General features: G+C 50.8%; 1 protein-coding gene across 2 annotated transcripts; it reads right to left on the bottom strand.

Annotated features, from left to right (window-relative positions):
- Nucleotides 1-33,556: 33,556 nt before the first annotated feature.
- Nucleotides 33,557-56,764, bottom strand: EDN3 (endothelin 3). 2 transcript variants are annotated; one of them, XM_037811579.1, is made up of 4 exons: nt 56,420-56,764; nt 55,531-55,822; nt 37,997-38,152; nt 33,557-35,043 (listed from the first exon to the last, which is right to left on the bottom strand). In XM_037811579.1, exons 1-4 carry the CDS (start codon nt 56,469-56,471, stop codon nt 34,839-34,841), a joined length of 705 nt encoding a protein of 234 aa, XP_037667507.1. In that variant the 5' UTR covers nt 56,472-56,764; the 3' UTR covers nt 33,557-34,838. The 2 variants fall into 2 exon arrangements, with proteins under 2 accessions (XP_037667507.1, XP_037667508.1); XM_037811580.1 differs by having other exon boundaries at nt 34,862-35,039.
- Between the last annotated feature and the right edge of the window lie 14,369 nt (nt 56,765-71,133).

The raw sequence follows: 71,133 nt of genomic DNA, 5'->3' as shown, positions 1-71,133 counted from the left end.
GAAGGAGGGTCAGTGGCTGAAATGTTTTGTCCAAATGCCATCCCGCCCTCCAATGGGAGGCTGCGGAGACCCCAGACCCAGCAGGAGATTTGGGGCCTGAGGACTGCCTCCTCTGAGTGATCACGGTGCCCTCTCATCAGTGTTGGCGCTGGGCTACCCGCCTGCAGCTCGGACACCCATTTAGCAAAGTCCCCGAGTGATGGAGAAAGCAATCAAGTCTGGGTTAGTGGATGGTTCAGCAGAATGGCCCAGCTAAGCATGTTGGGGCCGGCATATTAATCAAGAGCTCGACGCTTCAAGCCCTGTCCGAAGTGCTCCGTTAATTATTCTTTGAATCCAAAGTTCAGGTGCAGCGGATGAACTACAAGATGATGACAAAATTGCTAAACTCTGGGGACGTGGGGATGATGACATCCACCACGGCATGCTCGGGACACGCCTGGAGCCTCAGCGGGTGACGTAGCCAGCCCTCTCCTTACCTGTCCCCTGACCCTGCGGCCACACAGGTTACCAACCCCAGCCCAGCACCCGCGCCACGTGCCCGCATCGACGGAGGGCGTCCTCAGGGGCCCTCCCTTCAGTCTGCTCGGGGATTAAATACCTGCCGTCGCCATCCTCACCTGTCGGAGCTGTGGGCACGGACAGGTGAAGTGCCCAGCCCAGAGCCAGAAATCCGCAGAGGAGTCTGCAAACCCGGCTCCCGGGCCAGCTCGGCTCTGATTTTATACAAGGAAGAAACAAAGACAACAGTGGTGGCGCGAGGTCGGGACTGTGATGTGCTGTGTGACTTGGGCCCCCCGGGCTCCCCATGCCTGCCTGTAGTTGCGAGGACCACTTCATCTCTGGGACTTGAAACCGCCTCAAAGGGAAGCAGACGGTGACTCGCCAGGCTCGTTCCGGATGCTTCCAGCTCCAAACGGCCCCTAAAGTGAGTCCCCTCATTGCCCCCATTGTATAGAAGAGAAAACGGAGGCCCAGGAGAGCGTCAGCCAGAGAGCAGCTGGACTCACACCCAGCCAGGCCGGCTCCAGGGGCCTCCATCTCAACGCCAGGCTCTGTGGCCTCCCGCACAGAGAGGAGGGAACGTGGAAGACGCCGGGGAAAAGCCAGCTGTGGCCAGAGTCAGGATCCGCAGTTTGACACCATCCACCCAAATGAACAGCACACGTCCCCTTCGACTTAACGATCCCACTTCTAGGAATTTACCCTCCTAGGGCACTTGTGCCTGTGGCTGGGACACAACGGTCTTCTGTAGCAGAACCTGTTGCAGTAATAAACTGGCAGCCAACAGCCCCGCCGTGGGACCATCACATCCATGAAGGGAAGTCATACAGCGAGGGCTTTGCAGCAGGACAGTCGGGAGCCAATCTGGATTTCTTCTCCCCCTCAAATCTTCACTGGGTACAAACTGCGGCCAAGACAATTGGGGTCTCATCCCTCATGGACGCTAATATGGAAACATGTCCAAGCACATCCATAAGAGAGAGAAAAAAACAGTTGTTGATAATTATATACAAAAGGATACCAATTGTAGTTGCAGTTGAGATATATATATATTATATATTTATACATACATGTGTGTGAATAAAAATGCAAAAATCATGCGAGATATAATACTGGGGTGCAGGAGAGAAGAAATTTTTCTTTTTATTGCATTTATTTGGTAGTGATTAATTCAGTTTTTGCAGGGTCATGAGCATATACATATATTTTATTAGAGAAGTTGTGGGTTTGCAGACTGTTATGCAACAAATACTGGGTTCCCATCTACCACCCTATTATTAACCCTGTGCATTGGTGTGGTACATTTGTCACAACTGATGAAAGCATATTTTGATAATTGTATTATTACCTATAGTCCATGGTTTCACTTGGGGTCCACTGTGTTGTACAGTTCCATGGAGCATATATTATTTTATAATTTTTTAAAAAGTTCAAATTTAAAATGTCCACGGCCAGCTCTAAAATCAGTGAATGAAAGTTAAAATTCCTCGTCACTTATGAAACAGCCCCTTCTGCCCCTGGGGCTCTGAGCGAGCAAACAAGCATCAAAGTTTGGAAGCCACAAAGTTCTCTGAGCCTGGGTGACACTTGGGCCCGTGACAGCGTGACTGTTTATTTAACTGATGGCTGCTGTCCTCATTAAAATGATGTTTGCCTTGTTAAAGATGAGGCCTGTTGAATCTGCCACTATGACAAAGTGCACCTCTGTTTATTCTGCTGCTGCCAAGGCTGAGTGTTCAATATGTTGGTCATTAATTTTTAAGACCTTTTTAAAAATGGGGCTTTAGCGAGGGAATGAAGAAGCCATCACTCTCTCAGGCATACGTGCTTCCTGCCTCTCCGTCTCCCGGAAAGCACTGCACTTCCAAGGCTGTGCTCCCCAAGCCACCGGCTGTTGCAGGGGTGTGGATGGCTTTCCCCCTGAGGGGGCACATCCCTGCTTGTGCCCAGGTGTGTCTGATCCTAGGGGGGCCGTCCCCCCGTCCCGAGGCCTCCAGGCTACCTCCGTCCCTGCTGCATCTCAGGCCTTTGCCCTCGTGCTCGGCTGTGCTGGCCACGCAGGTGTCCCTGCCCCAAGTGAACAAGTGTTTGCCAAGTGAACCAGTTAACTGAGTTTCAGCAGGTTTCTGCCACAGCTTTGACTCTGACAAGCTCGTGCCCTGTAGAGAAGGGACAGAGTGGCCCTGACGTGCACGTTGGTTCGTTCATTCATTCATTCACCCATTCGCTCATTCATCGACATGTATTACAGTTCTGCTGAGTGTCAGGCCCCGTGCTGGGTTTGGGGAATCTGGCAACGAGAAATCAGACCAGATCCTCCCTTCGGGCCTCAGATCAATGGCCTTGTCAATCAGGAGCAGGGGGCAGGTTCCCCAAGTATGGGTGATGCTCCACGACATACGTCTCCCTGCCCCACTCACCCCCCAGGCTGCCGGAAACAACACGGTGCCCATGCATGCACACGGCCAGGGTTTGGGAGGGAAGGGAAGGCTGCCAGGAAGCCTGTACATTTTTACTAGCTTCCTGGAACTGCGGTGTAGAAGAATCCGGAGCCTTGGTGATGTCAGTGCTGTTTGTGTTTGCTGTAATGGCTTCCTTAGGCCCCTCTGCTAACATTTAATGGAGCTCCTCTTCAGAAGTGGTCTCCTGGCTCTGTTCTCTGGCTCATCCCTTAATCTCTCTGGGCCTCTGTTTTCCTCACTTACGGAAAGAGTGGAACTAGTGACCGTTTCAGCATCCTGGGGTGGAGCGGGAGGGGCTCCCTTCCAAGGCCTTTCCCTGCTTTATCTCTGTTGATCGCCCCAGCAGCCCCGCCAGGCAGGTTCCCGCTTCGCCCCTGCAGTACCTGAGGAGGAGACTACAGTGGGAGAGGTCCAGGGATTTGCGAGACTGTGCGTGGAAGCCCGAGTTCCGGGCCGGGCATGGTGGGGAGAGGGGAGCTCAGTGCCAGGCTTCCTTCCTTCCTTCCGCCCTCAGCCCTAGCTCCAGCCAGATCCGGGCTGCAAGGCAAGGCGTGCCCACACAGGGGGCAGGGAGGGCCCTGGGGGCAGGCCGCTGGGCAGCTGGAGTGGACCCCGGGCACCAAGAACCTCAGGCTGGCAGCTGCCCTCCCAGCCAGGGGCTTGGAAGCTGCAGAGGCCCAAACTCCACTGCTCAGAGTCAACTCAGCTTTACCAGGGAATATAATACCTTAGAATAATTATATTTAACAGAGGAGGAAATGGGCTTCTAGGGCAAAATGCATAGGGCTGATTTTGCTTTTTAATTTTTAAAAATTCCATTCACTTAACAAAGCAAAATAAGAGGCTTGAGTGGGGCTATTTGGGCTGAGGTGGGAAGGGGCCAGCCCGGAGTGGGTGTGGGTCAGGCAGAGGGAAGAGCAGGAAGCTACCACCTTTAGGGCCCCCCCCCCGGCCTGGGACCCCCACCCAGTAGAGCAAAAGGCCCCGCCGGAGCAGAGGATGGATGGATGCTCTGGCATCGTCCCCAGGTGCCAGCGGCCGGACCACGTGCTCCCGAAGTGGGTGAGACCCGGGCCTGGCCCCTTTGGGTCTAAATCCCAGCCGTGTGACCTGGGGCAGGTCTCCGAGTCTGGGGGTCCTCACCCATCACTTGGGGTGGTCTCAAGGATTTGACAAGGGGACCCGGGGCCCAGGGTTCACTTATGAGGGGTGGAGCTGCTTCCCCTGTGGAGACACGGAAGGTCCCCTGGCTCGATAGATTATGCATAGGGCCCATTTCCTAAAATCTGGAAGCCTGAACGCGGGCTCCAGAATGGGAAAAGGGCCAAAAGCTTTGCATGTCTGAAAGCGGACTGCAATTTAGATAGGGGAATAGTCTCTGAGCTCCTGCTGGGCTCCTTCCTGCTCCTGTCTCCAGCCTCTGCTGTTTCCTATCTAGCCCCCAAAAAATTGTCCCTTGAGACTAAAGATATGTAAATACACCTCATGGCTTTAGAAAAAATGTACCCTCCCTGAGATACCTGAAAACAGTTACGTAGGAAACTACCTTGCATGCTATAAAGACCTGTAGAAATGAGTAGAATAAAACTTTCTTTTGTAGGAACGCAGAGAACGGAGTGTGCTCCCCTTCTTTCACATTCCCCTCTCCTGGTCTCCATCCATTCCCGACCCCCCACATCCCCCGGCCTCATGGATCATCGATGGAGCTGGAGACACACAGGGCGGCGAGTGTCGGCTGCGCTCAATTTTGCAGCCAGAAAATTGCCACAACCGCGATCTAGAAATTAAGGCCAGCAGCGGAACCCCAGGCAAACCTGGCACCACAGGCTGGGGGTGAGGGGGAGCAGGGAAACCACCCTGCTGCCCACCATGGCTCTAGAGTTCCTGGGAGCCAGGAGACTCTCAGGCCACAACCCAGAGGGGCTAGAATGTCCCTGCCTTCTTATAAATTCCAGTCCTGCTGCCCATCCTGCAGGGCTGGCAAGAGACCTTAACTCAGGCTCCTTGGGGGGCCCCTAGGACTGAAGTTGGGTCAGTGGGTCTGAACAGGAGCCAGAAACTTGGGGCCAACCTTCTGGCTGGGTCCGCACCCAGCAACACAGAGGAGCCCCTTGCCCCACTTGACGTGGTCGGGCAGCCCATCCTCCCAGCTCCGGATTTGTCTCCTCTGACCCCACTGTGACCCCCAAGTTAGGCCCCCTCTGCACGCCCATCCCCCTTCTGCTCCTCCCCTCCTTCCCGGCACCTCCAGGACACGCAGCCTCAGGGGCTGGCCCATGCACGTGGGAGAGAACATCAGTCCGTGGTTGCCATATGGGGTGCAGGCCCCCTTCTCCAGTTCCCCAAAAGAAGTCAGAAACCCCAGTCTTATGTGTAATCTGTGATGCGCACATGGTCATCTCGCAGCAGTGTGTTTCTAGGGAAGGGCAAGCTCCGGCCGGTGACTTCCACTGTGGTGCAGAGGGGCCCACAGAACTGCTGGAAATGGGGGAAGGAGAAAAATAAGGAAAACTGGCTCAAATTACCATTTCAGGAAAAGACCCACTACACTACCTGGAGGCCTAATCCGCGTTCGGAGCAGAAGAGGGGATGCTGTGGCCCAAGCAGGAGGCACCAAGGGCCTTCCAATCGTCACTGGACCAAAAAAGTCATGCGACCCAGGATGGAGCAAGAGCGGGCTGCAGGGTGAACTGGGCTCCGAGAGAAGGGAAGAGGGAGGGATCTCGCCATCAAGCAAGAATTCCAGGGTATCTATCAGCCCTGCCATCTTCTTGTGGGAACATATTATTAATTACTCAGATTAATTCCAGTGATACCAGCTCCAATTCCTTTGACGATTCAATACTGATGTCAAGGCACAGGTGGGTAAATAGCTTCTGACGGGGGGAAGGCAGGCTGACAGCATCTGCATGTCTTCAGCTGAAAGATTTCCAGGTAAGTGCCCGCATTGTTATTGCCACGCTCCAGTAGATAAAGCAAGTTTAAACTCTTCTGAGCCCTCGGGATTCTGAAATGCTGCTGCAGTTGCAGGGGGACGTAAAGTCATTTTTCTTTGTTTCTTGTTCACTCTTAGAACTTAGTTTCACTTGCTAAGGCCTGCACCAGTGTTTCCTGCTAGCAGGTTTGGTTCAAACTCAGAATCTGGCATATAAACCCCACCCCAATTTGCTTCTTTCACCTGCATCCCTCTGTCCTTCCACCTACCCTACCCTCAGGAGAGTGGGCTCCTCACTCCTCTTGACTCTGTTTACCTGTTACTATCCTTAATCTCAGTAGATTGGCGTTTATGTATTTATTTAAATGGCTCCCTCCACCGTGATTAGTGAAGGGCTTCCTGGAGGGATCACTACTGTAATCCCAGGGGCCTTGTACAGAGCCTCATGTCAGGGAGGGGCTCTGGGATTGTTTGTTGGATGGATGGGTGGATGGCTGGATGGATGGATGGAGAGATGGATGGATGGACAGACAGACAGAAGGACGGATGGATGGTTGGATGGATGGATGGATGGATGGATGAGTGGATGGATGGGTGGATGGATTGGCAATTGAAGGACAGATGAATATACGGTTTATGCATGGATGGATGGCTTGCCAAAAATTTAAGTGGTGGGAGTTATCAAATTTTAGAGTGCAGATTCTTCATCTCTGAGGTGAGAATCATAATAATACTTCTGAGTTGGGTGCTATCGTTACACCCATTTTACAGCTGAGAAGGCTGAGTCTTAGAGAGGTGAAATAAAACTACCCAAATTCCCACAGAGACTGCCTCCTGAGAGCGGTCACCATGGCTCACACCCTTAGCCACCCCCACGGTGAAAAACAGACCCAGTTCCTGATGCGTGAAATTCAAGTCTAGCTGGGAGGGAGATGGGCACTAAAGCACATGATCAATCGGTTTATTAACCACCTTTTGAAGGAGCAGTGCAGGATGAAAGAAAGGTTTTAAGAAGAGATCTTATGGGGTGGGGAGGAGCAGCATGGTTCTGTGGACTCTGCTTTTATTAGGATTATTTCCTTTCCTTTCATTGGCTCAGAATGACTCTGATTGCATGAAACAGGGACGTGCTCAAGTGAACTTCTAGCCCCACCATCCCTTGAAATGGTGGCCCGTGGTGAGGAATTCCTATAAAAGAATCAAAGGCAGCTCTGCATCGCCTTTCTTTGAGTCTCCCCCACTTAGCTGACATCTTTAAAAGCTGGGGTTGTCTCCTGGGTGGCGCACTGCAGAGCAGACCCCGAGCATTCCCGGCATGTTAAATGGTTCTGTTAAATGGTGTGTTAAATGGCTAATGAATCCTTGGGGACAGAGTGGAGAGAGGCATTTACAAAGCCACTGTGAAGCTGCACAATCTACAGGGTCAGTGACAAATAGCCCCAGGGCCTCAGGCTGGCTACTTAATCTCTCATCGGGCCATTTCCATGTTTGCCGCCCCACAGTCCCCTCAAACACCCTCCTCGCCTGCCCTGCCTGCCTCAGCCCCCTCTGTGCTTGGTGATGTCCCCTCACTCAGGGGGCCACCCAAGGGACTCTGGCCGCTGGCCCTGCTGATGGAGGCACCTGTCGGGGGGCTGCCTTCCAGCGCCCCACCCCTCAAGCCCGTGAAGAGCAAGAGCCGGGCTGGGTTCCTCCTCCCCACGCCAGGCAGCGCTCTGTAACCTGGGCCTCGGAGCTGGGCTGCTTGAGTCCAGAGTCTCACGGAATCTCTCCCGAAAGCAGCTTCTTTGGGTTCTGACCTTAACACTTCCCCCCATCCAGATTTTCAATCCAGGTCAAGGAGCCGGTGAGGCCAGCCAGAGGCAGCCACCGTCAACAACATTGTCACCACCCTCCTCCCTCTGCCAGAGCCCAGGCTTGTTGAATACACCCTCATCCCATGACGAAACGCAGACTATGACAACGAATCTAAACGGAGGAATAGGCTGCTGACCTAAGGAGCTTTGGAAACAAGCGGGTCTGTTAAAGCTTAAAGGCACTGGAATAGTTAGAAATAAATACCTGAAACTATCCAACTCCAGCCTAGTGGCCTTGATTCTTGAAGATGATTGTATGACAGTGTAGCTTACAAGAGGTGACAGTGTGATTGTGAAAACCTTATGGATCACACTCCCTTTATCCAGTGTATGGATGGATGAGTAGAAGAATGGGGGCAAAAAACTAAAGGAAAAATAGGGTGGAGGAGGGACGATTTGGGTGTTCTTTTTTTAATTCTTATTATCACTTCTTCTAGTACAAGGAAAATGTTAAAAAAAAATAGATGGGGTGATGAATGGACAACTATATGATGGTAATGTGATCAACTGATTGTATATTTTGGAAGATTGTATGGTGTGTGAATAAATCTTTAAAAAAGAAAAAAGAAAAAAAAGCTTAAAGGCAAAAGAAATTGCGTGTAGTCACTGTGCTCCAGTTGACAAAACGGGTCCTCTGGGTGTACAAGTTAATTCCAACACCAATGGGCGTGTAGCCTGGAACTGAGCAGTTCAGTCAATGGGCGGTGCAGGGAGAGAGCAAGGCCCCTCGCTGCTGGGGCGAGAAGAGCAGCGAGAAGAGCTCGGCTGAAGCCAGAGCCCAGGGACGAGAAGCAACGGCACCCCACTGGCAGAGAGCACAGCCAGCACCCGGATCTGGGTTTCCAGTACCATCTCCCAATAAAAGGAACCCGGGCTCCTTGGAGAAATAGCTTCTTGGACGAGTGGGGCAGGAAATACACAAGATGATCTTGGAGTGTCTTGTAATGCCAGAAAACAACAAAATGCTAAAAAAACATCCTCGCCCACCACGATGGGGTTGGTCAAAGGAACACAGGAGCCAACAAAAAGAGCTCCCAATTGCCAATTGGGACAATGTCAGCATCTAAATACATGAAGTATTATTAGATTATAACCCAAAGTATAAAATAAATATCCATGAGTTCATACAGGTTAAATAAATGAGTGTATAAATAAACACATAGCAGACAAGAGACAAATCTCCCAGGCAAAAGAATTCTACATAGTTTATATAGCTACTCTGCCCTCACAGAGATTGGACAAAACTTATCCTCCTTCGGTGAAGGCTGCACTTGACGGCCTTCTTCCAAAGAGGACAGTATGAAAAGGGAAGGTACAAAGGGGTCACTTGACAGTGGAGAAGCCTGACGGACAGCAGGCTCCTGATGGACAGCAGGCTCGGCAGGAGCAAGTTCAGTGTCAACCGTGCGTCATGGCGGTGACGTGTCCCCTTGCCGGGCTGAGATGAGAAGAGCACTTTCCCTCTGGGTCCTCATCCCCAAAGCACATAACCCCATTGAATCACGAGAAAAACACCAGACAAGTCCCGATTGAGGGACATCCTGCAAAACATCTGGCCAGGGCTCCTTGAAGCTGCTGAAGTCATCAAAAAACAGGAAAGTCTGAGAAACAGTCACAACCCGGGGAGACACAATGACTAAATGTGATGTGGGGTCCTGGACAGGGGAAGGACATAGGGCTCAGCTAAGGAAACACAGACAGAGTTTAGGCATTACTGGTTAGTTGATTGTGACAAACGTCCTACGCTAGTGAGATAATGGGAAACTGGGTGTGGGGTACACGGGAACTCATACTTTCTTTGCAACAATTATGTGAGTCTAAAACTCAAATTATATGAGTCTCAAATAAAAAGTTCAATTGAAAACTAAGCCTCCCCCACTGGCATCCCTACCTGGGCCCTTTGGCACCCAGACATTGGTGAGTCATGACCCAACTTTCCCTTTGGACTTTCTAGAAGCCCATGGAAGAGAGTGCAGGATCCCACTGCCTCGGATTTTGTCGCCTGGGATGACTGGGGAGGCAGGGGCTTGTGCTGCGGAGCTAATTGACTGCAACCCTGTTAGGAAAGGCTGGGAATGAATCGCAGTTTGGTTGGCGCTGGAATGAGCTGGGCTCTAAAACAAACATCTTGAACCTGTCACCCTAGATCCCCCACCCCCATCTGATCTCAACCAATCTTGAAAGGGTGGGGGAGGGGAGGCCGTTTTTGCCCCAGGAGGTTTTACTTGGAAGTGAATTCTTAAAGGCACAGCCTTCTTGGTCAACTAAAGGAAAACCCCACAGAAAAAGCTGGGCAAGGGGTAGGGGTAGACTTGGCTGGGGCAGAGGGCACCGAGAGGCCACCATTCTCCTAGATCCCAGGAGCTGGCCTGGATATCACTGGCTACATGATATGTGGTTTAAAAACACCTCTTTGAAGTCTGTGCCTCTTCCTGGAATCAGCTATTTTTGGAATGGGCAAGGGTGGCCCCAACCACAGCATAATGATTGCACCCCAAACCTGTTCCTCTTCCGTGCACCCACACCTGGCCTCAGAAGTCATCAGAAGCTCAAGCTGGAATCCAACAGCTTACTCCTGGCTGCAGCCCCTGACTGTCCACCCCCCACATTCATCTGTTTTACCTAAATGCACCCTGATCTGCTGCACCCCTTCATCCTGCTGCCACAGTCCCCATCCAGGCCCCCGCTGTCTCTTGCCTGGCCTTGCTGCTACTCCTCTGACTCCCCTAGTATCCCACCTCCACAGTCATGTCACCCTGACACCTTCCTCACCGAGGCCCGTGTGGACCAGCCCTTGCTGACTGGCCCGGCTGCATCAGCCTCCACTGCTCTTTCTCATGTGCCTGGTGCCCCCTGGACCACAGGGCCTTTGCACCTGCCACTGCCTCTGTCTGAGCTCCATATTCTTGGCTTGGTTGCCTCCTTCTCCCCCATCAGGCCTCGGATCCCAGCTCCAGCTTCTCCCCTATCCTGAGCCCTCGCTGCACCTCGTATCTCTGATTGTGAACTTGCATCAGATGGGGAATTTCCTGTAATAATGTGCCTGTCCTTCTCTCTTGCTGACCAGGCTGGAAACCCCCTAAGGGCAGGGGCTTCATCTGTTTCACTTTCCACTGAGCACAGTGCCTGGGACATAACAGGTAGACGTCAGTTGCTCCTGAATGCCGGCCTGGCTCCCTAATTTGCGACGCCCAGTGAAAAATGAAAACAGGGACCCTTTGTTAAAAAATTGTTCAGAACGTTAGACAGTGACAGCAGAGCATGAAACCGAGACTGGGGCTCCGAGTGAGTGCCCAGCTGGCTTGTTCACCAGGCCAGGCCTGCTTGAAGTTCTCCAACTAGTCCCCCTGCCTCTTGGAGCAGCGCCCATTGTCCTCACCTGTGAATTGGGCCCTCTGTTAATTGTCTGTTAAGTATAGAAGCTGCACAACAAATCGCCTCAGGCTCTGAGGCTTAGAACAACACCCATCTGTCAGCTCATTCCACAGGTCGGAAGTCCGGGTCTGGTATGACTGGTTCTCAGCACAGTGTCTTACAACCCCAAAATCAAGGTGTCCACTGGGCTGTGTTCCTCTCTGCAGGCTCAGGGAAAGAATCTGGAAGAATCTTCCGGTCCCCTTCAATTTCTTGCGGTTGTAGGGAGGAGACCCCTCTTGCCTCTCAGTTTGTTACTATGCAGTTTGTTACTATGCGGCGCCTTCATCTCCAAAGCCCCCTTGCGTCAAATCCTTCTCGTGGCTAGGAACCCCGATTTCTTCTGTGGAATCCCTTCTGCCACATGGCGTCGATCTAACCATGGAGGGATGGCCACTCCCCTTCCGGGTCCCCCCACGGGAGGGGACAGGAATCTTGGGGCCACCTGAGAATTCTGTCCACCACATCCCGTAAGTGCCTCCTCAAGGGCATGTGAAGAGTAGAGATAATGGATGTACAGCATTTGGCACACAGTAGGTGTTCCATAAGTGCTCAGTATATTTTTCCCCATGAATTAAGCCAGTATTTACCAAGTGCCTAGCACATAACAGGCACTCTGCTAGACACCGGGGTGGGGATAGGGTTCCGGGTTAAAAAGGCCCAACATCACCTCTGTCTGAGTCAGGTAGTAGGAGCTCCCTTTGGCGCAGAAGGAAAACGGGGCTCTGGAAAGTTGAGTGACTTGTCCAAGATCGCATAGCTTTTCAGGGGCAGAAACCACACTTGACCACCAAGCAACAGTTGTTTGTATAGCCTTTTCCCTCTTTCTAGGACACCTTTCTCTGGCTTCTTTGCCTAGTGGGTTGATGCAGTTATGATGATTATACAACAGCACCCCAGCTGCAGATGGGAAAGCGGCGATTCAGCGTCTGCAGGGCCCCATGTCTGGCCGCCCACCCCTGCCCCAGGCCTCGCTTGACTCTGCCAAACCTTGCTTCCCTGGGGCCCCGTGCAAACACCAGGGGACAGCACTCACCTGCAAACACCAGGGGACAGCGCTGGCCTACATACACCAGGAGACAGCGCTCGCCTCCCTTCCCCAGAGGCATGCCTTTCCAGAACCGCCAGGGCCCCCCAGCCACGTGTTCTAGCAAATGAGCGGTGCTGTTATGTCAACTAGAGCTTCTTTTGGAACTGCTGTCTCTGCTGTGTTTCTCTTGCCTCAGTGCAGCCCAATCTGTTAATTTCCACGAGCCAGGAGCCCCGGTGAGGTGCTCAGAAGCAGTCGGAGCTGCGGCTGTTGTTGGATGTTCTCTTACTGCTCAGCCTAGAAGCCGAGAGCCGGGAAGGATTCTGGGTCACATCCAGTCATGCTCTGAAGCTCGGTTCTCCTGCCAGTTTAGGGGGACTATTAAACCAAACCCCCTCTTAACCCTGGGGGTGTCACTATAGGGACTGACTCTGCCTCATGTTTGTATTTAATCACAGAGGGTCCCCTTAGAGTCAGAATCTATACTCTGGGCCCAACACCAAATAGCGGTGGGATTCAGGGCAAATCTGGTCTCCTCTCCGTGGCTTGGTCTCTTCTCTGCACATCAGTCAGCTTTTGCTTCATAACAAACAGCCCCAAGACTCAACAGCTTCAAACGATGAGCATTTATTATTGGTTGTGAATCTACAAGTCACCCAGGTGGCTCTCTGGTGCTCACGCCAACTATCAGCAGCAGCTTGAGTAGAAGGCTCTGCTGGCCTTGGCTGAGCCCCCCCACAAGTTTGGGGTTGGTTAGCTGTTGGCTGACCATCAGCTACCCAAGGACGGTCTTGGCTGGGCAGGTGGGCTCTCCTCTTCATGGCCTCTCTTCCTTCCCAAGGCCTCCTGACGTCTGGGCTCTGGGTTGGCACCATCATTTCTGCCCTACCCAGTTGGACAAAGCAAGCCATGAAGCCGGATCACATCCAAGGGATGTGTAAAGACTTCACTTCTTGCTGGGAGAAGCTACAAAGTCACACTGTACGGCTGTAGGCAGGGGATAAGAATTGCAGCTACTTTTGCAATCCATCCATCATAAGCTGCGGAGTGGTCATTTGTTTTTTGTCCTTTTTTATTTTCTTTGTATTTTTGCTGCTCAGCATCTGTTTCCTCTCCCTCACAGTTTCCCAGTTTTCTTCAGGGACATTCCCTGCCAGCTCCCACCCTCGCTCACCCCCTGCTGTGCTTCATTAATCCAATCAGGTAGGATGGCTAATTAAGGGTTCTGCTGTCCCCTGGCCAGGAAGCAAGCCCATGACCTTGCTGGCCAAGCAGACCCTCCCTCCTTGGCTGTTGAAGCTGAAGCAGAGGGTCACAGGGACTGGAGATGGGGGGACACATTCACTCCAGCAGGGACTCTGATCAGATTGTTTTGCAATGCCGTCCTTCCTTCAGCATCTCTAGCCCAGTCCTCAGTGCGCCTCCGTCTCTGGTCCATTCCCAAGCCTGATCCTCTAGCATCCTCATCAAGTCTGTGAGCCCTCAGTATCCCTAACTGACCTCCTTGCCTTTGCCCTCACCCTACAGTTCACCCCCAGTCCAAGCAGTCTTCCTAAAGCATAAATCTGATGGTGTCACTACCCTGCTCGTGGCCCTCCAGTGCTTCCCAGCTCCTTCCCCATGGCCTCCAAGCCCCTGCCTTCCTTGCCCATCTCATCTCCCTTGTCTCTCCCCCACCTTCATTGCACTCTGGTCACTCTGGCCTTTCTGCAGTCCCTTGAACACGCCAAGCTCAAGCTTTCATGATTTGAACTACAAGTAACCTCTCAAAGAGTAAGAAAACTTTATTTCCACCCACAAAAAGGAATTGCAAGGAAGCAAAACTGCAAGGCTGGTTATTCCCACTGCTCAGTGGCACCATCAGGAGCCCAGTTTCTTCTCTCCTGCTGGGCCAACCTCAGCAGCTCAGTTTTGTCTATGTGGGTGTCCTCATGATCACAAGAGGGCTGCAGGAGCTCCAGGCATTGCATACAGAGATAACACCACCCAAATGAAGATGGACCATTTCCCCAGTGCAAACTTTTCTTGCCGGCAAAGAAAGGCCCTCAGCAAACTTTTCCTCATGACTCAATGGGCAGAAATGTGCCATATGCTACTCTAAGTCACTGGTTGGGGGTGGCATTGCTGCTATTGTCCCAGATTCAATTGGGATTTATCCCACATTCCTCGACGAGTAGAAACTATCCCGTTATCAAAGAGGGAGGGGGGATTTGGGTGGGCGACCCCCGGTGTCCATGCTGTCTGAGGCTTTGCACCCTTGGGACACTCTTCTCTAAGCCCAGTCGTCTCCCCCTGCCTCCTCCTTTTGCGCTGGGTCTCTGTGTGAATGTCCCCTCTTCGCAGACATTCCTGACCGCCCCCCTTTGGTCACTCTCTCTCACATGATGCTATTTTCAATTTCTTCGGAATATTTTCCAGAACCTAAAATAATCTTTTAAAAAAGACTTGATCGCGTAGTTGTTTTCTGTCTGCCCCACTAAAATGCAAGCTCCTTAGGGACAGAGAGCCCACTGCCACAAACGGTGGCTTTCTCTCCATGCTTTTTGATGATCACTTCTGATAAATTACCTTTTACTTTAGTTTGCCAATGTTGGTGTCTGTCGACTTTGCAAAGAAATGACCCTAACTAATAGGTAACCCGGATGGTGAAAATGGCAGCCAAATCAATTCAGTGCCTGAGCGCCATGGCTGAGACCTCCAGGCCTCGGGCTCTGGCCATGGGAGCCCTCAGGCAGGCTTGTCATTTGGCTGCACCCCTACCTGCCCGTGTGGAGCAGACGGCCGGCCACCTGCAGCCCGATTCCCTGCCTCGGCCTGACGTCACCCAGGGGGGAAGCCTGAGGGCCCTGGACCCCGGCGAGCATTGCCACCACCCTGGGATTATCCTGAGACCCCCATTCGACAGACATGGACACTGAGGCTAGGCAGAGTGTCCAAGAGGACTCGGCAGCTGAGACCCCACCCCAGGATACCCAGGGGCAGATCCCAGGCCCCAACCACTGCCCCCCTCTCAGCTTCGCATCCCAAACAGGGCACCTACCACGGGTCCCAGTGACTTTTTCTTTTAATCATAAAAGTCATGTGTCCTCATTGGACTACTTTTGATAATAATAAGACAGCTAGTACAGAAATGTACAAGAAGATGGTAAAAAAAACAAACAAATCACCCATAATCTCACCAAGCAGAGTCATTATGAAGTTTGGGGTACGTGTGTGTCTATGCATCTGTGTGTTTATGTATGTGCATATGTATATAGCGAAGTCGGAATTCCCTGTACACAATGCTTGCTAACTTTTTTGTTCCTAAGAACAGTATCTGTGGAGAATCCTTTCATGTCCCTAAATATGAACGTATACCGCTGCTGTCTGTAGGGCCACTCTAGGATTTGCTCTGACTCAGGCTGCCGCTGGCGATGTTCAGTTTCCTCTCCGGTTTTCTCTGTCACACGGTGGCCGGGATGGACGCGCTCGGGCAGAGGCAGCTGCGCCTCTGTGGGGTCCTTCGGGGCGTGAATCGCAGGATCAGAGAATACGCCAATTTCACTCATGTCCTGGCCCAGCCCCCGTGGCTCTCCGAAACGGGGCCGCCGATCCGACTTGGCAGTGGCGCAGCGGGGCGCGGGCCGAGAGGCTGCCGACGACTTCCAGGGTCCTGGGATTTTGCCACACTCAACACCTTGGACAGTTTGACCTGAGCGTGACCCGAGTCTTGACAAAGTGGCACGTGGAGGTGTTGAAGGCTTGTTTAAACCTCCAGAGCTCTGCCGAGGCAGCGCCAGGGAAGCAAAACACAGATTAGAAAGGCATGTGGACGATTCGGTTTCGGGGTGACGCTGGCCTCCTGTCTGACTGAGGCATGTGATGACGGCCCAGCAAGGGGACGGGGTCTGAGTTAATTTCCAGAAGGTCAGCGCCACAGATGCGGTCGGTGCTGGGGGTGGGGGTGGGGGGCAAGGGGCAGATGGAGGCATTTTGAGGTCATCGTAGCCTCGCCCTAAAGTGGTAGCTCTCAACTGGTGTCTCTTGGGCCCGCAGGGTCTCTATGGCGATGTCTGGAGACATTTCTGGCTGTTGCAGTGGGGGGTGGGGGTGGGAGTGCTCCTGCATCTGACAGTGGAGCCCAGGGAGGCTGCCCCACATCCAAGAACTGTCCAGCCCCAAATGTCAGCGGTGCCACGAGTGGGAAACCCTGGTCTAAAGACGTGGTGGGCTCTGCTGTCAAAGGCCCAAAGCTCAAATCCAGCCTCCACCAATTCCTCTGAAATTACCCACCCCTTCCTTAGTTTCCCCAACTATGGAATGGGGATAACCATAGTGCCTACAGGACCACTGTGAGAACTAAAGGAGGTGCAGTAAGAGCCCAGCCCAGGCCAACACACAGGGCTCTTTAAGTGATGGATATTTTCATGAAGACCCTGTCTTCACGGCCCTGGCAAAGGGACGAAGAGGGGCTCAGGCAGAGCAAATGACACTCCCAGACCACCTCGTCTTCACTTTCTTTCTCTGCAGCTCATTACCTGCCGGGCTCATGACTGGGCCCGGATGAGGGGGTGCCATTGGCAGGGACACCCAGCTGTCAGCCCCACTAAATCACAGCCACCCTGTCAGCTGCGGGCCGGCTGTCGATTTGACTGGAGCGCACGGGCCAGCAGAGGTCCCCAGAGGGAAGCCTGAGTTCCATGTGCGCCCCTGGACAGGCTCCACCAGGCTGGGTGATGGTTCCGGCACCCTAGGGTCCCCCCACACCCAGTGTGAAACCCAAAACCGAATCCAACCGTCACCACATTGCTTCGAGATCAGTCGTGGGTCCCGGGGCCTGGAAGAAGCAGCCCAAATCCTTGTCCTGTGGGATGTCTCGGTGACAACGCGGCAGTCAGGGCTCTCCAGAGAAACAGGACCAGCCAGACACGTCTAGGTTTAGGAGATTGGTTTGAAGGAATTGACCCCACAGAGGCAGGCTTGGTGAGCCTGAGATCCATAGGGGAGGCAGCCTTGTGCGGAATCCCATCTCCCCAACCCTGCCTTCCCCTCCAGGGCCCTCAGCCCACTGGAGCAGGCCCGTCTGGCTCATCCAGGGCCATCTCCCTACCTTACTCTCAACTGGTTAGCGATGTTAACCGCACCCCAGAACACCTTCACAGCAGCCAACGAGCATTTGCCCAAACAGCTGGCCACACAGCCAGGGTGGTCCATTACGTTAACCCTCACACACCGAGCCCCTTTCCTCTCGTTCCTGGAGACGCTAACGCTCAGGTTTCCCTGTCCCCCGCAACACGTGCACACACATGCAAGTACACACCTCTACACACGCAACTACGTATGCCCACACACGCTTATACCCACACACACGTGCACACATTCACACACCCCTACACACACGTACACACAATGCACACACCACACACACACTCTCACACACTCCTGCACACATACACCTATGCACACCCATGCACACACACCTACATCCACCCACACATATACTCACACCCCTACACACAAACTTACACACACATGCACACACCACACACACACTCCTGCACACATACACCTATGCACACCCACACACACCTACACACACCCACACACATACTCACATCTCTATACACAAACTTACACACACACACACACACCATACACACACTCACACACTCCTGCACACATACACCTATGCACAACCATGCACACACACCTACACACATACTCACACCCCTACACACAAACTTACACACACACACGCACACACCATACACACACTCACACACTCCTGCATACATACACCTATGCACAACCATGCACACACACCTACACACACCCACACATATACTTACACCCCTATACACATACTTACACACACATGCACACACACCCCTACACACGCACACACAGACCCCTACACACATACACTTACATACACCCGTGCACATACACACCTACACATATACTTACACATCCCTGCACACAGACTTAAGCACACATGCACACACACCTACACACACACACACACACAGGTTCACTCACATGTGCCTAAACACATGACCCCAACTCTAGCCAAACTGAACAACGCACTATTCCTCAACAAACCTCCTGAAACTCCCTCCCCAGCCTGCGGACACCTCATTTTTCAATCCCCAAGTCAAAGCCTACTTCCACCAAGAAGCCTGCCCTGATGCCTTCCCACAATACCGAGGCAGAGAATAACACGGAACTTGTCTCGATATTCTAAACACTTACACGGATCATCTCATTTAAGCCTCACAAAAAAAGCTGTCAGTGAGGAAACCCAGGCACAGAGAGGTTGAGTGACTTGCCCAATGTTAAAAAGCTAGTAAGTGGGGAGCCAGAATTCGAACCCTGGCCGGTCAGCTCCAGACCTGGGCTCGCAATTGCCACACTATTCTACGGTCTCCACCTGGCTCCCTTAGTACCTGTTCTCTCATTTGACCACCCTACAGAGAGCTTTCTGAGCACCTCTACCCACCGGACCACGTGCTGGCAGGCAAGAACCATCCCTAGAGCCCCAGAGCCAAGCCCCGAGCCTGGCAATCCAGCCGGTTCTGAGTGATTGTTTCCAAAAGGCCCCGTTTGGCTCGCGTGTCCTCCCGAGGACCGGCTGGGAGATTTTCTTTTCATCAGCATCCACCTCCCCGACTGTTCCCTGGCAAACACCCCCAGCCTCCCCGTGCTGGGCGCAGATGTTGTTTTGCTGCAAGCAAAGCTAGTCCACGTACGGGTGAACCTTACACCCTGCTCATTAGCTTTGCTCACTTCTCACTGCTCTTGCAACACATCGTTCTTCACAGGGAAAACCACTCTCAGCTATTTGGTCTCACATTCCAGTCACCCAAAGAGTCCCTCGGCCAGCTCACATCCTCACCACAGTTCAGAGCGGCCCTGAAAAGGTTTCTCATGCTCTGCTACACAGTAAGAGTTTTGGCTTCATTTCATGGTGGACATATGAAGAGATGACAGATACAGACTTCCTTTTCTCCCTCCTCTTCGTCCTTTCTTTCTCCTTTTTTGAAATGATGGTACGTGCCCAGCACATCCTGTTTTAAGCACTTGCTCAGAGCAACCCATGAAACAACCAACCCATGAATATCGCATTGTCCCCACTTTATAGGTGAGGAAACTGAGGCTGAGAGCACTCAAAGAACTTGCCACGGCCCCCCAGAGGTGTGGGGCCGGGCTTGCAGCCCTGAGCACGTGCACCGCCCCGGAGGCCGCCGGCCCGGCCTCGCTTTGGGCGAAGATGGTGCTCACACATCTCTGGATTTGGTCATGGTGGATTAACACTCTGGAGAAAACTGCAGTGCGGCTCCCAAATTCAAACGTATCATTGGACTGACCCGAGCATGTGGGTGCAGCTAAAACAGAAGTAAACCTGTAACAAACCCAACCTGCTGCTCTCGTTTCCACCTGAGCGGGGAAGCCCTCAGTAAGGTCTCCCCAAGTTATTTCTGGGGAGACATGGCCATGGCAACCTCATGACTTTTGTGGGCCCCAGGCACTTTTGCTTTTGGGGGGGACTCTTCCTCCATAAAAAATATTAAAAAGTCTATTTTATGATTGTATTGGTATGAAGAGTAACATAATCCTGGCTGGATTTTTATTAGGTCGTCATTATTTACTTATTTATTACATTCATTTTTCTTCTGGTTTTAAAAGAAATTAGAACATTTTTGCAGGCCCCTAGAAGTACTGCAGCCCCTGGTAACGTCGGCCCTGAAGCTGGCCCCGGGCTTGCAGCAGAAAGGAGGAGAGACGCTCTTGGGCCTTGGGCCTACCCCCCGTGGGCCCCAAAGCCCCCCTGCTTGGGTGAGAGCAGCTTCCTCGGCCTCTTACTCAACCCCTTTCTCCTCAGGGACTAAGGATACTCTGTCCCCAGTATCCTCACCTTAAATTCTTTCAGCCCCCACCCAAAGGTCCGTGATGTCAACCCACGCAAATAGACGTCACCGGGAATCCACGGCTTGTCGGCTCCCCAGGTGCTCTGCTGGGTGCAGCTGGCCGCCGGTCCCCCGCTAGCCCTGCAGGGTTCCGTGAGCAACGAGGCGACCTCATCAGGGGGAGAGCGGGCAGCGGGGAGCTCAGCGCCACTTTGGAACCGCAGCCACACCCGGGTCCTCCTGCACCTGCCAGCCAGTCCACCTCCAGGCTTGTCTTGAGCTCTCACCACCCCTGGTGCCACAGGCACACCTCGCTTTAGGCAGAGGGTCATTTCTGAGAAGTTAGGCGTCTGGGGGTGTTTCCTGAGACTTCGGTCAACACTCGGACTTCTAAGTTTCTCCGATCCTTGGACCCTCTGTCAAGGAATCAGTCGACGAGCCACAAATCAACTCTGAACTGCAGAGACAAACAATCCCTCCTGCATGTGAGGGTGACTCCCAAAACATTCGTGCCAGGGAAAAGTCTAGTCAATGGGGTACAGGAGAGGGCTACGTGTTGGTTGTTTATTTTCTTTTCACTCCACCTCACCCTTTATGGACGACCGTCAGGGTTGTCTCGCTTCTTGCTGGAGAACTCAGGAAAGAATGTAAAACTATTAGCACCATTTAAGCACTAGGGTTTTTTCCTAGGACTTTTGTGATTTTAAGTAACATTGTGATAAACACCTTCACAGTCGAAGTTTGGCATATGAGCATTTTCAAGCTCTTCGATCATTTTGACAAACTGTTTACTCCAGGCTCCTTCCGGCTTTCACCGTCCACCCATGTGCCCAGGGGAAGATACCTCCTCCGTGCTGCTGCCAGTTCTGGTAACTGGCAAAATAAGTTTTTCCATTCAAAAACTGCTTTTTTTTTTTCAATTAAGCAATAAAGGGATCAGCCACAGCAGAGGCAGATTTCCGTTGGATTACAAAGAGCTAAATTCCCTCACTCTAGGGTTGCCAGAAAAAATACAGGATACTCATTAAATTTGAAGTCCAGATAAACAACGGATAGTTTTTCAGTGCAAGTACATCCCAAATATTGCATGGAGCATAATTATACTAAAAATATATTTATTGTTTAGCTGAAATTCAAATTTACCTGGGCACCCTGCAGTGTTTTTTGTTTTGTTTTGTTTTTGTCTTTTGTTCTTTATGTTTTTGTTTTGTGTGTGTGTGTGTGAGTGCTTCTGAATCTGGCAGCCCATCCTCAGTCCCCCTTTCGTGAGCACGTATATTTTATCTACTTTTTCCTTTTCACCCATCAGTGCAAACCATCCCAACTCGTTTGCTCAGACCACACTAAGTACTTTATCCTAGTATAAGACAAAGTGTAAGACTCATTTTATTTACAGAAGAACTTATATTAGTAGTATTGTTTTACTTGAAACAATAAACATTTGTTACCACACACGTTTCCTGCAGGTGGGAATTTGGGAGGGGCTTGGCTGGATGCTCCAGACGTGAGCCAAGACAGCAGCATCTGGACGCAGGAGGTGGGGGGGTCCACTCCCAAACAGGTCCCCCCACTCACGCCTGGCAAGTTGGTGTTGACTGCTGGCAGGAAGACTCAGGTACAGTTATTATCCCCATTTTACAGCTGGAAAAACTGAGGCCCAGGGAGATTAAGGCGCCTACTCGGGCAGCCAGTGGCAGAGCTGTGACTGGAACCAGGCTGCTTGACTGCAGCCCTTGACACCTGCTCAGCTTCACTGTGGGCAGAGAAGATGGCTCAGCAGTCTTCCTAAGGGAAACATTTGCAAGAAGCTACTTTAAGTGCTGCTGTGTGTGGCCGTGCATACACTCCAACTGCAATAAAAACTAAGAGAAAGTCGCCCACCAGAATTCGGGTCAACCTGGATGAGAATCATGGGTAACTGCCCTGTTAATTCAGCACATAGTACCAGATGTTCTCAAAGGGCTCAGAAAGAACTCGTTCCCCTAAGTGGGATAGACATGGCTCATGCAGTCAGGTTATGCTCTTAATGTGTTTTTCATAGATAATCCAAAAAGAAGATCCCATTCCGTGCCCCGTCAGAATAATTAGAAACCCCCAATTTTTGCATCCCCACCACCCAGTGCTGAACACACAGCCCTGCAGGTGCAGAAAATGTGATCTCTGAGGTTCTCTTAATTGTGGTGTCACTGGAAGCTCTAATTCTGCTACTTCAGACCATTTGGGCAATCAGCCCTGACTTGTGGGAGGCTGCCAGGCCGAGCATCCATCTCCCCAGGTCCTTCCAGCAAATGGTCTCCTTCCTTCCACTCTCCTTCCATGTTCCCCACATCTCTGAAGCGAGAAATGCCTGGGCCTCCCAGCAAGCTTGGGAAGAATGTGGCAACCGAAGCAGGTGGCACCACCTGTGTTCGGCTCCAATTCCAGGCCCCTGGCTGCCGCCCAGCTGTGGAGACCCAAATCCCAGTTTCCTGAGGATTTTCCCACCATCTGGGCTCAGGATTTCCCACCCTTAGAGGCCTCCCCATGAGCCAAAGTGTCCCCTTTTAGATCTTACCGGTGTCCTTGGAGGATCTGCTCACCGTGCCTTTCCCTGAGACTCTTCAATCCTCGCCTGCTGATGCCTTTCACCTCCGCCGTGATTATGCCCATCTGTCTTCCAGCAAAGAGCGGCTGGCAGAAGAGGGGCTTCCACCCATCTCCTCATCCAAGCCAGCTTCAGAACCAGCTTGGAACCCCTCCAATAACATCCTCTGATCCTGTCACCATGGCTTTACTATTCTTACAGAGAATTCCAAAGTTCTCTTGAAAAAGCCATCCTTCAACAGTCGGGGGTTATTCACCTGCTGCTCTGTAACAACCCACACATTTGCGCATGAAATGGGATCAGTGAGCAATTTTATTTCTAAAGAGACCCAAGAGCCTGGCCAAATTTCCTTGCCTTCCTGTCCTCATGCATCTTGATTTCTTTACTCTTGGAAAAGTGGGTCTCACAGTCATTCAACAAACGTCCCTGAACACAGACTTGGTGTTAGGCTCTTGACAACTAATGAGAACAATACTGACGGCTAACATCTATTGAATTCGGTCAACATGCTTAGCCCCAGACCAAGCACGGGATTTATGTTCCATCACTGCACCCTTAAACAAGCCCTGGGAGGAAGGTAGGGTTGTCATCTCTGGTTTGCAAAAGGATGGGAGCTCAGAGAAGTTAAATTCACTTGCTGAAAGTCAGCCAGTGGGCAGCAGAGTTGCAGATCAAGCCCCAGTGCTTGTCCACCTGCCATCACCAGCCTCTTGTTAAACACCAGGGGCAGCAGGTGGCAGGTTCATGCCACACGGCTTAATGTTAGGAAAGATAACTTCAGCAAATGTGCATTTCGCAGCGTGATCCTTTGACAGGAGGTCAGGGTAACACAGCTTGCACTGCATGGTGCAAACAGAATTTGGGTCGAGTGAAGTACTATTTGTTGCTAGGGCTAAAAATTTCCTTAAGGTATGACAGACACATAAATGGTAGATCTGCTGTTAAGCTGTGATCAATCGCAGAAATGCAGCTCCAATTCCCCACCCCTTTCTGTATCCACGCCCTCAGTAATGTGATTTTTGTGGCTCCTGCTATCGAGAAGTGGGGCTTATTTTGGTGCCCTTGAAACCTGGGTTGCCTTGTGACTTGCTTTGAACCACAGAATGTGGAGGAACCGAAGCCTCCGGTGGCTGTGCCACTTCTCCGTCTCTCAGAGCCTGCCCCATCACGAGGGCAAGCCCAGACTGGCCTGTGGGAGGACACATGACTGCGGGGCAGAGCCCAGGGGTCCCGGCCGAGGCCACCCCAGCCCAGCTGCCAGCTGCCTGCAGGTGCCTGGGCACGCCCGGCTGAGAGCAGCCCAACCTCGCAGTGGCCCACAGACTTCTGGGAAAAAAATAAAGCCTGTTTTTTTAAGCCACTCAATCTTGGGATTATCTGCTACAAAGTAATAGCTAACTGGTTCAGAAGCTAACAAAACTTCAAGCATTTTGCTTTCTGTCTCAAGACTGATTATTTGAACTTAGGCAATACTTGGACCTTGAAAATAAAGAACCCTACTGGCAGCCCAAGCCATTTTACCCCATGGGCACTTACTTATAGGAACATGGCTATGGCTTAGAAGCTTTTCAAGAGCCTGTGTTTGAAGGCTGAAAAAAGAAAAGAGTTTCTTGGCTCCAAAAAACAAGAAGAAATGTGCAAAATAAAATTGATACATGCTTCATTAAATGTCTTCAAAACATAGCATTATGTTAGCTAGTCAACTGAAGCTCTATTAACATATAATTATTTTTGAGTAAAATTTAACCACAAAAGCCAAATGAATAATTCCTTCTAAATAAAATCCAAAAATAAAAACACCATAAGAAAATTCAAATTATCTTCACCACTTTTTCTGGGCCAAATTCCACATGATTACCAAAGAAAGATAATAATAACAATCTTTCAGAAAATTTTACAGTCTTCCAAAAATGCTCTGGCGTGGGCTGAACCAAGAGGCTCCTCTGGATGGACTCAGCTGGGGACCTTGCCTCATCGAGGCTGGCAGAAGAAATCCACGGGAGACAGGCATCTGTTCTGCACCCTCCATGTGTCTGACCCAGGAGAGGGGTCTTCCTTTCTGCTCCCTGGGCACCCTGGAAGGCCCTGTGCTCCTGGGCTTAAAATTGTCTGTTCATTTGCTTCCTTCCCCTCTAGACCGGTTCCCTCGAGGCACGGGCCATGCCATGTCCACCTTTGTATCTTCATCTATTTGACAGACATTCACAGAGTGCCCAGCACATGCCAAGGGCTTGTCTAGTACCAGGGTTAGAGCAGCAAGTGGACAGGTGTAGCCTCCAGCGCCAAAAAGGAGATTCCTGGAGGCGACAAGTAACAGGCAGAAATTACAAAGTAAGTTGGCAGCAGGACAAAACTGTTTATGAGTTAATAACAGATCTCCAACCTTGACCTTTTCCTCCCTCCTCCATCATAAAGAGGATTCTCAATTCTTGTTCTATCCCCCTTTGGGGGGTATCACTTATCATTGGGCCAATTCTCTAGGCCCTGTGGGGGCAGAATTGGGGGAGGGGAGCTGAGAACAAGAGGCTCCTGGGTGAGGCTCTCGGGTTAGGGTTGTGGGGGTGGAGAGAGAAGTCACAGCAGCTGCAAGGGTGAGAGAAGTGGGAAAGAGAGGGGAAGGGAAGATCCTTAAAGAAGTGTTGCTGATCTACGCATCTCCCTTCCCAGCTTTTGGGAAACTCAAGTAAAGAACTTGAGTTACTTTTTGGTTCCTGCGCCGTTTGTCTGATTGTGACTCTGCTCTGAGTCTGGACCCTGTGTGTGACGCCTTTATGGCCATGGCTGGTATAGAAACTTTGCTGTAATAAGCACCATCGAGCAGAAAGCCACAGGGGATTTGACTTGACTTTGGGGGCAGGATGCCTACTGGTCAGCAGGTTGGGAGCAGGGAGGGAAAGAACATGGTAGGAAGAGAAAACCATCTAAGGGAAGGTCAGGAGTTGGACAGGAGCTCAAGAAGTGGAAAGGAGTCCTGTGGGGCTGGATGGAGCACCAGAGGCAGTGGGCCCCGACACAGGTGAGCAGAAGCCAAATCCTAAAGGCCCCACAGCCACATTGGGGTTTGTGCTCACTTTACCTTAAGTGTGCCTAGGAAACAGTTGGTTCTTAGGAACTGGCTTTTTTTTTTTTTTTTTTTTTTTTTTAATGCTGACAATGTTTACAGAAACCAAGAGAAAAGCAAAATCCTTTAGAACTCACGCTGCTCAGCTCTAAGCTGGGACCATATTTAAATTGCCTGAGCCTGTAGGAAGTATCTCTGTTACCAAATCTCGTTGGAGAAGATTCTACGGCAATTTCAATTACACTGATATTTCCTTATCTCTAACCTATACCTGCAATTAGGGTTCCCTGATTCCAAGGTTAATCAATTAATTACTAGGAAAATGCTCCCCCTAGGCCAAGCGACTGAGTGAATGTGTAAGATATTTAAGACTCAACTTTGAAACTCCAGACACTCTGGCCATGGGTCTGACCGACCTTGGGGTCATGGACGATGGTTTGCTGGGCATCCCTGTAATGACAAAACCCACACTCTTTAGCCTCAGACTTGCATTTGCCTTGTGATCTGCGAGGCAGTCTCTGCCAAAATTAAAAAAAAAAAAAAGAGTGAGAGTTTTACCTTTAAATTCTCCTCTCCCCACATGACTTCAGACTGCTTCCTGGACCACAGGACGTGGAGGGAAACGAAGCTTTCCATAGGGAGAAATGCTGTGAAGATGTGCTTGGAAAGAGGATCTGTATAAGGCTGTCAAGCAGCATTTCATATTGGCAGCCTGAAATTGATGAAAACCGTGGTTTCTCTGGGAAGAAGCACTTGATTTGCTTAAGTCAAGACAGGCACGTTGTCTCAATCAAGACCCCCGGTCACGGGGCACCAGCAATGGGCCCCTGTGGTTTCTGCTGCCCTCACCCATTTCCCCATCCTCTGGGAGGAGCATGCAGCTGTCCTGTGGGTCTGAGGGCCAGGTGAGCCCACAACAACCCGACAGCCTCCTCCTGGCCCACTGATTGCTCCGATGCCGTGAACCCCAGGACTGATGCAGGACAACTGGGGACAAAGCTCGCTTCTTTCCATTGAACTTGAAGCAATAAGAGCTGGAAATTATTGAATTCTCTTTGGTAAGTTAGAGGAGGGTGCCCACATTAAAATTTTTATCCCATTACACAAGTTTAAGGAACCAGAGGGACTTTGCTGGAAGGAGAATGGATTATTGCATGAAATCCAAGTACAAAGCACAGCTGGTTCTGGAAGAAGTTGAACTGGAGACAGAAAGTCTCCAAGAACCAAGGAGGTGCCCCCTCCCATTTGTGCTTGGCCACCTGCTGTCTCATCTCCCTTCTATGCATGGCCTCCTCACTTCCCTGTCCCTGAAGGCTGGCTTTCTCCAGTGCTCTGAGCACAAGGCAGAAAAAGCTGCCCCTTCCCAGAGCTGCTCTGTTACTCCCGGCTCCCTTACCCCCCAATATCTCACCAGCTGTTTAAATTTAACCCATTTCCAAACTCCTGGTGGTGTTAGTGTGGAGTTAGTGTGATTGACCCGGTTTGTTCAGCTGTCTGGCCCTGGTCCAACCAGATATGGCCACAGAAACCCACCCTGGGGAGCTGGGGAGGTTAAGTTTTTAAAGAAAGAGAATCATGGGCTTGACAGACAGACCCCAAATATCTAGGGTATGTGGATATGGGCCTTGTCTTTTGCATTCTCAATGGTGAAAAGATGCAGAAGTTATTTTTTTGTGAGATGAAGGCCTAGTGCTTCTGGAAATGGCTGTTGTCCTAGACAGCAAAACGTATTAGTGCACTCTGAAAGAATTCACTCAACAGTAAGGAGGAAGAAACAAACCTGCTCTGTTTTTAATGGTTCCCACTGACCACCCCAGTGTTATCAAAGTAGATCTAAAAAGGAATCCCTACTCCAGGAACACTGCTGGGGGTGGGGTGGGGTGGGTATTCTCGACAGTTTTCGATGGCTCCCCCTTCCTGCTGCAACTGGTCTCACTCCACTTGCTGTTTTTTATAACCTTCCTACTCAAACATCTTTTTCTCATTTTACCCCAACAGCTTTTCCTTTCTAGCTCATCCTTTCTCCTGCCTCTTAGACAAGCTGCACCCATGCACCCATTCCTACTTCCTTATTATCAATCACTAATAACTTTGGGGCAATCACTTCCCCTTTCTGAGCCTGAGACTACTCATCTGTAGCTGGGACAAACCACACAACTTTCCTCTAATCTGGTGATGTCTAATAAAACTAAAGACACATTAACCCGATAACCCGGCAATCTCACTTCTAGAAATCTATATCATAGATAGACCTGCGTGAGATGACAATTCTAGGGTTATTCATTGTAGCATTGTTTGCCATAGCAAAATATCGGAAGGGACTAGATCGTCCATCAACGGGTGCTAGCTGAATAAACCGTGGTACATCCATCCAACAGAACACCACACGACTGTGAAAAGAATGAGGCTAATGTCTGAGGCTGATACAGGAAAATCTCCCAAATATATTAAGTGAAAAAAGCAAAGTACAGAAGACTATATGTTATAGGCTACCTTTTACCTAAGAAAGTACGGAAGCAAGACTTTGTGTTTGTATTTGTTTATATTTGCACAAATAAACAGTGAAAAAGTTGAGCAGAAAGTAATAAACACTATCATGTAGGGGACTGGAAGGGAAGCAGGATGGTCCGGGCAGGGATGGGAGCAAGACTTTCTCATATGTAACTTTTTATGTAGTTTTTGTGAACATGTAAGAGTATTACTTACTAAATATTTTAATTAAAAATATCTTCATAAAATTATTATGAACTTTAATTCCTCTCTATCTCTTGCCAGTAACTTATTGTGTAACTGTACAAGTGAGCAGCTATGTGTACAGGTGAGCACTGGTTGCCAAGAGCTAGTTACCCCTCTGGGTCTCAGTTTTCTTGGTGATCTGTAAAATAAGGACCTTAACAGCACCCATATCATGGAATTATGATGCAAGTTTAAAATGGCAGCACATACGTAGCAATCATTGCATATGTGGGAGAACTTCTTAGTGTGCGTCTTGGGGTCTTCACCCTGAACCCCACACAGGAAGATCCCCCTTAAGTGTCTGTGCATTGGACGAGAGTCATAAACGCAGACTTATGGGAGAATTTACTCCCTGGAAAACCTAAATTAGTCTCCTAATGGTAACCCTGGAATTTCAATACTAAACTCAGACTTAGATTAAAAAAAAGAAAAAAAAATGATAATATCCAGTCAAGAGAGAAATGGAGAAAATATGTATTTTAAGTGAAATTCAACTAATGGGCACTCCAGGGAGGCCAGAAAATGGTAGAAGGACAATGATGGGAGAGAGAACTAAAAGTCTTCCAGAAATTAAAAGGAGTGAGGAGGGGAGAAGTCTTTTAATCAAAAAGTCATACCATGTGCCAACTGGTATGAATTTTTTTAAAAAAGAAATCCCTGCCTAGACATTTCTTATTGAAACTGCAGAGTATCAAGGAGAAAGAGAAAAATTATAAAGCTACCAGAGAGAAAAGACAAATTACCTACAAAGAGGGAGAGATTGGCTTTAGAGAAGATTTCTAAACAGAAACAACTGATTGCAAAAGCAACAAAGTAACATCTCCAAGGAATTGAGGGAATATAGTCGTCAACCTGAAATTCTATCCCCAGAAAAACTATCATTTACAAATTGCAAAATAAAGATAAAGACACAGGAATGTCATTATCCATGGAGTTCTCTCCAGCAGGGGTTCACCAACTGTGGCCTGTGAGCCAAATGTGGCCCACTGACTGTTTTTGTAAATGAAGTTTTATTGAAACATGACCCTGCCCATTTGTGTACTTACTGAATAGACCGTAGTACATTCATCCAATGGAACACCACACGACTGTGAAAAGCATGAGGCTAATGCCTGAGGTTGATACAGGAAAATCTCCTGTATGTGCTGTTTGTGCATGGCTGTTTAGTTTTGACAGAGATCGTATGGCACACAATCCCCAAAATGTTTATTACTTGACCCTTTACAGAAAATTTTTACTGGTCCTGCTCTGTAGGACCCCATATTTACATGTGTAATTATTCTTTCAATATATATTTGATAGACATCTACTGCGTGTGTCAGACCCAACCCAGGGTGAGATGAAAACTGTCAGGTTGCTGACCCTGGATGTTGAGAGATTTTGTTACATGCTCAAATAGAGGGCAACTCCTCTTTTCTGAGAGACGGTGTTGGGGAGCAACTTTGGGTGCCATAGTCTAGAGGTGTGTCTAAACACAGCAAAACAGAACACCTGTCTCAACACAGACAAGCCAGATATGCCTTTGATTTTCAGCTGCTTTAGAGAGTACATTTGTTTGAACCCTGCCACCTTCAGGCATGCCAAGAAGGTCCAAAGGTTGCTCAGCTCCTGCTCCTTGCACCATGAACACGGTCATGCATTTCTCACTGCTCTCGTTTTCAGCTCATACCTGCTCTCCTCCCATTGTGCCCTGCCTCACACCTGCAGCCTCACACCTGCAGCCACACTCGTCCCCAGCTCCTTGGCAGTCCCTGAACACAGTGCCCTGCTGCCCTGTCCTCCAAGCCTTCGCTCAGGCTCTTCCCACTGCCTGGACACCCTTCCCACATTGCTTGGCTTGGCTCACTCCTACTCTTCTCCAAGAAGTCTTCCCCTAACTGCAGAACTGGGTACAGCTTTGGGCAGAAGGGCCCCAGGCTTTGAGTCTCCCACTATATATTGAGTTCTAAAGTGTCTATTGAATGCCTTTGTGGTGATCTGGAGCCATGTACCCCAGAAAAACATGTTCTTAAACTTAATCCATTCCTGTGGGTGTGAACCTGTGTAAATTAGGACCTTTAGATGAGGCTACTTCAGATAAGATGTGACCCAGGATAGGTCTTAAACCTGTCACTGAAGGCCTTATAGGGAAGACCACAGAGAGAGAAAAAAGCATCCAAAGGAGCTTCTGGAAGCTGAAAGTCTGAGGAACCCAGAAGAGAAAGCAGAGGCCAGTAGAGGCCGCCATGTGCATTGCCAAGTGATAGAGGAGCCCAGGGCCACAGATCACCGGCAGCCGGCTCCAGGATGCCAGTTTTTGGGAAGAAAGCATGACCTTGATGATGCCTTGATTTGGATTTCTCCTAGCCTCAAAACTGAGCCAATAAATTGCCAATGGCTTAAGCCGACTCATTGCATGGTATTTGCTTCAGCCAGGAGGACACAGAAATAGCCTTCTATTTGCAGGGTGCTTATCTCATCTCTGCGTCCAGATGGATTTTTTCCTCCACCTCCATTTGCTTTCTGGGGATGGTGTACATCCAAAACACAGGAGCCAAAGGAGATGTGCTAGGTGATGTTCAGATTGGAGGATAAGGAAGAGGCTGTTGAGTGTAAACAGCCCTCATGAAATGAGCAACAAGGAAGCCTGTGAGAGGATCCGACGTCCATCCGATGGGGCCATCTCCCCGCACACGCTGTTGGTTCTTGGGCCAGACTCAATCCTGTTGGTTGTTGCCACTTAGATCAATAAATGGGGGTTCATATAAGGTAACTTCATGATGGAGTCAGGTCACAGAAAGGTGGAGGGGGACGGGGAAGAGAAAAGAGGAGGAGAAGGCGGCATCAAGTTCGTGTTCACTGGATACCATCCCGTGTCCCACCACGTTCTTTCTCTCTGACATGAAACCCTAATACCTCCGCCCCTTCCGTTTGTCACCTGCCTCTTGTCACTGACTTGGAACACCACTCTGGGATGCTGGAAGGATTGATGAGCCACATCTGGCAGAAGGGTGGCTCAGGCATCCTGGCCTCCGACAGTTCACTGATTCTTAGGATTTCCTTGCACTAAATACCAGCCAGAGCTCAACACCTCTGAGCATTCCCACCAGCAAAGAAAAAAGAAATCACTTATTCAGTGATGGAAGGACCCAGGTGGATTTATAACTGTCTGAGTAACAGGTAATTCGATATGCTCTGGCTTTAAGATGCTTAAGAACTCACATACAAGAATTTGGGGATTTGGAGAATACATGTCTTGGCAGGGGGCAGGGGGGAGGGCAGATCTTAACTATCCTGACAATTTCTATGAATCAAATTCTATTACTCTGAGGTACATTCTAAATTCAAAGATGTGCTTCCATGAGAAACTTTTAGTTTAAAAAAAAATGGAAGAAAGAAAGAAAACGAGTTGGTTCCTAGCTGCAGGCAAACTCACTGCCTTGAAGCCTTTATCATGCCTTGCATGAGCTTCAGATTTAAAAAGTTGTCCACATGTATCACTTCATTCACTCCGACTTCCTAATAATGCAACGAGGGAGGCAGGGCCAGGGTCATGGTGTCCATTTTATAAGTGAGGCAATAGAGGGGACGAGAGTTAAGGGTCACCTCCCTCCATGCACGGGGGGCAGAGCTCCATCTCCAGACAAGACGGCCCCTGCCTGGGCTCCATGCTGCTCACGGGCATCGCCCCACCAGGGTGGCTTCGGGCGGGAATCCGGGCGGTGACACAGGGCCCCGCACTCTGAAGGGCCCAGGCTATGAGGCTCTGCTGGCGCCATTGCAGGATTCTTCACCCTTTTTGAACTGGGGCTCTGCCTCTGCATTTGCACTGGGCCCCTCATATTCTGAAGCTGGACCTGCAGCTCCACAGTCTCTCCCTCTATACCTCGCCGACCCTAGATTCCAGAAGGGTCGCCACGTCTGGGAGCCTTGGGCATGCTCACGGCAGCTAGGGCTACCGGCCTTTCCTCTCCTTTCCTCTGGGTGTCTCCAGCCTCTGAAGGGTTAAAGGACGCCAGGCCCCTCTTAGTGCTGCATTTGAAGAGAGGCAGCTCTTTCCCTTTGCTACCTCACATCTGCAGAATAAGTTAGTACCCAATCTATCAATTTGTCAAAGTAAAAATTCTCCAAAATGAGTTAAACAAGAGGCTCTTGGGTTTTCTCAGATTAGATAGTGATAGCACCTACTCAGAATATTGGATTTCTCTGCATTTTAGCTTGTTCTCTCTTTGTCCAATCCTCTGCCTCTGATGATACCCAATTCTTGCTTCTCTGGACGGAAGGAAGGAAGGAAGGAAGGAAGGAAGGAAGGAAGGAAGGAAGGGTTCTTCTCCAGCAATTCCCAACCCCATTGTTGATTTATAAGTCTTGGAGTTTTAAAAATGTTGCAATTGATAGAAAAAGAGAAGAGCAAACAAAATGTGGTCACTTCTGGCCACTGATGCTCGAAAACCACGTGGTGCAATGCAGTGCAGGATAAATGCCGGTCTGAAAGATGACTAGAGTTCATTTTTGGCGCCTGGAAAGGTCTGTCCTCTACCTGCAGCACTTCTGCTGGCTGTGGGTCCAGAAGAAAAGGTTCTGCCTCGCTCTAAACGTAAATAGGGCACGCCGCCAGGGGGAAGAAGCCAACGCTCTCCCCAAATCGCTCTCTTCCCAACTGCCTTGAAGGTTTTATCTCCTGCAGATGTCCCCAAACCCCACTCCTTCCTTAACATGCAGGCCGTCCCTCCTCCTACCCATAAATGATTTTAGATGGATTCTACTTCTGGAACTGCAACTCCCTCCCATCCCCTCCAGGGGTCTATGAAAAGTTGTTGTGAAACTGTGCATATAGCAGCAGCAAGGCAAAACTCACAAATCAGAGCAAACTCGAGGATTTTTTTTATCCTGCATTCGACGGTTAGTGTTTTCTGAGTGTTAGCACAATGAATGAATTTCTCTCCGAGATTTCGTCTTGCCTCAGAGCCAAACAGTGCATATGGGTCTTAAAAATGTAATTGAAACTCTAAGGAATGTGAGTTTGGATTCAGAACACAATTTTATATATATATATATTTATATTTTTTAGTATGTATGTATATACAGAGAGAGACACACACATGCACATATATACACACAGTGACTTTATTTTTAAAAGATCCACATAAAGAAGGGGCTGAAGTAGACAATAGTTTCACAATAAATAATCACTTCTTTAAACTGTACAAAATCCACTGGCAAATCAGTCAATTCCATTTCCTTGTGATAGATATTCACTTTCATACTTGCAATAACTTATGAAACACTCATATGGAATTAGCATTTGGTCAAGGCCAACACTCCCGTCATTCACCATCTTAAATTTCTCTACATCGTGACCTCGGCACGTACCCAAATGCCAGTTCGCATCGCCCAGCCCTTGGGTCCCAGGGGGCGAGGGGCCCTCCCCCAGCACGTGGCTTTACATGGCACAGTCATTTTCTGACACAATCTAGTACAAGCGGGATAGCAAAAGCGCAGCTGAAAGGGAAAGTGAACCATCAGGAGTACAATTCCCAGTTGTTGCCAATTATATAGATAAATAGGAATTTACATAATTTACAAAGAGTTTGTGCTCATGGCTTATTCTGAAGCCATCCCCCAAAGATCGACATTTATTCATGAAAGCAAATATTCACCGTAATAGCCTTGAGCTGGGGCTGTCTTCCCAGCCAGCTTCTTGCAAACAAGGCCTGGGGACTCCTCCGTGCCCCGGCCTGGGTGTCCAGAAAGGACACGAAAGTCAGTCCATTGAACAAGAATGGGCTCCAGAGGGCATGTCCCAGAGTTCAAAGGCAACAGATAGGAATTTTCTTCTTTTCTTATTGCAAATGTGGATATCTGTTTCCTCCTCCTCTACTTCCTCCTCCTCCTCCTCTTTTTTGAAATGCATTCTTTTGGTGGCAACCAAGCACAGCTGTAGATTTCTATCCAAATCCAGTAAGCTTCAAACTCATAAGCTCCTGTGCAGCTGCAATCCGTATCTGCAGGAGAGGCCGCCGAGCCTCACTGGCACGACGCTATGCTGGCTGCCGTGCCCACGCCCTCCCGCCACATGGGCGTTTTGCGTCTCTTACAAGACAGACATGTGTTTACGTTTGCAAAGAGTCAGCTTGGAGTCCACTGATTCTTAAAGAGGATCCATGTCACAAGCCAGTAAGTGGCTTTCCAACTTGTCATTCCTCTCCAAAAGCAATTTCCTGTGTGAAACCAGAGCTGTAGGCATGGGGACTTGGGGCACATCTGGGATCATTTTACTTGTTAGGGAAACTGGTGTCATTTTGATTTGACCATTCTTGGGGTGGGAGTGTATTATTAAGTGAGGGCTCTTTGGGTGGGTTTTCTCCCAGGCACAAGTCATCCCTTTTCCTCAAAAAGGTGGAAACTTGACCCACATAGGACCAATGGCTGAAGCCTTTCCCCAGTGGGGAGCTGCAGAAGCTTTCCCTGATGGGGCTCCCGGAAGGGTGTGAGCATAAGCCGCGGGGTGCAGGTGAGGCCCAGGGCCAGGCGTGAGCATCTGACGGTGGCTGTCTACAGCTGACTTGCTTTGTCGGTACTCAGCTTCAACCTGTCTTGGGGAAAGGGGGCAAAAGGGAAAAAGAGGCACGTTACCAAATGGATAGCTCTTTCCTGGCTGGAAAGGTCTGGCTGCATCTGATGCTTCCTCCTGCGCCGTCTCTCGCCCGTTCCCCGTTTGGAGCTGAACCTCATGGCCAGTGCTTCTTGGCAATTCAAGCGCCGGCCATCCAAGTGGGCAGGTGCAAATACGCTACAAGCTGGCCTGTCTCGTCTTTGGGACTATCACAGGCTAGGAACTGCTAGGCACCTTCCATTCTGAGAATGAGAACCTGGGAATTACTAAGACAAGTCTTGCAAGAAAGCAGACAATCAAAGATTATTTTTTTATCCTCTCTTTCCACGTAAAATTTGCAACAGGAGCTTTCATGATTCGTGAAGACCTATGAGATCCACCTTTCCCAGGAGGTGGTGGGATTGTGTCGTTCCCTCCCAGGGACCCTGTGCCCACCAATCTCGTCTTCCCAACGTGGGACAGGACAATAGAAATAACAGCAGCAAAAGCAACAGAGGGTTTCTTCTGTGCCAGGCCCCTTGCTTTTCTTAAACATGCCCCCTGCAGGGCCTTTGCATGTACTATGCCCCCTGCCTGACATCTCCTTCCCCCACACCTCCCCACACAGGTCTTTATGCCAATGTCACCTTTTCAGTGAAACTGCCCCTGTACCCCACTTCCTTCTAAAATTACAACCACCCCCAGTGCTTCCTCTCCCACCCAGCTTTACTGTCCACCACAGCAGTTCCCTCTACATATTTTTGGTATTTGTTTGCTGTCTTCTTCCCCCACTATTTAAACTCCACGAAGGCAGACACTTTGCCTTGTTCCTGCTGTGTCCCCAGCTTCTAAAGCAACACCCTGGCATACAGCAGGCACTCAACGGATGTTTGCTGAGTGAATACATGAGGGAATGAATAAATGATGGAACAATGGAAGGTTCTAATCAAATCCCACGCTTGCTGAGAGATCTGGTTTGGAGTGAGGAAGAGAGAACGCAGAGAGAGAATGAAAAGGCAAAGTGTAGGACCAGCTGGGACCCCACCCCCACGCCCGCTGCCGGAGTTCCTCTGCCTCTTCCTTCTCCATTTTTATTTTGGATGCTGCCAGGCTCCTCTCCGGGACCAAGAGACGCGATCTGCACCAATTTGAAAGGCCTCCTATATGCTGAGCTTGGTTTAATCTTTTCTTGATCAGTTCCTGTAGGGACCCAAGCCACCTCCAGGATGTTGTTGTGAACATAAATTAGAACCACCTTGCAGATGTGCAGGCCAGTACTTAACCAGGATTTCTGATTGACAGAATGACAAATCAGCCCAGTTTGGCTGCAGGAAGCTCTCAGGATCTCGCAGACAAAAAAGACAAGTGAGTTAAGGATAATTATAATAAAGCAAATTGGGCAACTTGGGGGAGCCTGATGCCCAGCTGTTATAATTCACCTCTGTCCAGAATCAGCTGCTAGAAAGAAGGGATTTTTTTGTAAGGGCCACCACATGGTGCTACCCGAGCAAAGGAGAACGTGGGTGCGGGTAGACAAGCCTGCAAGATGGGCTGACTGGCTTTGTCCCAGCCAGGGAGACATGTCTGAAGCTGTAAGGGATGCAAAGGGGCAGCCCCATGGCCCAGGGTGGGCTGGCCAGGGGCTGGGAGAAGGCAGTGCTGTGTGAGCTTCAGCCTGCTTGACCCCAGAGCTGGCCCCCCAGAAGCTGCAGCCGCCTGTGGGTGCAGCCCCCCTCGAGCTATGGGCTTCAGACCGGCCATTCTCCCACACCATCTGCCACCCCAAACACCCTCAGTGACCCTTGCACCACGGAAAGCAGCTCCACCTTCCTCAATGCTGGCCTGTTCTTCCTCGCCTCTGTCTGGTTTTCCTGCCATCTTTGAATTCCTGCCAGGGGCTGGGAACCGGCTTTAATGAATCAACCAGCATTTCAACGTGGGTGGGTTTTCTTCTGCATCAAACTCTGACTTCCTCAACCACCAGTGAGTAGTGCAAACCTCACACACACTTTCCACAGGCTGAGAGCTCGTGGGAGGGTTTCCACCAGAGGACAGTGTGTGCCCACCTGCCGGGCAGTCAGTGGACATCCAAAGCCAAGAAGGGGAAGAGAGAAAACACCCCACACCAGGCTTCCCTTCTCCGCTTCTGCCCTGCAGAGAGCTCACCCTCTGGGTTGGTTTCTTTTGCTGCCTCAGGGAAGCAGCTGAGTGCCACCGGCTGGCCGGCCCCAGCTCTCAGGAGGGCCTTCTAAGGGGCAGCTCGGCTCGCCTGGGTTGAGGTGTCACAGCCCAGAGCAAAGAAAGATGAGCGAGGCACTTCCACAGGGATAGCTATGGCGTGACTACAACTTGAACCACCACAATGGACCAAACCCGTGGTCTGTGCATTCATGCGCTCACACTCTGATGCACAAAGGTCTCTCAAGCAGCTGGAGTGGGCTACAGGGTCTCAAACTCAGGCCCAGGGGCTATCAAGTAAGATAAATGAGAAAAGCAGCCGAAGGGGAGCGGCGTGCCCCACAGAAGCGGGAGAGATCCCCACTCAGCCCCAGCCCATGGTGGCCTGGAGGGAACATGGGCCTGGGGCAGCCCGATGGGGAATTCTCTGATTTTTAAATGTAGGCAACACAGTCAGATGTTTGCAAAGCATGACGCAGACCAGAAGCAGTACACCTGGAGACCAGGTGAGGCCGAGGCCACCCTGGACGTTCGTTCTGAAAGGCAGCATGGGGCGCTGTGACCGCGCAGCCTCCAGCAGCCGAGGGCCCGCGTCTCCCTCTGCACTTGGCTCCCAGCCTGCCCGGGTCCTCGGGACCCCAGAGGCCAGGGCCGGGCTGGGCCAGGCCTCTCTGCACCGGCACCAGCAGCCAGACCTTCCTTCAAGAAGGCCCCAGACCCCGCCTCACCGAGGGGTAATAATATCATGCATGAGAGAAACCAGATGGGGGACATACCTGCTGACGCCCGAGGTCCAGGCACAGAAATGCACGCAGGCCTTGTCATCTCTGTCCACACAGGAGCAGCGCAGAGGCCTCCACGTCGAAGGCCCCGCAGATCGCTTGCTCCGGAAGCTCCCTCTGTAGTTGGACAGTCCGTAGGGCACAGTCCGTCTGCAAAGGACCCAGAACGATGTCAGAGCCCCCTGGCACATGGGGATGGGTGTGCCCAGGCTCCTGGTGAGGTGCACCCACACGGTGGGTGACAGGAGCCACGGCTGGGCCTCGGCACGGCCAGGGGACAAGAGGGCAGGGATGCAGGAACTGGCACCCACCCCCAACCCCCAACTCCCTTGGGTCTTGGCAGCTCTGGGGGAACTGCTCGGCACCTGCTTCCCCCCCCCCCCCAACCGCTAGAAAGTGTTTTTGGCAGAGGGGATGGTTGGAGGGGATGGACCTGGGGGAGATGGGGAGCCCCTTTGCAGAATGGAATCTCGGCCGTCTTCCCGGCAGCCAGACCTCTCGGGGAGCAAGCAGCTGTCTGTGCCTGTGTCTGGATGTGTGCACATGTGAGGACCAGGTTTCCTCACATGGGCAGTCATCACTGAGGTGAGCCCACCATGCACCAGGGCTCGGGGTTCCGCCTGTGCCCACATGGGGGACTTCCCGTCTCCCCAAGACCCAACCACAGGCAGAGACCCCCTGGTCCTGGGCTCTCTCTGGGACGGGCTTCTGCTCCTGGGCTCTGAAACCCCTGCCCGGGCTGCCCTGCTGCCCCACAGGAAGCAGAGAGTTAAGAGGGATTACAAATACAAGCGCCCTGTCCCGAGGCTTTTGTTCCCCCCATCCAGGACCCCTGACAAGGCCGGTTCGGTGGACATGGGTGCTGGTACACGCTGCACCCTCCCCCGCCATCCCGGCTGGGCCATCCACACCAAGAAGCCCCTTCTTAACCCCGCAGCTGGAGGCCACTCCCGTGCCCTGACTTCAACTGAATTTCTTCTGTTTGCACTTCAGGCTTTGCGGTTTGCACAAATGGGAATAAGACAAATGCAATTACAGTCGTTGGAGAAGCATCCCCACCTCTGGATCTCGCTTCTTCAAAGAGCCAAGCCTCAGACGAGCCGCCGTGCCCTCTGAGAGGCTCCCCGGTGGCCCTGGAGATGCAACGGAGAACAGAACTGGCCCTGGGAAAGGTCTGATGAAGAGGGAAAAAAGGGCTGAAACTATTTACCGATTTCATTTATGGTTGGAGTCGGGAGGAGGTGCCGATGCCCTGTGGAACAATAAAGTGTTTAAATCTTTTCTGAAGCTGTGTGTTTCCAAAACAACACTCTCCAGAGCAAAAGACTGGAGACTGCCAAGCTATTTGGTGGGAAAAAAGTTAAAAGCATATGCTTAATTCATTAGTACTGTGAAGCATGATTTGGGGAACAAATTACTAATAACTTGGGGAAACTTCTGTGGCTGCTTTAGTTTCCCAGCTGCTAAAGCAAAGACCATGCCACGGGCGGGCTGGAGAGCAGGAGTGAAGGGGCTCAGAGAGGCTGGCTTCCTCCTGGGGCTGGGGCTGCTGCCTTCCGGCTGGCTGGAAAACTTAGGGGTTCCCTGTGTTTTCCATCATGTGGCCATGCACATGCAGCCTCTTCCCCTGTTTCTTCTGGGTTCCCTTCACTTCCGGCTTCTGGTTTCCCCTCCGCCTGACTTTCAGTCTCCTCCTAAGGGGCTCCAGGAATCGGATGACAGCTCAGCCTGAACCAGGTGGGGCCACACCTCCACTGGAGCCACACCTTGACGAGATCCTATTTACAACGGGTCCACACCCATCAGAAAGCCAACCAAGACCGGGAAGGTGTCCAAACTGGGGCACAACATTCAACCCCCGACATGGCCGAGAGCTGCTTTTCCAGTAAGTCGTGGTTTTCCTGCTTTCCCCAAAGATCTGCATCTGAAGCCAGTTCTGTTCTCAGTTGCATCTCCATGGACCCCATGGAGCATCACCAGTCATCCGCTTCAAGGGCATCCTGACGTCCTCCACGCATTTTCAAAATCAAATCAACTTGAATTGAGTTTAATTTGAAAAGCACATGCCGTGCAGCCTTCCGGGGTGGCGAAGGCAAAGTGGGAGGAGGGGACCCCGTGGTGACCTGAGGCTCGGGGCCCATCTCCCTCCCTGTGGAGGTGGACGCCAGAGCTGAGGAATTTTACTAGCGACGTTCACCCTTCCTGTCCCTCTCCTCCCCACTGCTTCCCCACACCCCGGTTTGTTGAGAAACGGCTATGGCGGTGGGTCTCCTCCCCACCTAGGTAGGAACGGAGGACAAAAGTGGGGCCCCTCCTAGTTCTCAGCTGACTCTTTTCTAAAACCCCAGTTTTTCTCAGGCATGGAAAAGGGGGGGTGGTCAGGGAGCAAAACAATACCATCAGTGTTGAAGCAGGATCTGGCTAAAGGTATATTTTTCTGGTAATAGGGTCACATTAAATCTCTAAGTGTTGACGTTAAGCCCAGCCCCCATTTCTTGATGAAAATTACACAGGGGGGAGTAACGACGCTCCCATTTTTCCATCAACAGCAAGACCTGCAATTTTGAAATTGCCGTCAGCTGATTACGCATCTGCACATGCAGAGCCACTCAACATGAGCAAAAACACTTCAAGGTGTTTTAAGTAGGGAAGCAAGGCAGTGCAATATTTGTTAATAGAGAAATGCTCAGCATTTTGCCGGCTGTCAAACGCAAAGAGCTGGTATGCAAACGAGCCCTTGCAATTTTAAAAGAACGTTTACAGAGAAGTACAGCCCCTTCCCCTTCCCCACAGCTCCAAGGCAGAGAATCCCCTCCTCCGGGGACTACGCAATGAAGGAAGTGGACAGCTGGGGATTCTGAAGCGATGATCCAGACCGTGGTGGCCCACACCTAACACCGGTAGGGCCTGGACCAAGAGCGCACACCGTCCATGGGCCTAAAAGTTGAAAAGTTTCAAATCAAGTTGATAAGCGTTTGCATAAAATAGTTCCACCCTCCTACTCAGACAATTAAAGCTTCAAAACACCCTAGAAATCCAAGTCTGGTTTTTAAAATTCTTGGACTCCTTCAGTACCTCCATCCTGCAACCCCTGTGGAGGCCCCAGCTGATGCCTCTGAGCCCATCCAGCACCCAGTTTGCAAGCAGCTGCCTCTCAGCCATGGCCCTGGCCTTGGGATATGCACCTGGAGGCTCAGTCTGTCCCTGGATGATAGACCCTGGAAGGCATCTTCACGGGCCCTGGAAGCAGGCTTGGGGACATTTGGGGAAGGAATTCCAAGATCCTGAACACCTAATTCAGCAAGACCAGATGCTTTCCAACCTAAAGAGTTCAATAACCATAAAAAACATGACAGAGAATCTCAAACATATGTCAAGCATCCCCTGTGTACCTGGTGTTCTATTACATGCGATAGGCAGACAGAAAATCGTATGCCTGTTCCCACCCTCAGGAGTTCCCTTGCTAGTGAGGTATGAAAACAGATAATGAAAAATTACAAGCCAGAATTTATAGGTACGTAAAAAATAATAGGTCAGTGCAGAGAAAGATTAGCTGGTAATTTCATTATTCTGTTGTAAAGCACTTACGTTACAACCACTCTACCTTCTCTACAGTTTCCTGATCTACAAAAGGGGTTGGGTGGACAGAATGACACACTGCATAGAAATATTCAGCAAAAAGTGGTACTAATTTAATGTTAGCTACTATTGTTATTGATTTGGTCTGGGAAGACAAGTAAGTTGTATCCAGTAGAAAAATCCCCGTCTACCAGGCCTGCATTTGAGATGTGTGACTAAGCAACAAGAGACTGATAAGGAATCAGAGCGCCACTGCCCAGCGGCACCACTCTTCTCCACTTCTCATTTTGACCAATCCATCCTTCAACACTGCCCAATTAACACTTGTATCAGTTGTATCACTGTCCTTTGCCATTTGCTGTTTCCTAAATGGTGAACAGAAAAGACCAAAGAGTAGAACCAGGAAAATGAAGTTATATTGGCTGACAAACAATTATTTTAGTCCACTGTTCTATGATGGGGTTCAGAGAATGCAATTTGTTATAAAAGTAGATAATATTATTGTCTGTTAATGTTTCAATTATGACACAGAACTCCATACAAAAGAGAAGCAGACCAAGTCTAAATACTCTTAGAAAAAGCAAAATAGGTCTCAAGTATAACCATATATATATGCAATGTCTACTGGTGTGTGTGTTTGTGTGTTAAATTGTCCCTCAACTCATACACTCAGAACATCCATTATTTTTTTTCTTTTTTCTTTTGTTATTGTTAGAGAAGTTGTGGGTTTACAGAACAATCATGCATAAAATTCAGGGTTCAAATATACCACCTGATTGTTAACACTTTGTATTGGTGTGGCACGTTCGTTACAATTGATGACAGCACATTTTTATAGTTGTACTGTTAACTACAGGCTATGGTTTAACTTAGTGTTCACTGTGCTGTACAGTTCCCTGGATTTTTTTTTCAAATTTTTATGCCAGTAACATATATACAACATAAAATTTCCCCCTTTTAATCACATTCAAATGCATAACTCAGTACTGTTAATTACATTCACAATGTTGTGCTACCATCACACCCACTGCTTGATCAGTGATGACGCCAGTCTTAGTCATAGCAGTTTCCTAAAATAGGTTCAAATGTCATATGCAAATGTTATTAAACACTGAACTCCCAAATCTCCCTTGTTCATTCTTCATCTTCAGCATCACACAGAAAATACGCTATTTCTCTCTACAAGCAGTCTGTAAAGAAGAAAAGCTGACTTTTCAAGCATATTCTGTTTTTAAGTTCAGTGCTGCCTTTTCAAAGAGGAATTAATGCTCTCCATCTTTCTGATCAGGAAACTGGCTTCAACCTGAAAGTTTAGAGGAGAGGCCCAGGCATCCAAAAAGGCAGACCAGGAAATGGAAAAAGGGGCTTTGCTGACCCTATTCTAAATCCTCAGAAAAATGTATCAAACCGTCATGCCCTCAAAATCCCAGTTTTCATTCCCCCCGCACTGAACAGCATTCAATAAATATTTGCTAAAGGCATGTCAATGTGCAGCTCCTGAGCTGGACCATGGGGAAACATCCATGAACAAGACACACAAGGTCCCTGTACATACAAAGTTTTAATCTTTGCAAGGTTTGCAAGCTGGCATCTTGTGGGCTTCATCCGGCCCACAGAATTCTGTTTTGGTTTGGTTTGGTTTTAATCTGGAAGTTTCACACAAACACCCTGATTTCCAGCTTGTCTTGACTAACTGGGAGATACGCCAATGCCTGCATTCCCACATGGCAGCCATCAGCTGGAACTGAGTAATGGCTCCTTTGGACCGGACATACACACTCCATTTTGCCCAGTTTCCACTATACCCAATAGTTTTCGCCTGCCCGTCTTAGTTCATTTTTGTTACCTGACTTTCCCTCATGGGCATCTGAGTTTACAACCTTAGTCTAGTGGTTTGTCCCATAAAGCAAAACCAGATAGGCCACATGACACAGTGGCAAAATTAAGGCTTGATACTATTTCTCACTTGATAAATAAGATGTTCCGGTTTGCTACTGTGCTTTATGCAAAATACCAGAAATAGATTAGCTTTTATAAAGGGGGTTTATTTGGTTACAAAGTTACAGCTTAAGGTCATAAAATGTCCAAGGTAAGGCATCAACAAAGGGTACCTTCACTGGAGAAAGGCCATTGGCATCCGGAAAACCTCTGTTAGCTGGGAAGGCACGTGGCTGGCGTCTGCTTGCTCCCAGGTTGTGTTTCAAAATGATGTTCTCCAAAATGTCAGTGTCAGCTTCCAACGGCCATCTTCAAAATGTGTCTCTCAGCTGCAGCTAGCTGTGAGCTCCTTCTGTCTGAGCTTATATATTGCTCCAGTGAACTAATCAAGGCCCACGCTGAATGGGCAGGGCCACAACTCCATGGCAATTATCTAATCAGAGTTATCACCTACAGTTGGGTGGGTCACATCTCCATGTGACCTAATCCAAAGGTTCCAACTTAATCAACACTAATACGTCTGCCCCTACAAAAATGCATTAGAATATGGCTTTTTCTGGGGGACATAATATATACAAACTGGCATATATGGTATTTTTTTTTAAACAAGGTCTGGCTGAGGGTCTCCCCAACAAACAGAATACATGCACTTCACAATCAGAATACATGTCAAGTTGACCTAACTCTGTCAGTTCACATTCCTTCTGGAATGGGAAAGTAAAGGTAACACAGGCGTAATACAGACACAGCCACCACATCTTCAGGGCATGCCTGTGTCGCATTTGAGCCCAGGGGACATATGTACAGAAGCATGACTTTGCTGAGGAGAAACACCTGTTTCCCACTAGCAGAGAGTCAGGAGGCCACCCCCAGCTGCCAGGCACCAGTGGTCATCAGATATCGTCTCCTACACTCCCCAGAGAAACAACTTCTAGACTCTAAACGTGCTTTCAAACCATGGCTCAATTTCAGACCTTATGACATTCCGTCCTTAGACGTCATCATTCACCCACTCTCCTGGCTGAAGAAACATCTCGTCAGGCAAGGAGGAAAGTGCCGATCACCTTCATTTACTATTGCTGTGACCTTACACAGGAAGAAGTGCCAGGTAAGAACTTTGCATTAACTTGTAATTCAGTATGAAATAACTACAGCCAGTGCCTGAATATTCAAAGGTCTATGAAAGTACCCATTCACTTTTGCAATAATCTTGTGGACCCCTGCTATCTGCAAAGCAAGGAGGGATGGGGAAAACAAGCTCAAGAGCAGCAGGCCCTGCTCTCAAAGGACTCAAAAGAAGAGAATTCTCCAGAGCCCGGGGTGAACACTGGTAGTCTTTGCCGCTAGTATCCAGTCTCCCTTCATCCACAGTTAACAGCACTGTTTCCTTTATATCCCTCACATAAGTATCCCTCCCCCTTATGTGACAACCTGGTGAGGTTTTCAATCACCGTGCCTCATTTTCCCTGCCCAAGGACGGGTCAAATGACCCAAGCTGGGCCACTCAAGCTCTCTCTCTCTCCCCCAAGACCCTTGTGGGGTGCAACTCAAGATCTGAAAATACTCTGGAGTTGCTATTTGCCACGTGGCTACATCCTGCTTTACCTGTTAGATTATCCCCCTGGTCCCCAGCGCTGTCCTGGGACTTCTGCTTTCTAGCCTTTCAGGCTGCAAGAAGTTAGTTAATCCTATATCCACCCCAAAACTCCTTTCAGGCAGAATTAACTAGAGTAGGCTTCTGTTGCTTGCATCCAGGGATCCCTAACTGATCCAGGACCTCATTCTCATGACATTGAGTCAACCATTATCGTCTCTGTTTAACCGGAAGACCTGGTGGTCGGGCAAAAGTAGAGATTTTCCTCATTGCAATGAAGAACAAACGAGTGTTTTCAGAATCAGGACAGAACCCAACAAACGAAACTGGCTCAGGCCTTTTCTTCCCAGGTGTGCCCACTGTGAAATGTTAAGCTTGGACGGCACGTCCGGCAGGTGGAGGTGCATTCTCCACTCTAAGATATGCAGAGCCCAGCCCCTGGACATTCTGTGGACCACTTAAGAAGTCTTATCCTCTAGCAAACTTACTCTTTTTCCACTCATCAAATGGGGCCAGGCCTCACACAAGGCAATCCATAGGGTATCCTCTCAACCTCCAGGAAAGAAAACAGGTCAGAAAATACAGGTCCCCAATGACCGTGTTACGTAAGCAGAAAGCAATGCACACACTTTTTGTTTCTAAAGAATATTACACAACCTCTTGTCTCCCAAACAATATAATTGGGAACTGGCAATTTTTGGTTTGTAGCATTTCTTCTGCTGCAGAAAATCCTCATGTCTTAAAGTGGGAGGAACCAATGGCAGAAAGTCTCCCTCATGTGGCCCTCAGAAACAGTCAACTGATTTTTCAGAGTATCTGGAAATATCAACAGCAATGAGGAATGTACTGTTGGTTAGTTGTCTATTACTTTAAGATGTCCCCTGCCCCTCCCCATCCCCCCAAAACCTTTAGTTTTCTCCAGGACTTTGTTGTTTGAGAATTTTAGTAGCATCCTATACATTTTCAAAGGGAATGTTGAGCACAGACCCCCACCAACGACACCCAAGAAGCAGGCCCATTTCTTTGTCTGTATTGCAGATTTGGCTTCTTTCTGATCTCATTTAAGAGACAGGGTCTGGCCTTGGCATGCTGCCCTGGGCACAACAAGAGGGCTTTGTTCAGCTGGAAGCACTTTTGTCTGCTTCTTTCACCCCTTGCACCCCGGGCAGCTAGTACAGAGTCTGGCTCAGAGTGGGTGCTCAATAAATATCTGTTGAATGAATGAGTGAATGAATGAATGAGGTCTAAATTAGTCATTACTTCTAGGCCAGACCCCACCTCCCAGATGCATAGACTCTTGGCGGATTTCATGGGTTTCTACTTCTTTTGTCATCCAATCAGTGCATCTTTGAGGGCTTATCCTAGAAAGAATACAATCTCTAGATGACTTCAAGTGGAGGAAATACGTCTTGATAAAAATTCCTGCAGCCACATTAGCAACATAATGGGGAAACCAGGTGTCATGTGTGGGTGGATCATCAGAGGTGAAATTGGAGACCCCCCTAGGCTGGTGGCCAAGAGACCCAGGTTTCTGGTCCAAATTGACCACAAGTGAGCGCCTTCCCTGGGCTGGAGAAATGAAAGGGCTGCTGCATCTCTGGTCCAGCTCCAAATTCTACCTAGTGATCCTCCAATGCCCCCCCACCCCCGGCCTTTGAGCATCTCCAACAGTACAATCACTGGAGGTGCAGTCCCTAGATGTCCACTCCAACAACAAAACCACAAATGAACTCAAACTAAGCTAAGAGGTTCCCAGTAGCTCACCAGCCGTATTTAGAAAGATTGAGCCTAAAGTGTCTTCACTCTTATGTTGTCCTATTACCATATAACTGAGCCTAAAAATAACCTCAAAGCCACAGAATTCATCATCCCATCAGCTCACTAGAACACAGATATGTAGCCCCAACCCCACCCCAAAACAGGCACACCTGCACTTAAAGAGCTTTGGAGGCCAAACAAAAGGACAACAGCAGAAAAATGCTTCTATTTTTTGTTTTTTAGTGTGGGATTTTCAAGAGTTATGGCTAAAAAAAAAAAAAAAAATTAGGGACACAAACTCCTCTGACGTGCAAGGAATGAAACCATCTACCGAAGCCTGCAGATTAGCTGGTTTCCTCCCCCATCTGGTACAGCACAAATGCGATCAGAGGAGCTAGGCTAGGGTTTCTCTCCCGTCTCCCACTGACTCTGACAGATTCCAGGGCGAGCACAGGCACTGGAAAGCACGTTTGTCGGGCATGGCCTCATTATAACTTTATGCAAAGCTGCAGACAGATGTGGCTCAAAATAGTTCCCAGCAGTGGAAACAGAAGGGCTAAAACAGGAGCAGGCTTTTTTTAAAGATTGGGGGTATTTGTAGAGGGATAAAGGAAATGCTGATGCCTTGGTGTATCCCTTTAAATAATCTGCAGAAGGCAGCTAGAAGATACCCTTAATCATTTTCAGGAGATTCCACTTTAGAGATGAAGTAGATCCTGGAGAACAGAGACTTAACGCACCATCACAACAAAGATAAGAGTACTCTCATTTTTCTCCTAATTTAATTGTGTCCTTGTGTAACGTCCTCTGGTAGCTCCTGTGGAATTATCATTTACCTCCAACTAAGAACACTTGACTCCCTACTAGAGATACAGTTTTACCCTCAAACAAGAAACTGGGGACCAAGATTAGGGTGAGGGGAGGGTGGTAAGTCACTGCATGCAGAGTCGGAGCTTGTCTTCATTAAAAATGTTGAGATTTTGTTCATTCTGATTTTTTTGCATTGATTTTGATTTTCTGAAACTATTGCATTACATTTTGTTTATCTTCACTACTGAGTTTCTTGGCACTGCCTTAAATTTTGCAAAGAAGTCTGCGGAAGTCAGAGTCATAAAAATCCAGAAGATATACACACCTCTGCTTTCTTGTTGACTTGCTTCGGACTTTTGGCAAAGCTATTTTGCCCTCCCCAAGCTGCAGGATGAAAAAGTTCAGCAGTGGGTCACATCCAATTGCAGAGCAAGAAAGAGCCATGTCACCTGGGCCAGGCATGTTTCTGTGCCTTTCTCATGGACTCCTATAGAATGAATTTGTTTCTGTTTTTTAATCACTGGGCCAGGGTACAGAGCTCCCGGGCTGCCCGGTTCTGGAATTACTGTTATGGAGCCTCCAGCTTCTCAAGGCCTTTGAAAGGGGCCAAATTCTCCAGATGTCTTGGTTCTCCAGAAACTCTGAGCTGGGGCAGATGAGAAAGAAAACAGAACTCCTCGTCTAGTTTGCCTATTCCCGAGAGGCCTGGCGGGATAGCAAGGATGGAATGCCACCCCAAACGACATCTGCACACGTGGCTTCTCCAAAGTCTGGGGTCATCTGCTCACCACACTCTCCCCATTCTCTGGATTCATTTTCCTTTTAAGTAAAATCAGTTCCTACATCCACGTGGGGGGAAACACATGCGTCTATGCGGGTGTGTTTACCATTTTGAGGAGCTCTTCGTTTTCAGCTGAAACATGATGGAGCGCGAGTGCAGGTCATTTTCTCAGGTTGAAGAGAGCCAGTCCCTTTCTTTTGTAGGTAAGCTGAACGGCGGTGGAGCAGTGCTATCGGGAGGTACGAGATGGGCTCCCCACTGGACCTGTGGAAAGGCCACGGATCCCACGCAGGACCCGGGGCAGGAATTAGAAAGCAGTGCCGAGCTCCAGCTGCCACCGTGGAGCCTTCTAAAGGAAAGCACCGTTTGCTTCCCGGCTTCCTTTGTTTTAAATTCTTGCAGGAATAAACCACACTAGAAATGTCAGCGTCTTTCATCTGCCTTCAGATTTAGGGCTGTGCTCCGAGCGTCAATATCCCTTTCATCTAGCAGAAATTCAGATTCTCCCTCCGGGGTCGGGCCGGGGCACGACCTTCTTTGACCAAGTTTCTTGCTACAAATCAAACTCCCTCCCAGGCTCAAGCCACCAATCTCTCAACAAGTCGGGATCAGCTGTGCTCCTGGGACATCTCCATTCCTACGTGCAGTGACGGCGGTGCTGGGGACAGGAAAGGGGGCTTTCCGTCCTCACGGACCCAAGAGAAAGGTCACCTTCTGTGAGCCAACCTTGCTCACAAACTGAAATTCAGCTCCAAGGCCCTAGAATTTTAAAGGAGTAGTTTGCTATGCAATCTTCTAAGAAATACACTAATCGAACTCACAACTGGGATTCAAAAGTGCAATTGATTTCCAAGGAGAAGATGGAAATGGTCAAGGGGGAGGAAAAACATCTCATAACATAGAATAAAACCATGATCAACCAGAACCAAGTTCAACCTAAATTTTCCTCTGTCCATCACGGTTTTTTTTAATGTCTTTCTCCAAAGCATATCACGGAATTCTTTCTCTTAAGCCAATTTCCTCAGGATTCCCCAGGGTTGTGCCAGTGGTTGGTGAGATTGGAAAGGAGGGTCCTGGGGTCTCCTGGGGTCTCCAGGACACAAATTGCGATGCATCGTGTTTTCTCTGCGGGACTCACCCTGTAAGACCATAAGATTTCCAAAGGGGTGTCAGGTCATTCAAATCATCCCGAAATGCCAGACCCAGGAGAGGGTGGCCCAGGCCAGCACCTTCAGAGAACCCAAACATTCCAATGAGGCACCAATCACCTGCCAGGGAAGCAACAGAAAACAAGCAAGGAGGGGCAGGAGGGGAGGGGCCGAATCTCCTGCAGCCTGGAAACAACCTTTGGCCACCATTGCGACTTTATCAAGTGGCTTATCAGCAACAAAGGGATGGGCAGGCATAACTTTCCCAGGGACTGCGAACCCTACGCTAATCGCTAATCGCTAATCACTAATCGAAAGCGACCCGATTACCCACCAAGCCTCAAGTGTCATCAAATATCTGAAGGACTGGAGCGCACCCGAGGATGCAGGCTGCTCCAACGGGCTCCAGGAGGCTGAGGGAGGCCAAGGGTTGAATGTCCCAAGGAGACAGACTTGAGGAGCAATGGCAGGAGGGGCTCTCCAGCCCGGAAGGGTTGCTGGAGGTTACAGTTATCTCTGGGGTCATATCTCCAAGGAATGAGTGTTTACTAGTACTTCCCCTGTACTTTCTTCTGTGTCATCCTTGTGACAACTTCATTCTCTGGGTTTTACCACTTTCCCCACTTCACGGAAGAGATGACGGAGGCTCGGAGAGGGGGCACTGCCTCCAGGGCGGACACAGGATTCCAGCCCCAGCTGCTGTCCCTCCTCTGGGGAGAAATTCGGTTGGAGTGGCCCAGGGCCATTTTCTCCCTAAATGCCAGGAGTCTGGACCGGATTCTCTGTAAGCAGGTGGACTGGAGCAGACCCGACTCCTGTCTGTGCCCGGCCTTGATTACCACACTAAGCAGCAAGAAGATGGCATGGGGCTTGGGGACCTGCAGCCTTGAAGAGAGAAAATCTGCCCCCTCCCTCAGACACACAGCCCTTAGATCCCAGGGTCCTCGACATCTGGGAGCAGACCTTCCAGGCCCCCCTTATGCAACAGCACACCCCGAGCAGGCCCCTCTTGTTGACCGAGACCACCAAGGGTCTTCAAAAGCTAAAAGAGAGGTCACACGCTCCTCAGTGAGCCTACACTACACATTCCAGGATAAAATGTTGGACACGGGGCGAACCAAAGATCTGGGCTGTTCCCCCTGTGTTAATTTATTTCTATAAAAAGTTGTTCAAAGGGACAAGCATGTTACTACTTGGAATTCTACACATGACCCACCACTACCCAAAAGAACAAAACCACCCTGAGTCAGTTGCAGACGGGCACCTTGTCTTCTACCCACCATCGAGTGGCCAGAGCCCAGCCCGGTGCTGGCTCAGAGGAGGCACTCAGTGAAAGCGTGTTGAATGAATGAATGCAGGAGTCACCTAAGACAGCAGAGAAGGCGAGAATGATCTCAGAAAACGCACAGCGGAGGGGCTGACTCTGCAGGTTTCAGGGCCAGACTGCCAGGACGGGAGAGCCAGCTCCCCACCTACAAGCTCCATAACCTTGGGCAGGTGCCTCCACCTCCGCAGGCTCTGCCTCCACCTGTAAAATAGAGGAGAACAGTCCCCAAGAAACAGGGCTGTCGGACAAAACGTATTGTTGGCATGAATTAGCACCACCATGACCTGCATCACCATCACCATCATTAGCATCGTCGTTCATGAACCCTCTGTCCCCCTGTCCTCAAGAGCCACATGTCCAAGGATGGTACTTCCAGCCCTGGCTCGCCGGTCAGGGAGACTTTTATTGGGGTCCCTGAAATCACATGGTGGGTGCCCCACTTGCCCCCTGTGACTGGGAGGCAACCACACCACTGGGATGTTTTGAAATTCAGAACGTCCCTTCCTTTTCTTGAAGACGTGCTAAAATGTCTCTCTTGAACAACACAAAAGGCAAAGCCAGAATCTGCTGTCATACTGCCTTTTGGCAGCGGAATTCTTTAAAATAAAAGTTTAAATGTTTTGTTAATCATTATTATTATTTTGACTCCTTACTTCTTCGGGGAGAAAAGAATGCAAAACAAATGTCACGCTTGCCGGATGAAGTCAGCGTGGCATGCGCTGGGGACCTGGCCGCCACGTCCGCCATCTTGTTAGGAGGCAGCCAGGCCCTTGGGGCTGGGGGACAACTGCAGGTCAGCATCCTGGAGTCGGTCTGAGAGCTTTGTTTTACAAAGGGGGTGCAGACAGGTGATGGCTCACCTCCGGCTCACGAGAAGACTTAGGGCGACAAGGCAAAGCTGAGCTCCCAGGCTCTGGCATCAACCCCCATCAGTGGGGGATTGCAGATCCCAGATTTTTCCACCACGACCAGGGTTTCAAACACTGCCCCACTCTTTTCATAAACACATTCCTACTTGTCAGCCCATGCGTCTGTGTTTTGTTTGGAAAACACAGTCGCCATCACAGGAACACGATGCCTCCCTCGGGCTCTTCGCTGGGCATCCTGTGGTTAAGTTGACCATTTGAAGAACTGGCTTTTGCTCTTGTACCAGGTGTGCGGTGGAGGGCTCAGAAGGGCTGGCCCGCGGGAGATACAGTTGGAGCCCATATCCCCAAAGACCTCCTCAGACACGCAGGGTTTTTTTAAGTACCCTCACAGAAAGTAGCCCCAAAGGGTACGAGTACAAAAACAAGAGAACTTCTTGTTCACTTCTTCTCCTCTCCTCTTGCTGTCTTATTTCTGGCAAATTTTTCATGACTATAAGATGGGATGTGTTTTTCTCTGATCCGGGATTTTGTTTTTGTTTTTGTTGGCAGTGGTAGGCTTTTTGGGGGATGATGGAGGGTTGGTGCAGCCCAACATGGCCCAGAGAAATCTTATGAAAATCACAGTACCGCATCAATTATTTGCGATTTCAGCCACCTCTGTAGAGGCAGGAAGTGCGGCTTCCAGGGGACATTTGGAGGATGCAGTGAAAATTATGGGCAAAATCCCGCAGAAAGGTCCATGGTCCCACCCACACCTGCGGAAGCACCAACACGTCCTGAGAGAAGCAGCCCCGGGTGTGGGGAAGGCATCACATCCTGGAACCGCAACAGCCCAGGAGAGGAAGGATGACCAGGCAGCAGGACTTACCCGAAATTCAACCAGCAGGACTCATTGGGTGTCCACTACCTACCGGGTGCTGGCAGATAGGGGTGTCCAAGCTAGGGTCGGAGAGGACCAAGCACATGGGAGAATGTGGGAGAACTGGAGAGCTCAGATCTTGTATCCATAGCCAGAAGATACCTCAGAGAGTAACTAGTGTCTTGAGTCTTGATGCAAAACGGGTGTTGGGTGGGACCCAATAGTGCTCCTGCCACACCTGAGGTCCTGAAACCTAGCCTGATGGTGTCAGCTCTCATGGGACACCTCCAAACCTGCAAATGTCCTTCAAAGATAAAGGAGGGTTCTTGATTCTCCATGAGATGGAGTGGTCCATGAGGTGAAGGACATCAAGAGCCAACTCCCATCTGAAGTCCAAGACCCTCATTTTGGGCATGGAGGATCCTGGCTCTGCCGGGTTCTCAGAGCAGCCCAGCAGGGATGAGCAGCGAATGGCATCATGGAGCAGTTTCAAAAGAGAGAGCAGAAGGTCTGCCAAAGAAGAGGGAGCAGCTGCTGAGGGAGAGGTGGAGACACTCAAGAGGGGGGCTGCAGCTGGTCCCCCAGGACCAGGGGCCCAGTGGAAACTCTGGGAAAGACCTCACCACGCCCTTCCTTTGTCCCTTTAGCTGAATTCAGTAACTTTCCAGATCCCGCCTTTTCTCCGGTGGCTCACAGCCCTTGTCCCTTGACCTGCTTTCTTAAATTGCAATTTAGTGCAAGATATTTTAAAGGTTGCAAATGGATATATCTGCTTATCAATAGAGTGTCAAAAAGGAAGGAAGGAAAGAAGGAGGGGAAGATGGGAAAGAGGAAGGAAGGGAGAGAAGGAGAAAGAAAGAAAGATCATTCAGGAAAAAACTTCCTTCCAAAAATTACTTAGCTTGTCTAATTTCAAGAAGTTCAAGTCTGGCAATTGTCATTTTTGTTTCTTGAGTAGTGCACAGGACTCACAAACACCATATTTAATCCTCTCCTTGTGTTTAAAATTAATCAAGACTGAAGAAAAGAGGAAGAAGTAAATCAAACTTTGGGGGAAAAAGTTATCAAGTTGGCTGTCCTGGAAAAAGTCAAAACTCCACACCTTCACTTCAGGCCACAAAAGACAAGTCAAAATTATGTAGCAGGATTTCAAACAGATGGCAGGCGTTTTCTAGCCTCTCAGCCTTGTTTCAAGTAATTGCTTCCTCCCCAGCCAATGCTCAGAGGCTTGGGGGACTGGTGAAGAACTGGGGTGGTCTCCAAATCCTCCCCTTCCTCCCACCCTCTGTTCTCTGCCCCTAATTCAATTGGCTTTCTTCTTTCTCCTTCTAGATCCACAGGTTGGGATCCTAGCCAAGGCAAGGGCTCGGCCCGGTGTTGACGGCCCAATGTAATAAGCTCTTGAGGCCAACCCGGTGGGACCAGAAAGGAGGGAGAGCAGAGAGAAAAGACAAGTGTCAGGGTGATGGGGGCTAGAATAAAAGGTGACCCTGATGACTGTCCGAGAATGGAAGGCAATCGTTGATCGTCCCCCCACCACCACCACACACACCACGTTATCCCACACGCGGAACCATAAAAGGAAGGAATCAGGGAGGGACGCCCGGCCCGCCTGCTGTGGCCGTCTGGGGGGAACCCAGTTGCGCACAGCCCAGGCAGGATCCTTCTGCTACGGGCATCGGCTGCCTAATTTGTGGGGCCCAGGGAAAATGCAAGTGCAGAGTCCCTGGTTCAAAAAGGATTAAGACTTTCCAGACAGCTACGAGGGATCATTAAATCACATCCCGGCCCTTCCATGCAGGGGCCCTGGACACTGCCAGCCCTAGCATAATGGGGTGACTTTCCAGACATTTCCTGATGTGCACAGGAATTGTCACCTGGTTTGAAAGACCTTCAATCCCTCCTTTTCATTTCATTCTTGAGGTGTCCGTGAAACAAGATGGGCAATCGAACCCCATCAGCACTCGCTCCCAGAGTGCTCAGAGGTTAACGAGCCTGAGGCTGCAGGGGACCACGGGCACAGAGCCCAGGGCTGCCCTTCGGGCGAGGGTCCGCACCCACAACCTGCTCCAGCTCCTCTCTAAGAGCCCGAGGGACCCCGAGTGTGCCAAGCCTCTGAGTGGAATCAGAAGGCGCAGATGTCTGGTCCAGGAGAAGGTGACCAGAGCAAGGGCAAGTCCACTTTACTGCGGGAAAGATGGGGTCTCTGTGGGGGGGGGGGGGGCTCCTGCACACCCAGCAAGTGCGTGGGGGGAGCTGTCAAGTGTTCCCATGGCAGAGAGCCATGCCCGGGGAAGGGGGCTGACTTCAGAGCAGGGCAGACCCCAAGACTAACTCAAGAGGGTGACGTCTAGGACCTCCAGCAAGGAACTTCCCAACAGCTGGAGGGGAAGGGGAGACCCCAGCCGGCCGGTGGCAGGACTTGGCCCTGACTTCCCGCCCTGAAAGGCCCTGGGGACCACCGGAGCCTGGCCCAGGTGGAATTTCACTCCTGCCTAGCCCACCCCTGCACTCTAGAGGGCAAGCTGCTTTCAAGGAATTTTAAACTCCTCGGAGCCTTGCGGGGCTGGGAGGAGGGACGGCTCCGAGGGGCTTCTCGGGTGTCTAATCCCTCTCGCCAGCTCATTTCACTCGGGGGCGGGGCTCCCCCTTCTCCGGATCTGAAAGTCGGGTATTGAGTTTCTCCTGGGATGGGGGTCACACGCCGGGCCAGCAGGCTGGACCTGTGCTGGCGGCCACCCCAGGAAGGACACGGGCTGTTCCAGGGCAGGCTCTGGGGTGGCAAGGGGTCCTCCCGGAGTGTGAGGATGTGGGCCTCCCCCGGCCCAAGTCCTGCCCTCGCACCCACCCCCAGGGCCCACTCACTCGGGAGTGTTGATCCAGATGATGTCCAGGTGGCAGTAGTAGACGCACTCCTTGTCCTTATAGGTGAAGCACGTGCAGCGCCTGGCACGGTGGCGGGCAGGGCCCTTCTCAGCCGTCTGCTCCCCAGACTGACCTGTTCCCTGCTCCTGCCCCTGCCCAAGGCTTCCGGGGCCCGGACCCTGCACCATGGTGGCCACCGTCTCCTCCCCGTCCCCCTCAGGGCTGGCTGCAGCAGGGCTCCAGGATACAGCGCTCCCGCCAGCATCCCCAGACTGGGGGCGAGGCCCGGATCCTGCAGGAGGCAGATTGAGGGGCTCTTGAGTATGTCACCCAACCCCCACTTCCCCAAAAACCTCCACAGGGGGACTGGGGGACCAAACTTTCTGAGAAGTTTGCAAGCTCGTTGCACTTTCCATAAAGTATCCAAGCTATGTGCAGTTTCTGAAAACTTGCAAGCTGTTTTCACTCTCTGAAAAGTTTGCAAGCTCTTTTCACATTTTGGAAAACTTTGCAAGCGTTTTGCACAAACTCTCTGAAGAGTTTGCAAACTTTCTGAAGAGTTTGCAAACTTTCTGAAGAGTCTGCAAACTTTCTGAAAAGTTCCCAGCTTCATGAAACATTGACCAAGTTGGCCGGGGGTCTCCAGCCGGCACGAGGGGCTGCAACCTCCTGATCCCATCGGTAGTCCCTGCACTCTGCTCCTGCCCCCCACCTCACCCAGCCGGCCCCAAGCGCCTGCAGAGGTGCCGTGCTCGGGCAAGCGGTCGCTTCCCTAAACGCACCCCTTCTCCGCGCTCACCCGAGTACCCCGAGGCTGGGCGCCCCCCCTACCCCGGGGTCCTTTTGTGTGCGCTCGCGCCAGGGCGAGGCGCGCCCCCCGCCCGCTTACCTGCGGCGGAGGTCACGGAGAGTCCGAAAAGGAGCCACAGCCCCAGCTCCATGAACCCCGATTGGGTGCGGGAGCACCGGGCCAGAAGGACGGGCGCCTGGGGCCGCGGGGCACGGCTGGCCTCGCCCTGCAGCCGTGGGGTCCGCGGCCGCCGCTCGCTGCGTCCCGGCTCCGGCTGCCCAGCCCCGCGCAGGGCCGGCCGCTGTGGGCTCCGGCTTTTTCTGGCTCCCGCGCCACCCCCCTCGCCTCCCCGCCCCCCGGAGGGGCTGGAGCTGGCCGCGCGGGGCCTTTGAACCCGGGGCGCACCGGGGGTCCGCCTCCCATGCGCGGGGGCAGCCAGCCGGGAGCCCGGGACCGGCGGTGCGCAGGGGACAGCCATGGGCGGGGGCGGGTGGGGGCCGGGACAGCTGCCGGAAGGCCACTGGCGGCCCGCACACCCACACCACCTCGCCAAAGCAGCAGCCCCCCCACCCTTGGAGCAATAAGAGATGATAAAACGCTTCCCGGGTGGCACCTTTGATCTGAGCGTAAGGGAGAAAACATTCCTCAGTGCTCACCTAATGGCACCGTACCCTGCTTGCCAAGACTGGGTGGACTTTACACTCGTGACTCACGGGTGGCCGTGGCCATCCGCTCCGTCTCCCCAGGAGCAGAGGCAAGAAAGAAACCAGGGCTAGCGGTCCTGGGGTGCCGTGGACCCCATCACCAGCCAGGCCCCCCGTAGGGGTCAGGTTGGTCTCCCCGAGGGTAAGTCCAGTCACTCAGAGGCCTCCTGGCAGCCCCCCGGTCTCCATCCTAGTTTTTGCAAAGTGCAACTCGTGGAAGGCGCTCTCCTGGCTCTCCTGAGACCCTTGGCTTCTGCCCTACACACCTCAGGAGAGGGTTGGTTGGTTTTGTCCTTTCCCGTGTCGCAGGAGCTGAGTGCTATGCCCTGGCGCATGAGGAGTCTGTGAGAGAGGTTTCTGGGCCAATGACTGACTGACTGAATGAATGAATGAATGAATGCTTCTCAGGGCGAGGCCATGGCCCCCCGACCTCTGAGGACACCAGGACGCCGGTGCAGACCCTCCCACATGAGAGGGACGGACGAGGATGGATAGAGAGAGGCAGCACCCCAAAAGGCATCAGGGAGTCCCCACAGCTGCATCACCCCATCAACTTGGGTTCCGTTCAGACTTGGCCTTCCCTGGAACCCCAGGCGTGGCCGAGAGTCACACGGGGCCACGTGTTTGAGTCCCTGGAGTTGCTCCTTCTCATTCCTCAAAGCCCTTGTGGTAGATTTAAAACAGGTCCACAAATTCTCTGGCCCTCCTCCCCTAAAAGGCAGAGTCGAAGACCTGTCGCACTTCCACTGGCCTTAACACCCTGATTCAGAGGAGAGAAGGCAGCAGAAGTGACGCTGAGTGAGCTGAGTGAGGTCCTCCAAGGTGCTGCAGCTTCTCCCTGGCTCTGCCTCGGGACACCAGCCTTGGAACGCGGCTGCGAGGAGGCCGGATGAGCCCACGTGGAGAGCACACCTGAGAAGACCCCAGCCACCAGGCTGCACCTGCCGTCAGGTGATCGGAGTCCTCACGCCCTCCCCCTTGAGCACCAGCTGGCTCTCTGCTCTGTCCGGTGTGAATTCCCAGCCCGGACTCCACGAGCACAGTCACATGATGCTGGGTGACTGGTTCCGGAGCTGCAAGGACCAGCAGAGCATCCGGCCCCCAGCGTGGAGGCTGCTGCCTCAGGTTCTCCGTCACCCTGACCGCCTTCCATCCTGCTCAACCCAGAGTCCAAGTCAAGGAGCAGAAAGGAGTGGCAGTGAAGGGTGTGATCTTTTAGGGTCATTTGCCACTTATCATGCCCCATGGCTTGAGAATCAGAAAAACCCTAGGCTAGAAGTGTCTTCTGTCCCTGCTGGGCTAGAATTTGGACCACTTCGTTATCTCTTTCCTAGGAATAAAAATATGCATCACCCATAAAATTTTAAAAATTCTTGTACCGGGGTGGGGGGTGATTGGCGAAACAGAAAACGTAGTGATCAGCTAAAAAGAGTGAGGGAGTAGGAGCGCTTTCCTGGTTTGTTCAGACACAGGAGATGTCAGAGCATCCTGGAGCCACTCACTGGCTCTCCCGCCTTCAGTACTTGGAGCTGAGAGCTGCTTCACTGCGACTAAATGCAGCACCCCCTGGCTGAGCCTGTCAGGCACCCACAGGTGCTGGGGTGGGGGTGGGACTCAGATGGAGCCGGCCCCTGCCCTCAGGGTCTTCTTATCTGCTTGAGACAAGGAGGTTCCGGGATAAAGAACCAAAAGAACAGGGTGGGAGGAGGAGAGAGTGGCTTCCTGAGTGATCACGGCCAGCAGAATTCCACTGGTCCCTAAAGCCATCTGGGTACCCGGATTTTAGGGGCTCCCAGCCGCATCATTCATCCACATTGACTTGCATGTGGAAAGCACTTCCCTTTTCAACTCCTCCTCGACCCTCTGATATGCCTGGAGAGGGTCCCAGTGGGGTGTGTCCTTACCAACCAGAACATTCTCTAATGCCCCCTTTTGTACCAAAGGAGAGCGGGCCACGGGCTCAGAGCCGGTGGCAGGCCGTAGAACCGAGGTGGAATTTTCTAATGTTGCTTTGTTTTCGTCTCATTTAATTTTATATTTATCTTATTTATGGCAAGTGAGAACTGATTTCCTGGGTATGCTAGTGATATAAAGTTCTTTTCTAAGTTAATGTACTGAAGTCAAAAAAGGAAGCCAAGTTAAGCAGGAAAATGAAATCATTAAGTGTAGAGGTAGTTTGGAGATTTGACACAATCACCAAGCTGGTTTGCCAGTGACTTAAGTTTGGAAAGCAGGGGTGTGGGTGGGCCGGGAGCTGGAGGGGAGAGGAGGGAAGGGGAGGAAGGAGGACGGGGCAGAAGGAGGAAGAGGAGGCCCACATTCCCATCGCCAAGTCCCCACGACAGGAGGCAGAGGCCACCACCAGCAACTGGCCTTGCACTGCAAAGGGGAACCTCTTTATTCTCGAAAATTGCTTTTTGAAAGAATCTGTGGAAATTAATAAAACACATACCATATATTCTGGCAAACTGAAGGTATAGACGGAACTTTGAAAATCCAAATCAGCGGTCCATTTCTGATGAGACTTTTCCTGTTATGGGGAAAAGGTCCAAAGGCTACAAGAGGACTTTCCTCTCCGCATTACTGGGCACGCCTTGGAGAATCCGAGGGCTCAACCTCGTCCTCGAGTAGTTTGATCCACCTTGGCCGGCTGGGATGTGGGGAAGAAGGAGGGCTTGGGGAAAGTCAGGAGTGAGCTGAAAATCAATGACACATCAGCTCCCTCCTTCTGACTCTGTTGGATTATTTTGCTGTCCCCTTAATGCTGCATTTATTGAATCGTTGACTATGAGTTTGAAGACCACTGTGGTGGGCGCAGGTTATTTTGACCCCCAGCATCTGTTCCCAGCCTCATGGTTATAGCCAGGAGGTTCTTCTTTGAGTGCCCACTCATTGTCCACACGGTCCGAGTGGGACCAACGTCAGGCCAATTGATATAATCCATCCTCCTGGCCACCTGATGGGTTAGAGTCAATCTCAGGACTTTTGAGAAAGCAAAGCTTCTGTTCACTGGAATTGCCAAGAAAGGAGGGCACACGCCTGGGGTTACTGGAGGCAACCTTGCCCCCTGGGATGGACCCAGCACAGTGGAAAGTGGAGTCGAGAGATGGAGAGACTGGGCTGGAGTCCTGATGCTCCCTTAAGTCCCTGAATCCAGCCAGGCCTGAAGTCCATACCATCCCTGGACTTCCTCACTTGTAATAACTTGTAATTCCTTTTATTTTTCAAGCTGCTTGGAGATGGGATTCTGTCCCTTGTAACTGAAAAAGTCCTGGATGAAACACTGCCCATCCTCTGGGGCTCCTCGTGTCTAGAGGAAACATGCAATTCACAGGAGCAGGGGGCAAGCTGGTGCTGAGGCTTTAACCATGATGTTGCCCTGAGGGCAACTCAACAAAATTCCTACTCTCATTGCTCCCATTTTACAGATGGAAAAACGGATGTGCAGAAAGTTTAAAGGAAACTGCCCGAGGTCACACAGCTATGACGTGGCGAGTCAACCTTCAGATGCACTTCTCTCTGATTCCAAGGCCAGAACCCTTTACCGTTAGGCGACACTGCCTCTCGAACCAACACCCCGGGTTTCTAACCGTCCTTGTTTCTTCTGTGTACTTTGGGGCCGAGTCCTTGTCTCTCCAGCTGCCTCATTCCCTTATTCCCACAGTCCCTGCTGGATGGCCACAGGAGGGGTGCCCGCAGCGGAGTTCTCCTCTGAAGTCCAAAAGCGTTCCTTGACCTTCCTTCACGGTCTTTGCTGTCGGGTGTGCCCCCAAGAGAACGGATGGATCTGGAGCCTTCTGGGCCTCAGCCGAGGGCACGGCCTTGTCGTTCTGTTTATTTTTCATCAACTTTTTCCACGGCGCAGATGTGCGGCTGCGACTTTGAGCATGCACCTCTGACATCCTCCCTCAAAACCCCGCCGTTGAGAATTTGGCAGCTTATCTCAGATAAGCATCCCCTCAAGTTGCCCCTCTGTTGTTCTTTATGACTCTTTTGAAGATTGTTTTCCCTTAAATTCAGGGGATTTAAGTGAGAGTAACATAATACATTATGTAGTTTTCTGTTATCCCGGAGTGTCTGCCTCCAGCGCACCCCAATCGGGGCACTCTGAACTTGCTCGGAGACCAGATAACTAAGTGCTTTTCTGTGCTGTCCACATATTAGCTGCGGATCCCTGAACCATCTTGGGGCTCATTCCAAGACACACTGGAGGGACGGCTGGTCTCCCACTTCCTTGGTTTAAAAATGGCATTAATTGTGCATAAAGCTCCCAGTGAAAGGAAATTGTCACCATGCATCCTTAACTTCAGCCCTGCCAATTGTACGTCTTAGAGGCTAAAAGAAATAGGCCAATACCCAGAAGAATCTGGAAGCGAGCCCAACCACTATTCAAGAGAGCCCGGAGGTGATTTCCCACGGCATCTGCTGTGGGTGTCTGCGGTTGCACCGGCCTGGATCCTGTCCCCCCAGTCCTGCCCCGTGGGAGCGCTGCTGCCCACCCCAGGTTGGCCTTCAGGCCAGGCCCGCAACTCAGTGCTGACCATCAGGCATCACATCGCCTCTGTGATCAGCAGAAAAATGGCCCCCTCAAAGATGTCCACACCCCAGCCCTCAGGACCTGTGAACACATCGGGTTACATGGCAAAAGGGCTTGGGATGGGAGACCATCCTGGGTTATCTGGGTGGGCCTGGTGTAATCACAAGTGTCCTGGTAAGAGGGAGGCAGGAGATTCACAGTCAGAGAACCAGAGGTTGGAGTCATGCAAAGATGGGGTCATGAGCCAAGGGGCACAGGTGACATCTAGAAGCTGGAAAAGGCAAGAAATAGACGCTCTCCCCCAGAGCCTCCAGAAGGAATGCAACCCTGCTAACTCGTTTTAGAATGTAATCACTGGAACCGTTAGATAATAAGTGTATGTGGTTTTATGCCACTAAGTTTGTGATAATTTGTTACAGAAGCCCTAGGAAAAGAATCAAACATTGAACACACTGGTTCTCAGGCAGGTCCATCAGAGCCAAAGGGGTTAGTCCTGATTGAATGTAAGACTCGTGTTTTTCCATGGAGGTGCTGAGAGGATCACAGAGCAGCTGAAGTTGCTGGCAGCCATCTTGTCCCCATGAGGGGAAAGGGCTCTGCAAGAATGGAGCTAGCACCAAGGAAGCAGGGTCTGGCAGCAGAGAAATGATACAAAGTCTTGAGCCCCCGGACCCACCTCTGGACTTTTTACTGACAGAAGCCAATAGCTACCCATCTTTGCTTAAGCCAGTTTGAATCAGGTTTCCATCACTTGCAGTCAAAAGTATCCTGATTTCTTTTATCCCAGCTTTACTGTGACACTGGAGTAGGTTGCCAAGAAAACCAGTGCTGGGGTGAGCAGTCGGCACGAGTCGGCAGTAGATGGAGCTGATGGTGGCTGTCTCGGCAAGCAGCAGTGGGGGTTCATGCTGGTTAACATCAGGGGGTGAGCATTGTTACAAAAACAAATATTTAAGACTTTCCTATAGAGTTAGAGTTTCCATGCTTCTGCCAGGCAAGACACGAGTTCTCATGCAAAGACCATCTCTTGTGGCAGCAGAAGCCACTCAGGGCTCTCCAAATCCCAAACGAGTGTGTTATGCAGCCACGAAGGGCAATGCTGACCGTCTCCATGGACAGACCATCTCCCGAGGGAAGGGACACAGAAGTTCCATCTTTCAACAGTGTCAGCCCTTGGGGTAAAGTCTGAGGGGAAGCAGACTTGTTTGCAGAATCTCCATTCTACGTTCCAGTACCTTCTGTCCTGCAGCAATGCCTCCAACTCCTACCTTTCCCAACCCCTCCTAGAACCCCCACCCGCCACACTCACACACTCACACTCCTCTCAGCTTATCTCAGATGACACACGTGCGTTTTAACTGGCACCTTCAATGCCTCAGCGAAAGGTGGGAATGTCAGGCATCCTGGCAGGCTGGTTAGGTCAACATGCTGCAAACATACCTGCCTCAAGTAGCCTTGCCTTTTATCAGAGGAATTTTTCATAGTCGGTGTCCTTCTAAAGCTCGTATAGTAGTGAGTTCCTACTTCACCAAACTCGACCAATAGCTTATTTGGGAGATTTGATTTCAGCAGCCGTCAAATACCTCGGTCTGTTTGCAGAGTGAAAGAATTAGAACAGCATTCCTCCATTCTCTTCACCCCATTGCATGGAATCCTGCCTGAGGCCACTTCGAAATCAGCTCAAAGGCTACCCCTTCCAGAAAGTACTACCTGGTTGTATAAAAGGAATACTTTATGATTCTCTTATAGCTGCTAAAACATTTAAACTTGCAGTAAAGCATAATGGGCCTTGAAATCAAATTAAAATCCTGATCCTGACCCCCCAACCCCCACCCTTCAGAGAGGCCGCCTCTTGGAGCCTCAATTTCCTCTACTTGTGAAATGGAGGTAAGGATTAAATGAGCAAATGCAGGTAAAGCGCCAAATATGGGGCCTGGCAGAGAATAAATAAGCATTTAATGAATTCTTTCCAGCTGTGGTCATTGCTGGAATAATTTTAGTTGTGCAAACTTTTCTTTTTCACTAGATTGAAGTCCCTTGAGGGTGGGGTATCATTATCTAGAGCCACAATAAAGTGCAGAACAATCATTCCCCAAACCCTAAGGATGGTTGGCAAAGCATTTGCTGATGGGGCAGCTCTGTGGCCTTGCCTGGGCCCACTCCAAGGGTCTGCTGGCTGCCGGGGATCCAATTTGGCCTTGGTAGGGACAAAAGGAATGATTCAGCTCCGCTCCACGTGGCAGTGGAGGGGGCTCCAGAGGCAGAAAACCCGACACACACACCCTTTTCAAGCCCCTGTTGGTGCCATATCTGTGAACATCCTCTTGGCCAAAGCAAGCCTCTGCGACTCAAGGACTCTCCAGGGTGACACTGCCAAGGGTGTGTGAGGGAGTGGTGAGGAGTTGGGGCCATTTGTAACCAACCACAGGCAGGAACTTAGATCCTTCACCATGCCTGAAATGTGTCTTGAACCCTCGAGTTCTGTTTGCAAAGGTGAGTTGAGTCGAACATAAATTGCCAATATTAAACATCATCATTAGACATCGAAATTGGTGATTAAAAATAGAGGAATTTATAGAGTGCATGTGATTGGTTGTTGGGTTGTGTGATTTTTTTTTCCCAACAACTGGCTGTGTTTCCTTACATGGAAATAGTTAAACTTTTGTTTCGAGGGTCAGACAAGAAAGATGACGTTTGCCTAAATTTCCTAATTTCCTGGTCCACCCCTAAGTTTTCTCCTCCTCCAGGTCTCCCGACACCTGGGGAACAGATGAGACTTGGAAAGGAAGTAAGGGCATGAAGGGTGAGAGGGAAGTGGAAGCAAATGGGGTGAAGGAGGAGGATCGTTGGGTTGCGGAGAGACGCAGGACCGAGTGCTGAGCGGGCAGCCCCATCCGGACGTCCCGGCAGCTGGACTTGGGAAAGGGTACCCCAGAAATCTCAAATAACAGCCCAGGTGCATTTTCTTATGAAAGAAATTTCACAATCAAGTTTTTAATGGTCTCCACATTTTCTCGTGTAAAAACAATTTCCTTCTAAAAGACAAGAGAACCCTTCTCAGCAGGATACAAGTTAAAAAAAGTTAAAAAGTTGAGTCTGGAAGTCATAACTCAAGTTCAGAAACCCAGAGAGGGCAAGGCTTTGACCTGCCACCTTCTCCAAGACGTAGCACTCTGGAACAGAGCAAAATCCCCCACCTGAACCTGATGATGGATTAGGGGAGGAAATGGGATAGTTAGGCTTTTTTTTTTTTTTTTTTTTTTTTAACTTTTAGGATTAAACTCTTCGTTTACAGAAATGTCAGCTGGCATCACAGTGAAGACACAATTAAAAGGGATCTAAGCATGTTCCTTTGTTCATTCAACAGCTGCTTACTAAACCTCTACTGGGAGCCAGACGCTGTTCCAGGCCCTGAGATTATGACCAGAGAAGGTGGACGGACATCCTTTTCTCAGAACGCTTCCGTGCCATCGGCAAGAAAACCAGTGAGCCTTAAAACAAATCAATTAATGTGATTTGGGGTTGGGATAAGTGCTGTGAAGAAAAACACATCTACAGAAGGGGCAGAGAAGGGCAAGTAGAATGAGTTCTCTGAGAACCTGCTATTTGAGCAGAAACCCAAAATAGGGACGGAGAAAGCCGAGCCATGCAAAACACAGGAGCGCTTTCCAGGCGGAGGGAGCTGCACGTGGGCATGAAGTTGGCATCTTCCTGGTCAGTCACTCCTACTCCTCCTTCAGTGCCCAGATCAAGGCCAGTTCCTTGGGGAAAGTCCCCTGACCTCTCAGGCTAGCTGGGTCCCTGCTGCTGAGGCTCCGAAGAAGAGCCGGGGCTTTTCCTGTATGGTGGCCTTCCGAGCTGTGTGGAGATGCCCATTTCTGTGATGATGTGGTGAGTGCCTGTCACCCGCCTGACATAGACGTGTCCTCCTGGTTCACTGCTGAATCCCCAGTACCGAGACCAGGGCCTGGCACTCAGCAGATGCTCTGTTGTTCCCTTTAATCATCAACGACCCTACCAAGAGAGTGCTGCCAGTATCCCCATTTCACAGATGAGGAGACTGAGACTCAGAGAGGGGAAGGGGCTTGGCTGAGGCCCACTAGGTCTTTTTGCCTCCAATACCCGACCAGCATATCCCATCCTCTGGACATATGATCAGTCGGGGAAGGGCACGTCACCCTGTCAGAGCCAGGGCCACATAGGGCAACACTTGCCAGGCCACTGGGACAGGGAGGCCATATTTCCCCTCGAAGAGCCAAAGGCCAAGGCGACACCATGGCAGACAGACGGAGAGGCTGAAAGAACGCGGTTGGTGGGGATATCATCTGAGGCACTGGGTCAACCTCATCCGAGCCGGCCGGGCATCTGGACCACAAAGTCTTCATTTTCTAAGGTGATTTGAGTCTGGGCCCTTTGCTTGTAATATAAATATTTTCTAACCAGTGAAATGTGTTGGCAGTGACCATCGTCACCTCTCCTGGGTTGTTGCTTGTACAGAAGAAACGAAGACCCACAATAGGTTAGATGAGATATGCGCTTATCCTACCAGAGGTGGTTACTCACTGAGCTTTCTAGAAGGGTTACTCCCGATTCCATCCACTCGCCACGTCTAAGGTCACGGCAGGAGAGCCAACCCCACTCCCCGCGGTGACCACCAGCCCCACCCAGCCCAGCAGGACGGAGGTGCCTGGAGATACTTGGGATGAGAAGATTCTGAGCCTTGTCTGCTTTTTCCCCAATACCGTGAATAAATGATTAATTTATGCCAAATTCTAAAGTGGAGGTGCAATCACATGAGAGCCCTCAAGCTTGAGAGAGACAAACCATCAATCACTGCAGCTCAGGAGCTTTGTGCTGGGTGCCCCGGGGCAGGCAGACGTGCGACATGCCCTTCCACTCTAAAAGCCTGGGATTTGCCAGGAGATGGAAGGGAAAGGCAGGGAATTGTTAGCGGACAATGCAAGGAAGCCTGCAATCAGAGCTAAGCGGTGTCCTGCAGTCTGGGAGGGTGATGGGCAGTTCTCCCCAGCCTCCGTGGGCCCCGCAGCAGAGAAATGTTCTGCAGACCACCACCATGATTTTTGCTGTAGCTGGATGTTCCCTGAACCATTACTCACATAATTGTCCCCTTTAACTCGGTAACTACTTTTTTCCTCAAATTTTTTGCTTTAGCAAGAAACAATGTCAGTTACACAAATGGAAATCAGTCTCACATGCAATGAACAATAAAAAGGAAGAATAAAATTAAATATAATAAAAGCACCAACATCATCATCAGACATCTAACCAGATATCACTGCTTGCCAAAGGCCCGGGGCTCCTGGCCGGCTGTCTCCTTATGAAGAAGGGAGGTGAGCAAGAGGTAGGGAGGTGTCAAAGATGGACTGACTGGGAGGCCATCGGAAGGAAGCAGAATTGAAAGGGAGTAGCCTCATTGTCCTGATTCTTTGCCAAGGTCAGGTCCAAGCCCCATATAAAATAATCTCATGCACCCCACTTGGGCAGGACTGCAAGGCAGTCATGGGCAGAGGCCTCGGGACCCCCGAGCCTGCCTTCTGATGCCACCCCATCCTCCTGGCCATGAGCACGTTGCTGAGCTCCCCAAGTTGCAAGTTTCCCCCTTGGAAAGATGGTTGCTAGCCAGTTCCCAGTGTGGTAGGGAGGGTTTTAAGTGAGACACATGTGCACGAGGATGCACATCAGGACGGCTGGGTAAATATAAGCTGTTGTTATTTTTGGTACAGCAAATGGTGACGATGATGCTATTTGGAGACCCACGGCCTCACCTGACTGGCTCAGTGCCCCTGCCCTCATTCAGCGTTTGTCTATCCGGCAAATATTCAAGAGGGCCTTCTTGCTATCAGACATTGTTCCTTCTCTCCAGGAGTTCATACTTTAGTGGGGGCGACAACATTCACTGACAAAAGCAAGATGACAGCTGTGGCAGTGGCTGCAAGGGTAAGTCCAAGGTGGGGGAACAAGGCAATCCAACCCTGTGTGGGGAGTCACAAAAGGACCCCATGAGCAAGGGACCCTGGTGCCGAGATCTGAAGGAGGGAGCACAAGGTCAGCTTGGGTGCAGGGAACATCCCTGCCGAGCAGGGGAGCAGGCCTGGGCAGCCAGGGGCACAGCTCCCAGCACCTGGCCCATCAGGCCGGGAGACAGATGCCAAGTTTGGTCCTGGGGACTTCGGCCCACCCAGTTCCCTCCTCCACTCAGGTTCTGGCTGGCGAGGGTGTGACAGTCAGACCCACTGTCCGAAGGGCGCCCTGGGCGAGCCTGGACCTTGCCCTGGTGAAGGGCTGCCACACCCCTCCGTTCCCGATGCCCGCTGAGCCTTCTTCTCCCAGCAAGAGCTCCTCGCTCCGGCACAGCAGAGCCTGAAGCCAGGGCTCCACGAGGCCAGGTCTAAACAAATCCTTTTGCAAAGTGTAGGAATTGTTTGTAAAGTTAAAAACTTTGCAGTATCATTTCTGCTTCAAGGAGACCCAGTAACCCTCAGGAGACAATTCCAGAAGACGATCCATCTCAGAACCAAGAATTCAACCCTGGTTCCCAAATGCATCTTAGGAGCAGCTTTCCCCTCAGAGATGCCCACTGTGTTGCAAGCCCGAGGGGAGGCAGCTCCCCCTCCATGTGGCCGGGTCTGCAGCACAGAAGGCGGATTTCTGCCAAGCTGTGTACAAATCATAATTTTGTTACTTTAATCGAAAGCCATCCTTTATTGAGTGTCCGCCACGTGCCGGGCGCCATGTGAAGCTCTTTCCATGCAGCATCTCGCTTAGTCCTCAGGTCAGCTGAGAGGCTGGTGCTCTTAGGATCCGCTTTACAAAGCCTGGGAACAGGCACCAAGCAACTAACTTGCCCTAGATCATAAAGCTAAAGAAAGAGAGGCACTGGGGCCTGAACTTCGATCTGGCTGGTGCCAAATCCAGATTATTCATCGCCGTCCTCATGCTCCCACCCTCGTGGCTATGTGCCCTGGTCCTGGCACCTCTTAACCCACACAGCTCCTCTGAGGGAAGGTGAACCCCTTGGGTGCTAGGCCAAAGTCGTCGTCACCTCATGTTCCCGCATCCCTCAAGGCCCGGCATGTGTTGCTGCCCAGGTGCAGCTTATCAGGGGAGTTTGCCAAACTGAGTCGATGTCTGTAAACGTGTAAACCATGGGTGGTTGGTGTCTGGATGAGCGCCAACACCTGGGGTTCCACTTAGAGACAGGGGAGCCCGACCCCTCCTCGACAGGAGAAAGGGGAACGCGGCTGGGCTTGGGGGCCCATGTGCACATCCCCACCAGGAGCTAGCTCACCAAGGGCATTGTCCTGGAGCGGAAGCTGGGGAATGGGTGGTGGAGCCATGGGACACTATGGCAAGGCCACCAGACATCAGGAGGGGTCTCTCCAGTCACCACTCCACCCCACTGGACCCTTGTCCATTTGCCAAGCAGGAAGGTGACCACGCAGGGCAGCTACAAGCCCTGGCGACCAATGGGGACAGCTGAAGCACCACTGGTGTCCAGCAGAGGGAAGGTGGGTGTTATGGGCCGAATTATGTTCCTCAAAAAGACATGTTCAAGTCCTAACTTCCGTCCTGTGAAAGTGACCTCCTTGGAAAGGTCCAAATTTGAAGATGTGGTACGTTAGGATGAGGCCAAACTGGCTCAGGGTGGGCCATGATCCAATAGGACCAGAGTTCTTAGAAGAAGGGTAGATGCGGACACAAACCCCGAGACGCTGGGCAGAGGCCGCGTGATGATGAGGAGGCAGAGACTGGAGCGACACATCTACGAGCCAAGGAGCACCGCAGGTGGCCGGCAGCACCGGCAGCAGGGGCAAGGCACAGAAGGTGTCGTCCCTACGGGTTCAGAGGGGGCGTGGCCCGGCCGCCACCTCCATTTCCAGCCTCTGGAATTATGGAATTCTTTGTTCCAGCAGCCCTAGGAAACTCAGACCGTGGGAGAGTTGTGACTTCGGACGACTATAGAAGCACACGCACATCCTCCATGAACAGCCACGTCTTAGGTGAGCCCCTCGACACATCCACTCACTCCCATGTGCTCTGACTCAAGCCCTTCCCAACGTGGAGCTCCGCAGCCTGGGAAGGAAGGAGCCTGGATCACCTTGGATTTCTCCATCTGCCCCAGAAGCTCTGGTTCCAGGGAGTCTTGACCCCTGGAGGAGAAGAGAGGACGAGCAAAGGGCCTGGACCCCACAGGCAGTTGGAGCAGCAGCGGGTGATGGAGGGACAGGGGAGCCAGGGACTCTGCCCGTGGGGTCCCTGAAGAGCAGTCCCCAGCCTCAGATGGAAGAGCAGGGCCCGGCCAGCAGCCAGGGTCCCCAACAGTCACTGTGAGCTCCATCACAAACTTGCTGATGGCCTTGAGCCCCAGTTTCTTACCTGTAGACAAAACTAAGAGGATATGAGCTCTGCAAGGGCAAGAGCCTACTCTGACTTGCATTCATTCATTCGTTCATTGATTCATTCATTCAACAAGTTGACTAAAGAACTACCGTGAGCCAGGTACTGCTTTTGGTGCTAGGAAACAAGGACCCAGCCTTTGAGATGCTTACGGTTCTGGTGGGGAAGACAAAGAGTCAACAGGCAAATACCTTGAACATAGTTACAGATGGTGAAAGGTGTGATAATGAGAGTGGGCGTGGTGGAAAATACTAGGTGATGAAGGGAGGCCACTTTAAGAGTGGGTGCTCAGCAAGTGCCCCCCTCAATAGTTGATGGGTGAGCGGACCCCAAGGATAGGAGGGAGCCAACCACATAAAGGCCGATGAGAAAGGAAACAGGTAAAGAAAAGAGCCAGTGCCAAGCCCCAGCGCCCAGGTTGGAGAAACACAAGGAAGGGCAGAGCAGCCAAAAGGAGTGTGTTAGACATATTTGGTAGCTTAAAACACCAGGAGTGCATTCTCTCATAGTTCTGAAGACCACAAATCCAAACTTGAGACATTGGCAGGGCTGCACTGACCCTGAAGTCTCGAGGGGGCTCTGTTCCTTGACTTCACCAGATTTGGTGGCTCCGGGTGCTCCCTGGTCCCTGGCTGCCTCACTCCCATCTCTGCCTCCATCTTCACACGGCCCCCTCTCCCCTGTGCTCGCCCCTTCGCTTCTCTTCTAAGGACACTTGTCACTGGATGCAGGGCCCCCTGGATAATCTGGGATGATCTCGTCTCTTAACCTAATGACATCTGTGATCCTCTTTCCAAATAAGGTGACATTCACAGGCTCAGGTGGACATATCCTTGGGGAAAAACCATTTGACTCACTGTAGCCAGCCCTCTGGTCCTGTCCTGTGTGCAAAACATATTTGCCCCATTCCAACATTTCTCAGAGTCTCAACCCATCACAGCTTTAATTCTAAATCCAAAAACCTTAGCTAACTCTCATCAGCTCAAAAGTTCCAAATCTCATCATCTAAACCATCTAGATGAAGCATGGGTGAGACTGTGGATATGATCCAACCTGGGGCAAATTTTCTCTCCATCTTCAGGCCTATAAACTAGAAAGCAAGTTATCTGCTTCCAAAACACAATAGTGGGACAAGTATAGGATAGACATTCCCA

This window comes from Choloepus didactylus, chromosome 19 (genome assembly GCF_015220235.1).
Source record: "Choloepus didactylus isolate mChoDid1 chromosome 19, mChoDid1.pri, whole genome shotgun sequence".
NCBI lineage: Eukaryota > Metazoa > Chordata > Mammalia > Pilosa > Megalonychidae > Choloepus > Choloepus didactylus.
The sequence above is the reverse complement of the archived record's forward strand: the minus strand, read 5'-3'. Positions and strand labels throughout refer to the sequence as shown.

Coding starts and splice junctions, on each gene's coding strand:
- EDN3 (XM_037811579.1), bottom strand. CDS start 56,471: ATGGAGCTGGGGCTGTGGCTCCTTTTCGGACTCTCCGTGACCTCCGCC. Junction 55,823..56,419: donor CTCCGTGACCTCCGCCGCAG/GTAAGCGGGCGG, acceptor TGCCTCCTGCAG/GATCCGGGCCTCGCCCCCAG. Junction 35,044..37,996: donor TGGACCTCGGGCGTCAGCAG/GTATGTCCCCCA, acceptor CCTTTCCCCAAG/ACAGGTTGAAGCTGAGTACC.